We start from the raw sequence: 72,089 nt of genomic DNA on the forward strand, positions 1-72,089 counted from the left end.
ATATCCAGGTTTAAGTAACCCACCTGCTCCTCCGTTTGGCCTGAAACGGATGCCGTGGTGGTTGATGTTACGGCTGTCGCAGGGGCGGAAAGCTGTAGCATGGCTACGTTGCGAAGCGGGGAAAAGGCAGAGTGAGAGAACGACAGGAGGTTTGCGGTGGGGGGTAAACTCTGGATGAAGACATAAAAATGTGACCACAGGGCGTGTCCACTCAAGCCCTTCTCTCTGCTGGACATCCCATGACTACTGTCTAGTCGTCCATGACGGAACACATAATCTTATTAAAAAATGTAATGAACTCCTGAACAGATAGAAGGTCGACGTAGGGGGTATGTGCCTCTATGATGCAGGACCCGATGCTAAGAACAAAATCAAATTTTGTTCAACACCACAAAATATAAATTTTTCTGTTCTGTACACAGCGGGCAAATTAGTTGTATCATTTGAAAAACTCTTTACAAGGATCTCTGAAATATTTAATCTTTTAAATCATGTAGTATTTTTAATTATTCTAAATATTATTAGTATTATAATACTATTTTTAATGAGCTCAGACAATTTTTCATTCAGAAATTTTTATTTCAACATTATACTTTCATACATTGAAGTAGTGAAGAAAATGATAGATCGGCATTACGTGCATAAAGTAAAACAATAATGACATTTACAGATGGTCTAACCAGAATAGAAAATCTCTGCAGGCTATGATGTCTTGCTCTAGGGTATAGCTGACCAGACTTTCAACTATTTCACCAACGTCAGTTTTTGCATTTTTTGACACCAGTGACACGCAGAGATCCGTTACAAATGTCCATATACAGAGAATTTTGTCAATTTCGAATTCGTCAGAACATGCACGCAACACATCCAGAACTTTTCTGAGGATTATGCCATTCGGCTCTTTGCCGTTAAAAAACATGGGCGTTACATCAGGCCATGGCTTTATCAGGCCTCTTACGACATCCATTTCATTTTTGAGATTTGTCACACGTTTGGTATCCTGCGCACAATCGTTTTTCATATCACACGCAGCATCAATGATCCTGTGCATCAAGCCAACCATTTGGCCTCTAAAATGATCTTTAAACATACAGTCTAGCAGAGCTCTTAAACGACACTCTTTGCCCGTGGCGCACTCACAAGCCGGATGATACTTGTGCCCCGCATCGCCAGAACTCAACGGGGAGTCGCTCTCCATCAGGTTTTGCGTCGCAATTTTTTCAACTTTTCGAATAGTCCACTATTCGATGATGAAAGATGCTTTTCGTTCCTGGAATGTTCCTGGAATCTCCTGAGTGAGTCCTTGCGGCACAGTCGTCCAGGGTTTGTGTTTTTGGGTCAGAAGCCTAGTTTGCATCAGGCTCAGACAAACAGGAATGTTGAACCGAGCTTTGATCAATGAGATGTTGCAGTAGCACAGCAGGCCGCAGCTAGTAGAGCTAGAGTAGAGCTAGAGCGTGCAATGTCCTGAAATATTTATCAGGACAGCATTGGGGTCCGCCCCCTCGTCCCAGTGGAGGGGCTGTACGGGGGTTGTCATCAGGAAAGCCATAAATAACTATGTCCTGCATAAACAACGCCACCAGAGAGAAGTTTATTATCTTCACTCAATCCAGTTACAAAATCTGATTAAACATATGCATGGGTGAATTGTTCAACATAAGTTCTGTAACAAACATTTAGAAAGTAGTTAGGATGCGCATGCTTTAAGTTAATTTTACCGACTATGAAGATGTTAAAGTTCTTTAGCGCATTCAAATGTATTGAGTTAAAACGTGATATCCATATCGCATCATTACCGAATTCAGGGGTGTTTAATAACTTCAATAGTTATCAAGCACCAGTTGATTTAAGTTTTTCTTCAAACAAAAGTAATTTTCAGATAAATCGTCGTACATGTGTTTTGTTGTATGCATTTTGAGGGTCACTTATAAAAAGAGGCGTCCTTGTCTTTGTTTGGCGGTATTTTTAAAACATAGAACCAGAGAACAGAGAACCTTGTGCGGCATAAAGGGTTAAAATATAAAATATACAATTTAGCGCTATTTAAAAACTAGGACGGTATAATAATATAATGTAAATGTCTCACGTGAAGATGATGGTTTAAACTATATTTTTTTATCAAATCAAGCCAATTCATGTGAATACCGTCGTATATGAACAAAGAGAAGACCTAAAGTTCACTAACATTACAGCTAACTGTAGGAAACAGATATAAACAAGAATCCGACTCTAATGCGACTGTGCTTGTTTCACATATAACTGTTGATTGTTAGATATAATAGTTAGATGATTTATAAAAGAAGATCATAGAAGATCATAAAAAGAAGAGCAATTATTAAAACACATCTTGTGAATGAACAACGTCTGTTGAACAACGTCTGTTTTCTGGATCGGGCCTAAAAGACCGATGCCTAAAACTCAAAGTATTGGTGTGGACAGAATAAAAAATTAATCACCCCCCACCTTTCACGTAAAAGTACCACTTATCAACCGTAATTCATTAGCCTAACTGTTGTTTAGCGACATACACAAAATAACTGTGTAATAATAACAAAATAAGCGTAATAGTTAGACGAGTTTGAAGTGTAATAGCAATACTCATCTTTGACGTCGATGTTTCGTAGAAAGATGTTCTAAAAGATATATGATTTGTTTAGTCTTAAACACTCTCATACTAGAAGGACCGTCATTTAATTCTCTCTTTATGCAATATTTGTTCATGTTTTTCATACATGCCTATATGAACATGTTTGACCACGCTCTGAGACAATGTACTTTTTGCAAACTGTACAAAAACAAGATGTAAACGGCGTAATTGACCAGTATGTAAAATGTCAATTACAGACATTCAAAAGCTAAAACTGATCACTATAGTGGCTTTTCTGTATTTGTTTTAAATGGCTCATGATGATGCATTTACTTTTAACCCATATTTATCAGGTTGATATGTGTAGAAATAAGCAAAATACATTTATAAAACAAAAAGAACAAGTTAATGGCCTTGTGTCAGAACACAACAGGTATGAAGATATGTTTGTTTTTTAACTTTTTATTCTAACTAGATTATCCTTTGAAAAGTGTAATACAGTATTTGATTTTGACACATGCAGTGTTTTCGCCAACTGGCCTAAACCGTTGACCCCTGAAGTTATGACTTCTGAAGGCCTCTCATGTGTAGATTCACTTGGTTGAAAAAATTGTATTTTGTCATTTAAACATCTGAAAAAATAGACTGTGCTTAATATCTGCTAACTCTTTATTGTGATGCCCCCCAACAGATATTCTACTGACAATAAGTAACTCAACTATATCTCAACTTATTCTAACCCTACCAGTCCACTAATACTCTGCTAACACTAATGAGAGTTTACTTTAAACACTCAGGTGCAACACTACTATAGTCAACAGCACGTTCAAAAGGACCATCGAAATAGTGCTACCAAATTATGACTTAAAAACGTTTTAAGTATTACATTAAAAAGGCGTAATTGACAAAGATTGTAATTCTGAATTAAGTAATAATTATGACAAAAAGTCGAAATTATGACTTAAACAGTTGAAATTAAAATTATGACTATGCGTCAATTATGAGATGAAAATTTTAAATGACATACTAAATTGAAATTATGATTAAGTAAATATTCCATAGTGAAATTTTCTGAATTCAATATAATTGTATTTGTGAAAATGATTCAGTACTGAAACAGCATTTATGAGTTTTTACATATCTTCTGCTTGTTTCTGCAGTTCGTGTAGGCCCCTAAGACTACTAAAAACTAAAAATGATTATTGATGAACTTGAATAACTTGAATTTTGTTGGGAATATAAAAAAATTGTCTTCCCATACCGGGAGTCGAACCCGGGCCGCCTGGGTGAAAACCAGGAATCCTAACCGCTAGACCATATGGAAGGCATTGATACTGCCCCCGGCAAATTTGAAAAGGCTGCACTGCACGGGATAATATAATACTGGATCATACTTATGCCGAGCCACAGGAGAAGGAATCCTCGTGGCCAAAATGCAAAAATTTAATTTATCAGGATGTAAATAAATATCGGGATAGCTTTTCCCAGGTGGAAAGAGCTAATGAAGGAGAAAGACTTTGAAAGGGAAGTTGCCTGCTTTCTTCTCGACAGGTAAATCAAAGTTACGATCTAAATTACAAGCTTTTTTCATTGCTTGGTTGTTTAAATCATTATATAGTTAAACTCGATAATCTGCTATTGGAAGACATATTGTCATAGATTCTTGGCACATAATGGTTACCGTAGTTGCAATACGCATTTGAAAAAGCGAGGCGCTAGAGAGCACTATTCGTTTAAATGCAAAATAGAATTTCACCGCTAGATGGGAGAAATTCTTACACAGCGTACCTTTAAGGATAGGGTCTTTAACAAAAAAGCCTCCAAAATATAAAATACTCTGTCAAATCTAAAAATTAAAATAAAAAGTCACTTGTTTAACCTGTTAACCTTTGCCAGTGCGCCCGCGCACTGAAGCGTTTTTTTTTTTATTTAGTTCAAATTTACTATCAGATTTAATGTTATGCCTTGACAAACTATACATCATTAAAAAGATATAATACTCAAGTTTCAGTATTTGACCACTATTGTATTCTGAGAAACTTATAGCGACAGTTATTTCTAAATTTCTGTCAGGAGTTATGAAATGAAAAAATGAGTCGATACCTTTAATATGAATTATGCGCGTCAGCCGCTTTCATTCATAAAAAAACTCCCGTGCTGTCGTCATGACAGCGATACACAAAACAACGTCCCTCAGGGCTTTTAGCTCAAAAATGTGCAGATTTGGAGAAATATTGATAGATTCTCATAGGTTTACATCAGATTTCTATTGACAGGAATAATATTTATTGAATTTATACCCAAATGCGTCGATGTAATCTTTATGAGCGTTTGGCACTCTCATTTACTGGGTTTTCAATTCATACCAGAAGCCTGAGGGCGCTATAAGCACAATAATAACCCATATATGGGACATGAAGAAGAGCCATAATCATGTGACATTCCAGGACGTCACTGATACCAGAGATACACACAAAGCTAACAAGAGATAGCGCTGTATCATGCAGATACAGATATTTTGAAGACAATAAACATGATTGCAATGATATTCGAGTTACCTGTGTTTTTCAAGCCATGCCAGGTATTTTAATAATAATAGATTATATGTATAATGTAATGCTAATCTATAGACCATCATTGTGCAGAATATGATCAAATAGTATATTTTCTGTCAGATTTTTTTTTATCTGATGTCAAATTAGATCACAGAAGATTATTTAAAACACTTCACTTGCGTTTTAAAGTAAGTTTGAAGCACAAACATGGTTTTAATCTCATAAATTGTCATGTATTGATGGTGTGCTAAGCTAACATGCTAGCTAGCTCTTGGTGCTTCTATCTTGAAAAAAATGAACTAAATACAGAGTTTTAGACTTATCATCTTCAGATTTTAAACATAAAATGTTTAGACATGTGGCTTTAGCTGTAGTGCATTTCTAGATTGCTACAGGGTCAACTTCAATTTTATTTTCATGAAGATGTTTCATAAAAATAAATTTCTAATAACTTTACAAAACTTTAAAGCTATTTATAAAAAAAAAATTCATTATGACAATAATTAATTCTACATTTACAATAAACTGCCAGGTGTCAGCTTTCAAATGAGATCATACTTGTGCTTTTAGTGCAAAGGGTTCATGAACTGTATCTGTTTCAGTGTGGGTATGTCATTTCTGGGGATTTTTCAAAAGTGGGCTTGCAGCTTAACAGGTTAAAGCAAACAGAAATCGCTTGAGAAGTGTAAAACAATAAAACCATAACCTCTAATTTGATATTAAATGCAAGGAATAAAGTAACTATAATATCAGATAATATCTATAATCATCAGATGCTCAAGACGGAAGTTAATAATCCAGCCGTTGTCTAATCTGATTGGACATGGGAAAATTGGGCTAGTTTTCATTCCATTTGGGCGGGTTTTGAGTTGTCATTGGGCTGGAAATATTTCTGGGACCTGGCAACCCTGGCTTTATGGAAGTTTGAATCGTTCGAGTCACACACACAAGTGCAGCGATGGAGCGCGTGAACACGAGCAGTGTGAGAGGATTCCTGAGATCTTGCGACGATCTGACTGAGAAGATTCGCTGTTTAATACAGAAGAAACTTATCAAGAAGTACTTGAGCAGGTGATATTATGCGCTTACGATGCGATGTGTCAGTGTGTGGGTGATGAAGTGTGTGGGAGTGACGCAGTATCCAGAGGTTGAATTGTAAAATTTTATGTGTGGATTAAAGAATAGAATACAAAATAGGCATTTAATGAAGACATATTTTATATTTTTATATCGTTGTAGAATGTATTTCTGAGCACCAGATGCTCTCTCTCTCACTAGCATATGGACACACAATCCCTGCATGCCAAACTATCTAAAATGGTGCCTTCGAAGGGGACTTAAGTTTTTAATCATTATCAACATATATATATTTTTATAAAAATAACTATAAAAGAGTTCCAAATGACACTTATTTTGACCCCCACACTTTTATGCGCTCCAAAGTTCTAACTAGAGCAGGGGGCAGAGTTAAAAAGGAACTTTGTTGTTCTTGTCTAGCCTTAATTTAATGAAGGCTATGGATGTTAGGTATATATGTTTATTAACCCCCTGGGGTCGGCGGTATCGCTGGCGATACAAGCTCACTTTTGTTCTTATTGACTCAAATAACTCCGTCGATTTTTGTTATACAGGCAAGTGTTATACATAATTTAAAACTGTTAAATGTCTTCTTTTATTTGTGTACACTCATAATAAAAACAAAATGTTGTGTTTTTCGTAAAATAAAGAAAATAAACATGATGTGCGTTCTGCCGTCTCTCTCAATGTGAAACTCATTCTGAAACGCGACAGAAAATGACCTGTAACTCAGCGAATGTTTGTCACACAGACTTGAAACACATGTCTATACAACGCTTGGAGTCTCTATTTTTAAAATATGTCAATAATATAAAAAACAAATATTCTCTGTTTAAGTAATCCGTAAGAAAGCAGCGGCATGTACAGTTTCTCAAACGCGTCCTAATTAACTATAATGTGACCACACCCACGCGCGCACGAGCGATTGACATGCAAATGATCCACGCGGCAGAACGCAGACCTGTAAACGCCCTCATCACCTCAAAACAAAGAACCAGAGACTTCGGGAACTTACTCCTCTCTGCTTTTCATCAAGTTTGGAAGACTGTGTTTGTGCTGTGCTGTGCTGTTTTCCTCAGAAGAACGCGATTTGAAGATGAGAAGATTTTTAAGGTAAGACATGTTAAACTGGTCGTGCCAGATTAAAATGTATGTTATGAAATGAGTTTGGAGTAAAAACATGAACTAAGCCTAATATCGTACATGTATGCATCTATAAATAGACAGAAACATGTTGAAATGTGAACTAGACTGGTAGGCAACCTTTCAGTGCTAAATGTATATACTTCATATATATTTCACTCAGTTTTGATTAGCTTATGACACTGATTATAATGCTAAAATACTTCCTTATGCGTAATGTAGCTTGTTTGCGAATATCTGCTTAGGTTATATAATGTGATTTAGTGCAAATATATTTCAGCCTCCGGTAAAATATGTGATACTGTCTACATTATATTTTTATATAAATGTTCGGTTTTGGTTAGCCTATGACATGCTTCAATACTGCCTTATGCATAGATGTTTGTGAATACAGGTGTAAATGTTTGAAATGTAGTGATGTGTGTCGTTCGCGAACGATCCGTTCATTGCGTGTGTCACTAAATGCGTGCGGATACCCATCAACAGATACTCGCGGTGACGATTGTGTTTACATCGTCATAATATAAAAGTAGCCTACCTATTCTTGTGTGAAATGACAAAAACCACCCATTCTGCTTATACAGGAGACACTGCGCAGAGGAGGGTGAAAACACAAGATACATGGAGGACAAAGACATTTCCACGTAATACACAAAAAATAAAAGTGATTTGAATCTAGAGTACTCCTGCCCTGAGAGCAGCGCATAATACACTAAAATAACAGCGATTTGAATCTAGAGTACTCCTGCCCTGAGAGCAGCGCGTAATACACTAAAAATAACAGCGATTTGAATCTATTGAGTACTCCTGCCCTGAGAGCAGCGCGTAATACACTAAAATAACAGCGATTTGAATCTGTTGAGTACTCCTGCCCTGAGAGCAGCGCGTAATACACTAACATAACAGCGATTTGAATCTGTTGAGTACTCCTGCCCTGAGAGCAGCGCGTAAAACACTAAAAATAAAAGCGATTTGAATCTTTAACGCGCTTCGGCCCACTCATCCGCACAAAACAGTGCCTAGTGGCTCGAGAACGCAAACCCTGTTATAGATTTTAAGTTGCAAGCCAGTGCAGCGCTTTTGGGTTCTACATCAGAACGTAAGCTTATTATTGGCTGACTCTGGTCGTGTGTGATGACCCAGGAGCTAGCCAATAGTGAGCCTACGTTCTTATGTAGAACCCAGAAGCACTGCATTGTTTACACTATGTCAGTTATTGATCACAACATCCAACATTGCATTTTGGGGTTATTTTGCGCACAAAAAGTATTCTCGTCACTTCATAATATTAAGGTTGGACCACTGTAATTATATGTACTATTTACTGATGTTTTTACCACCTTTCTGTGCTTTGACAGTTGCAATGACATTGATGTCAATGGAGGGACAGAAACCTCACAGATTTCATCAAAAATATCTTCATTTGTGTTCCGAAGATGAACGAAAGTCTCACGAGTAATAATGACAGAATTTTCATTTTTGGGTGCAAACATGCATTTTAGTCTGGTAAATGTCATGATTAACATTATCATGTAGTCATGTATGCAATAAACATTGCAAGGCTTGCAATTAAAGTTAAATTATTTCTGTCACAAAGGTTTGGGCTGGATTCTGTGTGCTCTATATAAACTAGTATAGTCTATACTAAATAGTCTGTATGACTGCCTTTCCACTGATACTCTGATGGGACCTGATGAGGGGAAGATATTAAAAGTTGTAGAATAAAACTTTAAATCTGGCAACCCCACTTCCAAAAGTTTAGTTAGTTGACAGTGCGCATGTAAACTGACACATTGAGTTGATGTATTTTAACCAGGGCAGAAAAAATATCAGTTATTGATCACAACATCCAACATTGCATTTTTTTTTTCATGTTGTTCAGTTTTATCCAAACAAACTAGTCGTTAAAACCGTTATCTGGTTTCTATTTACACATCTTTTGTGCTGTCTCTCTCTGTCAAAATATATAAACTCAGTCCATAATATTTCATTGTTTTTTTTGTTTTCTTTCTTTTCTGCCTTTTAGACGCTTTCTTGACATCAATCCTGAACGTGGATCAAAAACAAAGAAAGGACAAGTAACTTCAAAGAAAACTGGCCAAGTTGTGCAAAAACAGAACACTGTAAGCCTACAGGTTTCCTCACTTCTGCGAAAACTTGCAGACTTTGAATGGGATTTCGTTTGCACTTGTATGGACTTCAAAAAAGAAACAGCAATTCACTGCCATTATAAAGCTTGGAAGAGCCAGGACATTTTTTAATAGAACTCCGATTGTATTCGTCTGAAAGAAGAATGTTATATAGACCTAGGATGACTTGAGGGTGAGTAAATCATGGACTAATTTAAATTTTTGGGTGAACTATCCCTTTAATTAAGCGCTAAGTGTTACCTGTTTGTTAAAAGTGTTAAAATTGCATTTTATGTTTAAAAAAATTCAGCCAACATGTTCACAGAAGGCAATTTTCTGATCTTTGCTTTTAACCAAAATAAATGTTTTAAAACCCAGAAAATGTTGTTTTCTTTTTCCTAGTGTGACTACTCTTATGAAACCTTAAAGTATAATATTTTAATTATGTAATAATAAAAGCAGTATTCCCTGTAAAAAAAAATATATATATATTGTTGTAAAAGTATGTGGTATATTACAGTGTTAAATGTTGTTTACTGTACTAGTGCTGTAAAAATACAGTATGTGGCTGGCAACCCAGCTGCCAGTATTTTACTGTAAATTTACAGTGAAAAGTTTTACAGTGATATATTCAAACACACATAACTATAGAACCAATTCTAAATGCGCATGTGAACGCCATCAGCGTTTCTCACAGGTTCGCGTTTAAAGTCTGTGTAGAGAGAATGGTGTCATCTTAGCGTCCCCTAATTTAATAACAAATGATCGTTGCGATGGAAGCAAATCAATCAAAACTAACTTTAGCTGGAAAATAACTTTATTAAAGAACCGCTATAAAGCCAAAACAATTTCTGTTACCTTAAATTATACGCTTATCTCTGTAAAGCTGCTTTGAAACAATCTACATTGTTAAAAGTGCTATATAAATGAAGATGACTTGACTTGACTTGACTAGACTAGTATTCTTACGTTCTGCTAAGAACCAATCACATGCCAGAGACATCATATCCTCTGTTCTTATTGGCTATAGCATTTGTCAGTAAAGTGTATGCAAATTAGCTCTAAAAGTTTAGTGTGTATTATGCTGCTGAAGAGTTAACACTCATGTTGCGAGTCTGAGTCAAATTAATAAATCCTCATGATAAAACTAGTTCTGCGTGCACCCAGAGTCTCTTTGAATACGGAATCATCATAACGGAAGCATAACATGGTGTCAGAGTGAACGGATCATATGAACAAGGATGGATACTGCTGGAGTTCCAATGCCCACGATGAACTGGGAAGCAACGAACCTGCCTGAAGCATGGCGCAAGTTTCAACAGCACGCAGAGCTGATGTTCAGCGGACCCCTGAAGAGAAAGGTGAGAAATGTAGTTATCTTCTCCTATGGGTCGGAGATAAGGGCCGTGATATTTTTAATACATGGTCACTCTCTGCAGACAAAGCAAATGTCTTAAAGTCATATTATGACCGCTTCACGGCATACACTGAACCCAAAGCGAATGTGATATTTGCACATTATAAATTCCATGAAAAAATGCAGGGAGACCGTGAGCCTTTTGAGCAGTTTGTGACAGACCTGCGTCTGCTTGTCAAGGACTGTAATTATGCCAACAGTGACGAGATGATCCGCGATCGCATTGTGTTCGGGATACATTCACCGAAAGTGAGAGAGAAACTTCTGAATGTGGGCAGCGACTTAACGCTCGAAAAAGCCATAGATGTCGTTAGATCTCATGAGTTGGCGCAAGCACAGCTAAAAACTATTTCAAGCAGAATGAGTGCTTCACGTGAACATGCAGTGCACGCAATCTTCCGCCATACATCATAAGGCACAGTTCCAAAGCAATGTAACGCTAAATACACAAAGAAATACAGCGAGAATTTGCAACCTAGAAATGCTACCCCAGTGCACCACAAAGGATGCGGCTACTGTGGAAACAAACCTCACGCTGATCGATCTCACTGTCCTGCAAAAGGAAAGGTGTGCAAAATATGTTAAAGGGGGGGTGAAATGCTCATTTTCACTCAATCTCCTGTTAATCTTGAGTACCTATAGAGTAGTATTGCATCCTTCATATCTCCAAAAAGTCTTTAGTTTTATTATATTTATAAGAGAAAATAGGCTGTACCGAGTCTTTCCGGAAAAAAACGAGCGTCTGGAGGCGGGCCGTGTGGGCGAAGCCAGAGCCATAGAGAGAATCCGTCGATCTGGGCTTTGTTTATAAAACATTCATCGTCGAAATGCAGGGAACAAACAGTCTACACAACTCGTTTCTGCATCCACTGTTCCTAACGCTGGGTTCTTTGGTAAGCTTTCCCTCACCAAAAACACTCTGGAGACACTATGCAGCGCTGCCGATGATTTCCTGTTGAAGCGCGTTGAGGTGCGCGGTCTCGCTCTCCTCTGGTCGACGTGTGCGTGGGCGCGCTTTTCCGGGAGAAATGCTCATATAAGGAGTTCCACTCTGGTCTACGTCATTAGATCTACGGTCAAAAAAAAAACAGCCGAAACTTGTACCAACCCGGAAGTACGATTTTCGCCACAGAAATTCTCCGTTATTCGTTATTTGTTTACAATATTTTTAAAAAACTTTGGCCATGTTAAGCATGAGAATCCATCTCTTTAACACTGTAAACAACTCTGAATACATGAAACACCATTGTACCCCCCCTTTAAACCATTTTGCAAAAGTCTGTCGCTCCAGCTGTGAGAAAACTGTCCATGCAATAAGTGAAGAAAACTCAGACCAAGTTGATGAGTATGAAGAGCTGTTTATTGACTTGGTGACACAGGGCAGACAGAGTTCAGACACAGAGCAAGCTTTTGTGTATATTAAAATAGGTTCAAAACAACTTGAAGTCAAGTTCAAGCTAGACACTGGATCATCTGCCAATGTCGTTCCCCTATATGAGTATGACAAGCTGAACACTCTGCAGTGCACTCTGCTGCTGACACCTCGCCCCTTGTTTGGCTATGGTGGTGAACGCCTGGCGGTAAAAGGCAAATGTGACCTGAAATGCAAGCACAAAGACATTGAGATGGCTTTGAAATTTTATGTAGTCGACACAAATGCACCCCCTGTCATAGGTCTAAAAGGATGCACTGACTTTGGCCTCATCAAATTAGTACTATCAGTTACAGAAACACAGATGGAAGTGCCAATCTTAAAGGAGTTTGCAGATGTTTTCAAGGGAATTGGACTATTTCCTGGTGAGGTCTACCATACACTTAGACCCGCATGCAACCCCAGTAGTCCACCCACCCAGACGTGTTCCTCTCGCACTACGCAGCCGTCTCAAAGAGGAGCTTGAGAGCATGAGCATGATGCATGATGACAAGATGTCATCGTTAAAGTCACAGAGCCTACCGAATGGGTTAACTCTATGGTTGTGGCTGAAAAACCACGCACAGGTCAGTTAAGGGTTTGTCTGGACCCAAGGGACCTTAACAAGGCCATTAAGCGACCTCATTACCCATTACCTACTCTCGAAGATATAACGTCCAAGCTAGCTGGTGCCCGTTATTTTAGTGTCCTAGATGCTAGATCAGGCTATTGGGCTATTAAGCTCACTGAGGAATCTTCAAGGCTGACCACTTTCAACACACCTTTTGGGCGTTACCGTTTCCGACGTCTTCCCTTCGGACTGATTTCAGCCCAGGACGAGTTCCAGTGAAAAATTGATGAAACGTGTGAAGGTTTGAACGGGGTCATGGTCATTGTTGATGATATTCTCATCTATGGTAAGACCAAAGCTGAACATGATGAACACCTCCATGGTATGCTGCAGCGTTCCAGAGAGAGAGGAGTCAGGCTCAATCCAGAAAAGAGTATCATCTGTGCTACAGAGGTGAACTATTTTGGACATCTCCTCACTGCTGAGGGAGTAAAGCCAGACCCTGCCAAAGTTGCTGCCGTGAGAGACATGGAGCCACCTAAAGACAAAGGAGAACTCGAGACAGTGCTTGGTTTGATCAATTACCTCTCCAAATTTGCACCTGGCCTTTCTGATGTCAACGCACCACTGCGTTCCCAGCATCACAAAGCCTTCGAGAAAAAAAGGGCTACTTACATGCATACCAGGAAAATAGTCCAACGCCGTGGTACAACGAGCACACGCGGGCCCTTAAAGGAGAACTCCGGTCAATTTTAACATTGAGCTAATTTTTTTGTAAATTTGGAGTGCTGTCAGTGCAGAGAACAACGACAAAAATCGGTGTTGCCTACACCGTGTTATCCTCTTTTTAAAATTTGCACCCTGTTGACTTCAATGGGGCAAGTTTTAAACCTGCCTTTAGCCTCTTAACATCCTTGATGTGTCATTACAAGTGCACAGCCAATGTGAGTGATTCCTTCGGAGTGAACACGGGTGAATCTGACTGCAGTAGATATGAAAGATATGAATAAAAATTATGTTTATTCAGCCAGCGCACATACCTGTATTTTCTTCCTGTTTTCGGTCGAAGTCCACAGTAGTCAATTGTCGAGTTCACGCGCGTGATCATAGGTACTAAACCTATGCGCAAAGGGTGCAAATTTTAAAAAGAGGATAACACGGTGTAGTCAACACTGATTTTTGTCGTTGTTCTCTGTACTGACAGCACTCCAAATTTACAAAAAAATGACCGGAGTTCTCCTTTAAGAGAGCAGCCAGAAAAATGGAGCGCAACTGGAAGAAAACAAAACTAGAGGTATTTCGGATTTCATGGAAAGAGAGCTCGATTAAGTACAGAGAGGCTTTAAAAGCTGCTAGATCTGCTTATTTTTCAACCCTATTAGAAGAAAATAAACAATCCTAGGTATTTATTTGAAACAGTGGCTAAACTAACGAAAAAGAAAGCTTCAAGCCCAGACGTTTCCAAGCAACAAAGCAGTAATGACTTTATGAACTTCTTCACTTATAAGATTGATAATATCAGGGAGAAAATTATAACTATGCAACCCTCTACTACAGTATCGCATCAGGCAGTGCATTTTAGTCTCCCTAAGGAAAAATTTGATTCATTTATGCTATAGGAGAGGAAGAATTTTGCAAACTCGTTAATTCATCTAAATCGACAACATGTATGTTAGACCCTGTTCCGACTAAGCTACTGAAAGAGATGCTTCCAGAGGTCATAGATCCTCTTCTTAATATCATTAATTTGTCTTTGTCTCTAGGATACATACCAAAAACCTTTAAGCTGGCTATGATTAAACCGCTTGTTAAAAAAACGCAACCGATCTCGAATCTACCTTTTCTGTCAAAGATACTAGAAAAGGCGGTATCCTCACATCTATGTTCCTTTTTAGAAAGAAATTATATCTGTGAGGATTTTCAGTCCGGATTTAGACCGTACCATAGTACTGAGAAAGCTCTCATTAGAGTCACAAATGATTTGCTCTTATCATCCGATCATGGTTGTATCTCGCTATTAGTGTTACTGGATCTTAGTGCTGCATTTGATACTATTGACCACAACATGCTTTTAAATAGACTAGAAAACCATGTTGGCATTAGTGGAATTGCACTAGCATGGTTTAAATCATACTTATCTGACCGTTATCAGTTTGTAGCAGTAAATGAAGAGATGTCTCATCGATCACAAGTTCAGTATGGCGTACCACAAGGCTCAGTACTAGGACCGTTGCTGTTCACTCTGTACATGCTACCATTAGGAGATATCATTAGGAAACATGGAATTAGCTTTCACTGTTATGCCGACGATACTCGGCTGTATATTTCTTCAAAACCAAACGAAACTTACCAATTCACAAAACTAACGGAATGCATTGCTGATATAAAAATATATATAATTAGTAGTATATTTCCTACTAATTATAATTAATTATATATTACTAATTATATATTACTACTAAATTCTGAAAAAACAGAGATTCTAATTATTGGACAAAAAACGTCCTCACATAATAACCTAGAATACTGCCTAACACTTGATGGCTGCTCTGTTAAGTCTTCGTCGTCGGTTAGGAACCTGGGTGTGCTCTTTGATACCAACCTTTCATTTGAAAGTCACGTGTCTAGTGTCTGTAAAACCGCATTTTTTCATCTTAAAAATATATCTAAATTACGCAATATGCTCACATTGACAAATGTGGAACAATTAGTTCATGCGTTCATGACCTCAAGGCTAGATTATTGTAATGCTCTACTGGGTGGTTGCCCTGCACGCTTAATAAACAAACTACAGCTGGTTCAAAACGCAGCAGCTCGAGTTCTTATCAGAACCAGGAAGTATGACCATATTAGCCCGGTTCTGTCCACGCTGCATTGGCTCCCTATTAAACATCGTATAAATTTTAAAATATTGCTGATTACTTACAAAGCACTAAATGGTTTAGCTCCGCAGTACTTGAGCGAGCTCTTAACACATTATAGTACTTCACGTCTATTGCGATCTCAAAATTCCGGCCAGTTGATAATACCTAGAATATCAAAATCGACTGCTGGCGGTAGATCCTTTTCCTATTTAGCACCAAAACTTTGGAACAGTCTTCCTACCATTGTCCGGGAAGCAGACACACTCTGTCAATTCAAAGCAAGATTAAAGACACATCTCTTTGACCTAGCATTCATATAATACATTATAGACTTCTATAATTCAATGTTAGGCTGCATAGATTAGGTCAGCTGGAACTGGGAACACTTCCCATAAATCCTGATGTACTCGTTACATCATAAGAAGAATGGCATCTACGCTAATTTTAGTGTCTTTGTTTATCCCGAGGTTTTCCCGCAGCCTGCCGGATCCAGGCCGTATCCAGATCTGACGAAGGACCTTCACCTGGACCCGATAACAACGCAGTGCTGAAGTGCCAACTAGTCTCTCCCTATGGAGGATCCCTTTACCACTCTACAGATAAAGCGTTGTAGGGAAACTCAATTCGCATATCTACCCCAAATTGATAAAATAAAATAAAATTCTGTATCAAAAATTATAAGGAAACACCAGTACAATTTTTTTTAGGCTTGGTTTGTAGGGAATTACAAACCTGCGTACATATATTCAAACGCACATAACTATAGAACCAATTCTTAATGCGCAAGTGAACGCCATCAGCGTTTCTCACAGGTTCGCATTTAAAGTCTATGTAGAGAGAATTGGGTCGTCTTAGCGGCCCCTAATTTAATAACAAATGATTGTTGCGACGGAAGCGAATCAATCATAACTAACCTTAGCTGGAAAATAACTTTACTAAAGAACCGCTATAAAGCCAAAACAATCTCTGTTACCATAAATTATACGTTTATCTCTGTAAAGCTGCTTTGAAACAATCTACATTGTTAAAAGCGCTATATAAATGAAGATGACTTGACTTGACTTGACTTAAAATGTGTGTTTTCGGTATGGGTGCGTGTAATAAAAAAAAAACAAAAAAAACAAAAAAAAAAAACATGTTGTACAACAAAACGTCAAGGTCCTCAAGTCATGTTTACCACGGGCTTATTTTACACATATTGAAAACCCCATAGGAAAATCTTAAGGGAACAAGGGGACGAGGTTTTGACATCATACATGCACCCCTCTATTCTACATTAATCAAAGAATCCAGGAATCACACACAAATACAAGCATATCTCATTTAACTTAATTGTCACTGGAATTGAAGCCTATTCCTGTGTTAAAGTCGTTAAGTACTCAGTTCTGTGCTGTTGTCTTTTTATCTGATTTTCAAATACCTTTTTTGCTTTGTCAATTTGTAATGCTCTCTCTTTTTAATGATCTCCTCCTGGCTCATTCATGGTATATAATTATTAAACAAAGAAATTGTCATCCAAATTGAAAACTGAATAGGAATAAAATGCTTCCAGAACCAAGGTTGATGAAAAAAATAAATGGGCACTGTTGCACTTTATATTGCGTTATTTTAGGTTATTTATAAATGCGTATTAAATTATAAAGTCTTGAAATGTTTTTCATTTCCAGCAAGAAGAAAGTGATGAGCCTGAAGTTGATAAACTGAGAAAGCATGCTTCTGCATTTGTACTGACTTCAAGAGTGAAATATTGCCTTTCCCAGGTAGGACACTGAAGTGAATTATGTGAAATTACAGCAGTAAACATGAATTCTTACATTCTGTTATCATCCTTAATTGTGCATGAATTTGTTTAATTCTAAATGATTGCTTTTTTTTCAGCGAGCTGTCAGTGACATTATTTCCGGGGTGCAGCTGTAAGGCCCGATATATTGGTCCAATGCCAGTTCGCCAATACATGGGGAAGGATATCACGTGTTACTGTCCTTTTCTCGAGGCAAATTATTTTTTAATTAAATACAATACATTTGAATATGTATTCTCTCGTTATTTCATCTGACTCCATGAATGAAAAGGTTTTAATGATATCTGTGGATCATTAATTGTGAGCGAATGTTTGACTATTCCTTTTAACTCTTTAATGCAAATAATGCCAAAGTCAGTTAGAATAATCAAATGTAACAATTTATTATGTCAGGTAAATGTATCATGCAAATTTCTTAATTAATTCAAAGATAATTGATACAAAACATAAAATACTCTGGAAAATGAGAAGAGATGCAAACCCAACAATAAGAAATACATGAGGCTGAGAGATCTCTCTCTCAGCCTCACGGGTGAATCTGAGTTACAGAAAAGGCCTCGAATTCCCTGCTGCATTTCATTAAGTAGCCAGGACCTCTTTCACTTGGAAATATCTTTTAACAATGGAAATTTGCATTCAGAGGTTACACTTTTGGGTGTAGGGAGACCATTTGTCTAGAGGCCAACCCCTCCTTGTGTGCTAGTTATCCATAAACTCTCAAAAACCTTATTACCTTTTGTTTTACTTATTTGGAAATGAGACATTTGTACCAGTCGCACTGTGACATTTTAAATGATACCAAACGTGAAAAATACTCTGTGATAATCATTCACATTAACCCTCTGGGGTCTGGGGTGTTTTTGGGGTCCTTGAGATGTTCTGACATGCCCTGACATTTGACACTTTTTTCAGTTGCTTATAAACATATTAATGGCAAAGGTGTAAATTCACTCTATATAGCACAAACAGGACTACCATAATATGTGAGCCACATGTATGTACATGTTTTCATTTTTGAGAGAATAATGTTTATGCATGGTTATTGAAAAAACAAAAAACTAAAGTTTCTGAAATAAGGCCACAAAACACATACTAAATATGTGGCAATAAGACTTTTGACTAATGGATGTCGTCGCCTAGGGTTTTTTCTTCAAAATGATGTGAAAATCATCCTGCCTAATTATTCACATAAAACGATACATTGATTTAAGTTTTGTGAAACACTTTTAGTTTGGAAAGCCAATATGCAGATGGGGCCTAAACGCTCCAACAGCATCATGCATATTTAGTAGTTCACACCTGATGAGACAATGTCCCTGCATACTTAATGAGCCATTCATTCAGGTGTCACCTATAGCTAACTTAAATATACAAGCTTCATAAAAATTATCATTCTAGAAGAAAATTTCAGATGGCATTTAGAGGCTTTTGCATCTGAACTCTTCATATATACACACACACACACACACACACACACACATATATATATATATATATACATTTACATATACACACACACACATATATATATGCATACACATGTCATACATACTTTATAATCTATTCAAAACTAGTCAACGTCTTTCAAAACTAAAGTATACATTTTATCATACGTATTTCAAAGTAAAGGATTCATTAGTTAGTTGATGACTTTATTTTTGACAAAACACATACAGTATATATTCCTCATCTCAGTATAGCAATAGAGTTTGCTAAAAGCTGTTCATTCAATACAGCAGTATTTGAAAATCGATCATATTTTGTAAAATTACATTTATATTTGCATTTATGTCAAAACCTAGACACTTTTAAACATCAAAAGGACATTTATTAATATGTATTCGTGTCAAAATGACATATAAACAGATTTTCCTTTTCAATTTTGCATGGAAACGCTTCCAAGACGCTTGCGTGTCGCGTGAAAAATAGGCGTCGGTTCTATTTCTAGCATTGCACGCGCGTCTCACACAGGCAGTGTGCAAACTCTAAACTGTTAACATGGGAGCCGAAATAAAAACGGACACGCCACGCAGCTGAGACGCTTACGCCACGCATCCAGTGTGTCACCGGCCTTATCCAGCTGATGTGGGCGTTTCACAGGTTTGTATGGATCGCCTCACATTTGCGTTTGAATAGCACGCGCTCTCCGTAGGCGGAGTCACATTAAAACTTAATTAGCTGAGATGAGAACGACTGACATCTCTCTCTTTACATACATATTATATAAACTGTGAATATTTGTTTTTTATAAAAATCACTTCATTTAAAAGAAGAGAATTCAAGCTTCATGCCTGTGTGTCTGTATGCCTGTTTGACTGAGTATTCGCTGAGTTACAGTTCATTTTCGGACGTGTTTCAGAGTGGACTTCACTGACGGAGAGTAGGCAGAACTCGCATCATGTTTATTTTTCTTTATTTGGCGAAAAGCACAACACTTTGTTTTTATTGTGAGTAATACACACTAAACAGGATCGATTGATGTATAACACAAGCATATAAGATAAAAATTAATTTTTTATTTATTAATTTTTTTTTTTTCACTCATAAGCGACCCCAGGGGGTTAAACTATACATTTTCTTGGATGATTTACATGTGGTCTCAGCACGTGAGAGGGGGAGTGAGGAAGAGGGGGAGAGATGTGTTCTGAGGTGTGACTTTGCCTCCCAAATGGTGAGTTCAAATGGTAATTTCCAGAGAGGTCCTTTGTCCTCTCAGGGTCTGGGTGCTCCCCAACCAGACTGTCCGGCATTTCCTAATTTATCAATTCTTACAGTGTTCCCTCCTTGACTCCGTGGGTCAAATTCAAATGGGTCCTTATGGAGTCACTGATAAACGTTTGTTGTAATCTTTGAGATGTAACCCAAAAATTGTCTTTGCAATGTTAACATCTTTAGAAGCTTGCAGAGGGCTGTGTTCACCTGCAGAACACCTGGTCTCATCAGGTGTATGTTGCTTGAGTCCAGCAGGTGGATGAATGCATTCAGGTTTTCTTCATGTAATCCTGTGATGTGAGCAAAGTTCGTAGAGTCAATCTAGACCTTTGTGACTTGTTCAGTTGACGTGTCATTCCTTCATGGAGAAACTCCTGTTTCTCTGGCACCTTCCCCATGATGATAATCTGACCCTTCTTGACCAATCCTGTCACCTCCAGCGGTGCGGTTGTCTGGGCAGACCTCAGTGGATGAAGGGGTTCTCCTTGGTTCACACTGCTTTGTGTGAGACACCTGAAAAGCATCTTAAATGTCCATTTCACGATTGAGCACTTATGAACTTAGTCGTAGGGAAATGCATAGGAACACATAATGCAACGAAACAAAATCATGTTATGTTCAATATAAAATATCATGTTCATGTCAGCAAGTGCGAATGGTACATCTGGTTTCAAGTGTTTCTCAAGGTCAGGTAGGGTGGTCTCATTTTAAATGTCAAATTCTTCACTACCACTGTGATGTTAAATGGTAATGGAATTTAAATATTCTTGGTCTGAATTATTCAAAGGAAATGCAGCAAGAGGTCGGTGTAGCCTAAATAATAAAATCAATGGTATGCATCAATAAATCTTGTAATAACAGCAATAATAATATTCAAATTAGGAAGAAATGCATGTATATATATAATAATCACTTTGTTCATGAATCTTCCAATGCAAGCCACCTATGCAGATCTAAGAAGTGACTTGGAACATGTTTAGGCATACAAGAATGGAGATTGTTCATTCATTTCAACAGTTTTTTGTGTGTGTGTGTGTGTGTGTGTGTGTGTGTGTGTGTGTGTGTGTGTGTGTGTGTGTGTGTGTGTGTGTGTGTGTGTGTGTGTGTGCGCGCTGGCTAAGTCACAGTCGATGACAGGGTTAAATTGTACATTTTGTAATTGATTGAAGCGCTCACACTTCAGATCTATCCATTTTTTTATGATGTTTCTGTTATTAGTGGTGTGTTGACAAATCAGGGGCCCTCTGATTTTCCAACCACTCTAATAACAATCAGAAAGTTTAAACATTTTGAAATGTAATAGCAGGTCTGTCTCTGCTTTGTAATTTGCATCATTGACTAGTGACTGTAGCCATTCATATGTGTATTACAGTGTTTTCCCATGAGTTGGCAGTGTTGTGAATAGCGTATGCTATTCTCTGTGTCACTGTTAGACCACGATCATGAGATCAGCTCCATCCTGTGTGTGTGAAGCTATCTGGAACTGTTAGTGTGAAGATGACACACCTTCGTATGATGTGTAGTGTTCAGCCTGGATAGACTCTATCTACTCCAGGTGATGATGTTGTGAGGGTATAGTGATGGAGGTGTGTGTTCAGTGTTCATATCTAGGAGATGGGTGGAATATAATCTATAACAATTGTGTTGCAAATTTAGTTCCAGTTCTATACTGGGAGGCCATATTTACGCAGTGATGTACTATTGTGAGATGTGAATGGCCTCTTGAAGTGTCTTTTCACCCATCTCCCGAGTCTCAGGTTATGTTCTAACAATTCCGCTGTCCTGGATTTGCTCCAGGTGGGCTCCTGCCCCTCCTGGCATTCGTCTTCCGAGGAATTTGCAGAAGTAAGCCTGAGACAGAAAACAGAGGAGAGCGAACCACAGATAATTCCAATATTGTTCCATTATCATGTCAGTTGCAATTTTAATTCCAGATGTCACATGAAACCAAGTTTCATTGACCAAGTCTGAATTGTTGCTGTTGTTTCAGTGTGTTGTGACACCTGAAGCTGCTTTTTTCAGTTCAGCCTTCAGTCCGCTGCATGTGCAATGCTCATTGCTTTCTCTCATTACAGCCAGATCTGTGGGTTGTCTGGTTAGCATTTGCTGTTTATGGTGTCATTCACACATTTTAGTTCGTGCAGATATTTTTCGACCTGCAAAAAACTGTGGTACTTCTGTCTGCTGTTTAGCATTTCACACCCTCCTCGTAAATTTACTTAATTTCACCCTCCTTGTAAATTTACTTCTCTGATTAGATTACATTTTAGTTGTTGCACAATTTGGTTTGCTATTACCTGTGCCACAATTCTAGCCGTGTTTTCTAACGGTGAAAAATAAAGGCATACCCCTCCCTTTTTGCACTGGGTAGCACACAAATGAAATTCTGTTTCAGAAATTAAATTTTAGGGGGATGACGTGATGCTCTTCATCTAAGTGGCACGGTTTCGCTGAGCTCCCGCGACCGTCGCGCTATTTTCATTTTATTCACATCGAACTGCGTGGCTGTTTCACTTAAACTCCGGGAATTTTATTCCTAACCATGTCGGGAACCGGTCCCGCCGCCTCCCAGCAAGAAACTAGACGGGGTCGCACGACAACGAAAGGCCAATCGGCCGCTAATCAAAGTAGTAAAGATGGCGGTTCCTCGGCCGAACAGTCCAGCCTAGCACAGGCTGTAACTGAAAATTTAAGTGCGTTTCTGGACGAGAAATTTGCTCGTTTTGAGTCGACGTTAGACTCAATTGCAACCCGTTTAGAGGACAACACGAAGCGCATCACGGAGGCGGAGAGTCGTGTTTCCCAGACTGAAGACAAAGTGGCGGAACTTCACAATAAGGTAGCGGCGCTGGAAAAAACTGTGCAGTCCCTTTCGGAGAGAGCAGAAGACGCCGAAAATCGCAGCCGGCGTGATAATATTCGCATCATAGGCTTGAAAGAAGGCGCGGAGGGTCGCAGACCTGTTGAATTTTTCCAGACTTGGCTGCCTAAGATGCTGGGAATTGAAACTAAAAATGCCGCTGTTAAAATTGACCGGGCGCATAGAACACTTGGCCCGCTCAAACCAAACCGCACACGTCCTGTGTTGATCAAGCTTCATAACTACTCGGACAAGACTAAAATACTGGCAGCTGCTAAGAAGAAGGATCATCTCGCATATGAAGGCAGTGACATTTATATTACACAGGATCTGTCAGTCAAGGTCAGGGAGGCGAGACGGGCATACAACGAAGTCTGCGGGCAGCTTATTCAAAGAGGAGTCCGTTTCGTGATGCGCTACCCTGCTAACCTCTGTTTCAACTTTAACGGATTAGACTACTCCTTCAGCTGTGCAGAGGATGCCCGGGCGTTTTTGAGCGGGTTGGACTAACATTATACTGCTTTCATCGAACAGATGGGAGGAGCGCAGTGTCCCTTTTTTACACATTAGGTAAATATGTGGACAGATAGGTACTTTAAAGACACGGTTCATTTAAAGACTTTATTGCTGATTCTTTACCTGTTCTGCGCTGAATTCGTTTTGAGTGACTTATGGTGCACTTAAAGACCTTTATTTTTATTTTTATTTTACTGGAATTCTTATTGTTCTATAACGAGCGATGTTATTATTTTTTTCCATTTGAGGTGTCTGGCCTAGGGCTCGTATTTTATTACCGCGTAGTTATTGTTATGCAAGATTTTGCGCGATGGAAGTGGGGGGGTTAGATAGAGTTATACTCCGTCTTTCGGTGTGATGTGGCTACTTTTTTTCACGTTCTCTACACATTTGCATTTAAGTTTGGCTGTGGGGGCGGGAGGTGTTTATCAAACTGCGTTTGTACTCGTTTCTGGTAAAGGAGTGGGGTGGTTATGGTTTGGTTTTGTGTGTTTTTTTGTTCTTTATTTTGACCATTCTCTGTGTTGTTCCAACAACCCAAGACCCTTTCACACTTGGATTTCTGTATTATTAAGACAACTTAAATATATTGGTATAATCTGATTATGAGTGATCTTAAATTTATTAGCCTTAATGTAAAAGGTATTAACCATGTTGTTAAAAGGCAAAAACTTCTTTCTTTTTTTCAGAAGGAGAAATGTCAGATTGCATTGTTGCAAGAAACCCACCTCTCTGATACAGAGCATATGAAGCTGCGTAGAAACTGGGTTGGCCAAGTTTTTTTTTCTTCGTATAAGTCCAATAGTAGGGGAGTTGCAATTCTTCTTCATAAAAATCTTTCCTTTACATTTGAAAAATCAGTTGCAGATAATGAAGGTCGCTATGTACTCCTTTCAGGTTTCTTATATGGGGAGCATGTTCTGATTGGCTGCATTTATGCTCCTACGGTATATGAGCCTAATTTTTTTTCTAAGTTATTAGCTGACATTTCTTCATTTTCATGCTCTCGCATACTCTTGGGAGGGGATTTTAACTGCGTTCTAGACCCATCCATAGATCAGTCCCCTTCAAGAGGTATCAGACAAAGGAAAAGTCTTAGGCTTTTGGAATTCTGCAAGGATCTGGAACTGTTTGATGTTTGGAGGGTATCTCATATGAGGGAGAAAGATTATACTTTCTACTCTCAGCCCCATCAAACATTTTCACGTATCGATCTATTTTTAGTATCCCAGGAGTTATTGGATAGAACAGTGGATAGCTCTATTGGGATTAGGACTTTGTCTGACCACTCTCCCATTACAATAATAGTCTGTCCTCCCTACAGAGACCCATGTAGTAGACAGTGGCGACTTAACCCTTCATTACTGAGCTGTCCTAAATTTATGCATTTTCTCAAACAACAATGGAAAATCTTTATTGAAATCAACAAAGCTCCTGAGATCACTCCGTCAGTCTTATGGGAGTCAGCAAAAGCCTATTTGCGAGGTGTAATTATAGGTTACACCTCAGCCAAAAAGAAAGCAGCAATGAAAAACATAGTAGAACTTGAAAAGAAAATTAAGTCTTTGGAGAGAGATTTTAAATTGTTACCATCCAGAGGTGTGTCCCAACAACTTAACGCAGCCCGTTTGGCTTTAGATCAACTACTAACCAAGAAGGTTGAATCTTCTCTTTTTTTTGCCAGACACAGACTTTATGAGTCAGGGAATAAACCTGGCCGTCTTCTTGCACGGCTGGCTAGGGGGAGGATAGAGACTAATGTAATCTCATCCTTAAAGGATACCTCTGGGGCTCATAGGTTTGAAAATAAATTCATTAATAAAATTATGAAAGAATATTATCAAAATCTTTACTCATCAGAATGCCATTCGACAGAGCAAAGGATGAACCTTTTTCTTGATAACATCAGATTACCCTCTCTTACAGTTGAAGAGCAAGCAGAACTCTGTAGGCCAATTACAGAGGAGGAGGTTCTTTTTTCCATAAACGCTCTAAGAGGAGGGAAGGCCCCTGGGCCAGATGGTTTTTGCCCAGAATTCTGTAAAAAAATGGGAAAAGAAATAGTAGGATCACTTACTGAAATGTTTACTGATTCATTGAAAAATGGTCACCTTCCACCCACTTTAAATTTGGCAAATATTTCTTTAATTCTTAAAAAGAATAAACCACCTGATTCATGTAGCTCCTATAGACCTATTAGCTTAATTGGGGTTGATGCTAAGATACTCTCTAAACTGCTGGCCAGAAGACTTGAGGTGGTTCTTCCTAACCTTATAAACCCAGATCAGACGGGCTTTATACAGAAACGTTTTTCTATCACAAATATAAGGAGACTCTTGAATGTTATACAGTATACCAACCAGCAGAATTGTGAGGCGATCTCTGTATCTTTAGATGCAGAGAAAGCTTTTGACAGGGTTGAGTGGGGCTACCTGTTTGAGGCTTTGCAGAGATTTGGTATAGAGGGTGAATTTCTAAAATGGATTCAAACTATTTACCATTCCCCTATGTCTTGTGTTATTACTAATGGTCTACGGTCAGATTCTTTTCCGCTTGCTAGGGGCACCAGACAGGGCTGTCCGTTGAGCCCTCTTTTGTTTGCGCTGGCTCTAGAACCTTTAGCAGAGGCTATTAGACAGAATAGGGATATAAAGGGTATATCGATGAGGGGTGCTGAGCACAAAATTGCACTATATGCAGATGATATCTTGTTGTTTCTATCCTCACCTGAATTGTCGATACCAGCAACATTATCATTATTTGATGAATTTAGCGCAATCTCAGGGTACAAAATTAACTTTAACAAATCGGAAGCATTACCGCTAGGTAATTTTGATACTAAATCATTAATTAATTTCCCCTTTAAATGGTCAACATCTGGATTTGTTTATCTTGGGATTAATGTGTCAACTGATTTAAATAAATTATGGAAACTTAATTATGCTCCAATTATTCATACTGTAAAAAGAGACTTAAACCGTTGGCAAGCTCTCCCTCTTTCACTGCTTGGTAGGATAAGTTTAATCAAGATGAATATCCTCCCTCGACTATTGTACCCTCTTCAGATGTTACCCTTATGGTTAAGCAGGAAAGTCTCTGCTCAGCTGGAAAGTGCTTTTTCTAGATTTATATGGAATGGTAAAAAGCCTAGACAAAAGTTTAAATCTCTGCAGATGCCAGTGGAGTTGGGTGGATTAGCTATGCCAAACATTCTATATTATAATTGGGCTTGCCATGCTAGACTTATTTGGGAGTGGTTTAGGTCTTACTATGATCTGTGTCCTACTGTGGATTCCTGGGCCTGCACTCCGCTCTCCGTCTGGAGCCTGTTTGCCTGTCCCCATAAGTATGATGAGACTGTGAGAAAGAATCCAATACTCTATAGTTCTATTAAAGTTTGGCGACAGATCTCTAGGTTCTTTGGGAGAGGCAGAACTATATTCATGCTGAATCCAATATATTCGAATCAGGATTTTGCTCCCGGAATAGGTTCACCTCTCTTTAAAACATGGCACATGAAGGGGATTCGTGTGCTAGGAGACCTGTTTCAGGATGGCTCGCTAATGTCTTATCAACAAGTACAACAAAAGTTTGATCTCCCAAATCAACATCACTTTGGATATCTGCAAATTCGGCACTATGCTATTTCAAAGCAAAAACAGGTGCCAGATCCATTAGCACCTAGCAGTTTGGAGAGTTTCCTTATCAACACAACTAATGCTGCTCATTTTATTTCTAGATTTTATTCTTTTTTATATTCTAATGTCTCTGGACTTTTAAACACTGTGGCTCGAAAGTGGGAGGAAGATCTATGTAATGTTTATATAGACGATGACTGGCAGGAGGCTCTGAAAAGTGTTAGATCCACTTTTACTTGTAACCGGCTTAGAGAGACTCAGTATAAGATCTTGCATAGGTTGCATATAACGCCAGTTTTAATGAATAAAATTGATCCCTCTATGCCATCTCTTTGTATTAAGTGCCATACAGAACTAGGAACATACTTTCATTGTTTTTGGAGGTGCAAGTTCATTTCAAGATTCTGGAACTTTATTGCATACGAAATTAGCACTATTCTTAAGATAAAATTGAAACTGGATCCTGGTCTCTTTCTTTTGGGGCTCCCTTCTAAAAGGCAGGCAATGTCGTTGTCACTTAATGCAAAAGGTTATAGATTGCTAGATAAACTGCTACTTGTGGCAAGGAAATGCATCCTTATTAAATGGATAGAAGGTACTCCCCCCTCTGTCACACAGTGGTATAAGGAGATTTTTGCAGTTTTACCACACGAGAGGCTGGCAGCTGTACTTAGGGGTAATATACAGAGCTTTCAGAATGTATGGTCTCCTTTTATAGATCACTTGCCTCCAGATGTGAGAAAAATGGTTTTGTGTGTTAATTAGGGCTTTTGGGTTGTCAGATCCCTCCTCCTGGAGGTGGGCTCAATAATAAATAAAGAATGGTCTTGGTTCCTTTGTTTTAACAATTTTTTTTTTTTCTTTTTTTTTTTTTCTTTGTTGTTGTTGTTGTTCTAAATGACATGTCTTCATTATAGGGTTATATTACTGAACATATCTAGGGTAATATATACAGGAAATATCTTTTGTTTGTGTGCTTTTACAGAAGTTGTGACTGTTTAATTTAGTGGCTAGTTAGTCAACAACATTTATACTTATAGATGGTATTATGTTTTTAATTTTTATTTTATCATCCTTTTACTCTCTAAATGTATATTTACTCATTTTGGATTTGCTTATTTATTTGATATTATTGTTTATTGTTTAAAAATTCATGTCACAATGGCCTAAAGAATTGTTGTTAACCTATTGTATTTCTGGAAAGCACATTGTACACTCATCCTGCTAATATTGAATAAACATGTCAAAAAAAAAAAAAAAAAAAAAAAGAAATTAAATTTTAATGACGAAAGTCACACTTCTCCAATTATTGTCCTGCTCCGCGAATGTAATATAATGTTTATTATAATTCAAGTTATAATATAATTATATTATTTAATAATACAAGTCAAATTATATTGTTTTCGATCTCTGAAGAGTCTCTGGAACAACTTTACGCATGGTCAAATCTCTACTTGTTCTCATGTCAATACATTTGAATATGTAAAGGCTTTTTGGCTCAGGGCTGATAAGATGTACTTTCGTTGTTTCTCTTTTTTCTTTGCTAGGTTTCAAATACCTTTTCTTCTCATTTCGTCTTTTTAAATGGCCATTTTAACGTTTGATTATTCTATTCACTCTTACTTTATATTTTTCCGTTTATAGATCAGGAAACTATATCGCTTTGCAGTCCTTCTCCTAAGGATGCACGACACAATCTCGCCAGTCTGATTTATCAAAACAGAGGTAATTGGCTAAATATCTGAGATTTGCCGTATTCACACGTACAAAATAACAAGACACTTGCATAGCCCCCTTGAATGCCACCTCAGGAACTTAATTAAATCGTTTCACTTAAGTAGAGGTCATGCCCACCATTAAAAGACGTTAGTCGATTAACTTACTTTTCTTAAAATGGCTTTAGTTTAGTCAAGCCCGTGGTATATCCACGTACACTTATCTAAATTAAGAACAGAGGTTATGGACGCACCCGAATCTAGGTTGATCAAACAGCATTTGGTGATTCTAGACGGAAATAACTCGCCCCCCTCATTCAAGTACACTTGAATCTGATACCAGGTATTAGTCGTCACTAATGTCTAGCGCAGGCTTGTGAAAATATACGGATCCTATAATCTATAAGGGAAAATAATTGCAGAGCAATCCAGAAAACAATATTTCGTTCTCTGAAGCCTTAAATATGAAAAGGTTTTTGTTTCAGGATTAATGAGATGCGTTCGCTGTTTCTGATTTTCAAATTCATTGTGAATCACATTATAGCCACTAAATTTAGCATAGACACACGTGTTTAATTCAGTTTACACATGATACATGGCCTAGAATACAACATCTACAACCTTTACCTAAGTGTTCTAAATACACCCACAGCAAAGCAATAAAATACAACATCTATATCACCTTTGCTTAAGCATTTCAAATACACGTACAGTAAAGCAATCCTGTGTTTAAAGAATAAACTTTAAATTAGCCTATGTGCATGTTGTAGCACAAACGACCAAATTGTGTTCTATGTGCACGATGTGTTAAGCACAATTTCAAATTTTAAAATTCACTGAAATATTGCATACTTTTTAATCCCATCGGTGTTAAAGTTTAAGTTTTTTAAAAGCTTTTCAAATAGAGTTTGTCAAGATTAGTTAGGTTTAGTATAGGATATTAATGTTTTCAATGTGGCTTTTGGGCCTACCAGTCAGCCAGTGACGCAAAAGGGTTAAGTGTTTTGGAAGCAGCATGGCTTTAGCATTTAGCATTAGCCTTGGACGCAGCATGGCTTTAGCATTTAGCATTAGCCTTGGGCGTTTTGAAAACAGCATGCCAATAGCATTTAGCATTATCCTTGATATTTGAGTTTTAGCCTGTAAATCATATCATCCTGTTTTCCCAAAATTTGCTTTTCATAAACAATGCATCGATCTGCCTTTTTATTTATAAAATCAATTTACAAACTTAAATTTTTCTTTCTCTGCTTCCTGTTAGTTTGCTCATTCTCTTCACGTGTTGCTGGTTTGTTTTAACAAGCCCATACAACAATGGTCGGAAAACATGCAGCTGATTTTAAAACTTTTAGGCTTTTACTTTTCAGCTCTTCGAGTTATTAATTATTTGGAAGATGTTATTCTCACTTTAGGTTTCATTCTTGTTGCTTAGGCAAAACAAGGAGATCTTTAAAATCTAATACACAAGGTTTTTTCTTTCTTCATCTGGCTGCCGCATCACGTTACTAAACAAAGGGCTTTAATTCCGACCCGTAAACAATGCAAACATTTCTTCAACACTTCTATAAAGGGCAGAAAAAGTTTACTTACCATAGTGGCGGAAGAAAGAGAAGATGTTCAAACCTCGTGCTGATTTTAGAATCCCAAATACTTGCTGGAAAGGACGTTGCTCGCCTGTGTTGCGAGATCACGTTGCCAAGGTCACCACTTGTAAGGCCCGATATATTGGTCCAATGCCGGTTCGCCAATACACGGGGAAGGTTATCACGTGTTACTGTCCTTTTCTCGAGGCAAAGTATTTTTTGATTAAATGCAATACATTTGAATATGTATTCTCTCGTTATTTCATCTGACTCCATGAATGAAAAGGTTTTAATGATATCTGTGGATCATTAATTGTGAGCGAATGTTTGACTATTCCTTTTAACTCTTTAATGCAAATAATGCCAAAGTCAGTTGACAGCTCCGCCCCTCTCTTCACCCGAGTGTCCAAGACATACGGCCAGATGCCAGATGAAACGACCACAAAGTCGATCATTGACCTCCGGCCTAGGGTGTCCTGGTGCCATGGGCACTGATGGACACCCTTATGCTTGAACATGGTGTTTGTTATGGACAAGCTGTAACTAGCACAGAAGTCCAATAACAGAACACCACTCGGGTTCAGATCAGGGGGGGCGTTCCTCCAAATCACGCCCCTCCAGGTGTCACTGTCACTGCCCACGAGGGCGTTGAAGTCCCCCAGTAGAACGACGGAGTCCCCAGTCGGAGCACTTTCCAGCACCCCTCCCAGAGACCCCAAGAAGGCCGGGTACTCTACACTGCCGTTTGGCCCAAAGGCGCACACGACAGTGAGAGACCTCCCAGCAAACACAGAACGTTGGCACAACGTAGCCAACCTTCTAACAACGTTTTAACAACATGGCCAAAAGGTTGCTATAACTACGTTGTGTGGTGAAGTTGTTACAGCGTTGTCACAATGTTGACATTAAACCATCGTTCAGGGCCATTGCTTAAGGTTGTGCCTAGGGTGTCTTGACAACCACTGGACTACATAATGTACTCGTCACACTGCCCTGAAGCGGGAAAATCAGCCTTTTAAATTCCAAACACCTGTTGTTGGGCTCATTGCGTTCTCATTCATCATCGAGCAAGGATACGTGACGTGAGTATTGCGTTTAGCCTACCTCAGCTATCAAACACAACCTACAGCTTTAATTTCTAATGTGATTAATGAAGCATCGCTCGCACTGTTTAGTTTTTCGTTTGATTTTTCTGCTATTTAGTCTCATTCGTTTCTTTGCTCCTCTGGATGTGTGGATGTTTCCCCGGTGACAGCTGCTTTCGGCTACAGTCCGCCATACAGACCCGGTTTTATTCATTAAATGTTCTGATCTGCCTTTGCTTTTCATGTTTTATTATACTTAAAATAAATGTGTATTCGTTTATTTCTTTTCTTTTTCTTTTTTTTTTCACAAATGTATGACTTTTGGAAGTGCAATTTGATTATATGCAATTTTAATAAAGTTGAATTAACGAAACCTTCTGTCATTTTTACTCTTTAAAGTGTAGGCTACACTTGCAGCGGTTGATAGCCCCATTAAATAATATAGATAAACAATAAACGATAAAAAGTATATATTTATCTAACAAAATACACATTATAAAAATATTGCCAGAACGTCGTCTCTCAGTTGCTGAATGTCGCGCAACAACGTTGCTACAGCCCTGTCGCGTCTTACAATTCTACGTTGTTACAATGTTGCAAGCACGTAGACAGCGACGTTGCCATAGCAGAAATGCAACGTGCCAGAGACGTTGCCACAACGTAAATGTGTTTGCTGGGCAATCCCCGACCCGAAGGCACAGGGAAGCAACCCTCTCGTTCACCGGGGTGAACTCCAACACATGGTGGCTGAACTGGGGGGCTATAAGCAAACCCACACCAGCCCGCCGCCTCTCACCATGGACAACTCCAGAGTGGTAAAGAGTCCATCCTCTCTCAAGGAGTGTGGTTCCAGAGCCCAAGCCGTGCGTGGAGGTGATCCCGACTATCTCTAGTCGGTACCTCTCAACCTCCCGCACAATCTCAGGCTCCTTCCCCGCCAGAGAGGTGACGTTCCACGTCCCTAGAGCTAGTTTCCATGTCCAGGGATCGGGTTGTCGAGGCCCCCGCCTTCGACTGCCACCCGATCCACTACGCACCGGCCCCTTACGGTCCCTCCTGTAGGTGGTGAGCCCGCAGGAGGACGGCCCCACATCGCTCCTTCGGGCTGAGCCTGGCTGGACCCCATGGGGGAGGCCAGGCTCCAGGGTGGGGCCCCGGCTGCGCCATGCCGAGCAATTGAATTTACCGTCATCATAAGGGGTTTCTGAACCGCTCTTAGTCTGACCCGTCACCTAGGACCTGTTTGCCTTGGGAGACCCTACCAGGGGCATATAGCCCCAGACAACATAGCTCCTAGGGTCCTTCGGGTACTCAAACCCCTCCACCACGGTAAGGTGGCAGTTCAAGGAGGGGCATATATATTAGGTCATATTTGCAAAATATGGAGTGGTGTATCTTACACTGCACCAAGATGATACCCCCTGACTAGCTGATTTGCTGTCTTGATAGTTTTATATTAATAATGTTGTATGTCTTAATGTTTTTCTGTTTGTTTACAACATTATTAATATAAAACTATCAAGACAGCAAATCAGCTAGTCAGGGGGTATCATCTTGGTGCAGTGTAAGATACACCACTCAGCAGAGTAGGCTGCACCACTCAGCTGTACAACTCCTGAATCAAGATTGGAACTATTTTGCATTGACACAAATCCTCATGGCATACTATTAGGCTATCATGTGACATTAAACTTGATTGATGTCCACAGGCTTCATGTCATCTTCTGGGAGCAGGTCAGCAGAGCTTTATGAGGATGAGGAGGAGATGGCTTGTGTGTGTGTGTGCACATTTGAAAGAGCTTGTGTATGTGTATAAGAAACAGATTTTGTGTGTATAAGAGATGAAAGGATTCCTGTGAAGGAGACAAAACAGATTAGGGATTATTCAGCATTATCTGTAATAAATATTTGTTAGTGTAAAGTAAAGTGTAAAGCAAGTAGCCAAATACAAATAATATTAATACTCATAAAACCTGCCCAGAAAGCCACATGGACAAAAAGGTGCAAACTTATTGTGTAAGATGTGTTGGTCCTATCTGCAACGATCATAGCTACAAAATCTACAAAGGTTAGTAGCAAATTTAAATTTCTCTCAAACACTATAACACACAAATTATCAAATTTTAAACACTAGAGTATCATCAAAATCTTAAATTATGTAATTATTAAGTTAAAGATAAACATAAAATTAGAAACTCGTTATAGGACGAAAACAATATAATTCAATAGGGTTTATTATTTTAATTGTATACTAATTGTTGAGTTAAGAACTAATTTCTCAGCACTCAGTAGTGTTTGGAATTAATAACTACCATCATTGTTAAAATGAGTAACTAGTTTACTAGTGCGAGCTAAATAATGCTACTACTGATTTCATTTCAGTTTACCGGTTCAGTTTGATTGCCGTCCTCTTCACTGGCTCAGGTACAGGTAGGGAGGGGGAGGTGTTGTTGGTCATCATCAGCAGGCGCTGGTTCCTCATCACTGACTGTGCTGCTGGGTCCAGCCTCACTATCATTGACCTTGGCTGTAATACTAGAGCCGTCAGAGCCTGCTGAACTGCAACTTCCCTTCGCGCCAAATGCATAATCTGTTCATTTGAAGCATTTCACGAGTTCACACTTACAAATAAGTCAGATAGAATAAATGCGTATTTGGCGTGCTGTCCGAGGAGAGGGCTCCGGGCTCGGTATTTGGCCCGAACCCAGAGTACTCCCCCCGTATTCCTGGCTGAGAAAGAACAAGCCAAGAGTGAGGAGTCGGGGTGGTGGAGGGATGCTGAAAACTGTCAAGGAAGTTAGGTGAGTTGACAGAGTGAATATATATATGCTTCCTCTCATGCTGATAGGGTAGACATGGTAATTGTTTGATGAGTTGATTGATTGATTGCTTGATTATTTAAACGTGCTCCTCCCGAACTTTGTTAATAAAACATCATTTAACAGCATCTACATCTAATGCTTTTTTTTTTTTTATGCGAACTTTTCAGCTCCACCTTTTCTTTTCTTCCACATTTTCATCCATGGACAATTATTTGTAATTATCTGCTCAGAGAAATTTGCTGTAATGGATCAATCTCTCTCTCTCTGTAAATGAGACGTGAAAGGGCCGGGGGGTATTTAAAGATACGCAATGGAGTAGACCAAACTAATTAACAGGGAGGGAGGGCAATACACTCACATGCACACAAAACACACTCCTTGTCAGTGGCGCACGCGCAATCGACTCACTCATCCATTTGCGTAGAGATGTAATATTATGATTTCCGTCATTTAAAAAAATATATATGTGTACCGGCCGGGTGGACCGGCCCACATTGGCCAGCGGCCCACCGGGAAAAGTCCCGGTGCTCCAGATGGCCAGTCCGCCCCTGGGTGCAGCCTTAGCTTAAAAAACAGGGACACAACTAATGTTAACAGCTTATGGTGGTGGCTGTCTATGCCATACTGCGTTTTGCCGATGTGCTCCCCGAGCACAAACGCATCCTCTGACCCTATCCTCTTCCGTACAATGTACACAACCTCTAGCAGTTTGATGGGCTGTGTTCGTCTGGTACTTGCTGATGCCTGACGAATGACCCACTCTGCTGCCCTGACGACCCTCACTGTGCCTTCTGATGGAATCACCAGACCTCCATTGTTTTTTTTAAATCAGCAGGTGGTAGCTCTGGTCCTTGATGGCAGATGCAGCATCTGTCACCAGGCTGGCACGGCAGACATCACAGGACAGCTTCTTCAGAGCCCGTCGCACAACAAATCCTGAAATCTGAGTTAGTGTAATAATATCATAACTTATAATAATAATCATTAATAAGCATGGGGAAATTAAGGGAACATTTCTCTTTTTGGACTATTGTGAGATTGTTTTCCCCCAGATTTTGACTATTGGCACTATCGATTATAGGCAAAATCGACTTTCAGTCAGCCTTTACCTGAAATGTACACGAGAGCGTTGTCCACAAGACCATCGAAGCGGACGGGAAGGTAGCTGTGGTCATGTACTAGGGTAGGAATGTCAGCAAACGGGGATGGAAGATCTTCTCCTCCTGCTGCAGAGGACATATCTACAGCTGACAGGCTTGTAGAGGTGTCGATGACAGCTGGTAGATGACTCTGTGTCATCCTGTGCTGTCACATTAATAATCAGTGTGAGGTTTAGGATCCTTAAAATTACTTTTAGGATACTAAACCTTCTTGAATCAATTCACAACATAATATGCAGACCATCCAATACATACCATTTTGACACCGGCATCTGGGGAGAAAAAAACTGAATACAAGAGAATTGGAACTGAAACAAATTTGCAACATCGGAGCAAGATAGTATCATATTAATAATACGTACCACTTTATGAACTTGACGCAGACAGAAAAGAGTACCTGCATGAGCATGTACCTGCATGCACCTGAACTCGGTGCAGAAAGGACCGAACAACTTACAGGACAGAGCATCTTATGAACTTGATGCAGACAGGAGGACAGAGCATCTGAACTCGATGCAGAAGATAGATAAACAAGAGAACAGAGCATCTCATGAACTTATATCATGGACTTGAGGGATGCACTGAAACCGGTAGAGTTTTACCTTAGATAATTTAATGATTTGTAAATTGACTACTTGTATACATCTAACGAAGAATAAAATAAACCCATATTTTCTAAATCAGCAGTCTCATTCTGATAATTTAATTATAATAAAGAATTTGTACTGAGTATTGGCGACTACAAATGGTGTCAGTGCATCACTAATACAACAGTCACTATTTTAAAAGACCTCTTTGTTCGGTAAAGGGGTTTGCCATCTTCCATCTTCAAAGTGAGCAAGTACCCCCTGGCTTCTGACAAGAACTCCCTGGTGCTTGTCCAGTTCCTAGAACCAAGGGGGGCTTTGAACCCTTTGGCTCTGGGATTGCGACTGTTCAAGATGTCAAACAGCCTGTCTGTTATCTATAAACAAATATCTAAATGAACTGTAAGCACTGAAATCATCACTATAACTGAGTGTCAACAGGTATCAGATAGTAAACACCCAAGTATGAGGCATAGTTTGATTTTTCTCTATTTGCTTTGTGGCTATGCTTTTTAAAATTAAATTGCTGCACTGCTTTAAACCTGTAAATCTGAGATGTGACAATAAGGGTGCTTCTGAGGTAAGTATGAGGTAGGAATAAACAGTTTTATCCAAGTTCTTGCATATTGTTGAATTTGAGGATGGTAATAATTATTTAATCGTTCCTGATGCCCAAATTGAAAAAAAGAAAAGAAAAAGATAAAGGGTTAATCCTGGTGGCATTCACATTTTAACAACCACCCTCGTTTTGGGGTTGCTGACCAACAGACCAACCACAAAGGGAGGGTGGGTGTTAAAGGGTTAAAGAGGTTAAAGCAATTAATCACTCAAGTGTTGGAAATGATTTTGTTCAATGATACAAATCCCTAGCTGCATTACCTTAATGAATTCTGAAGTAGCCTCACAATCTTTGAACTCTGCATAGCCCACCTCCTGCAACGTGCGGAGCGCCACTGCCACAGAGCTACTCAAAGTCTGAGCAGCCAGGGAGACCTTGATTGAGTTTATAAGGAGAAATAAAGTGCACATTAGTGCTACAAGATACAAACATCATCAAAAGGTATAAACACACAATACAGCCCTAGAGCCCATTACTATTGAGGCCCTCTATACATAAATCATAATACAAACATACCTTCATCTTCTGATTAGCAAAGTTCACATGCTTATCTGTGACACTGTTGGCAGCATGTAGTCCACTTTTCTTTTGGACATGTTCAGATGAACTATGTACTTCCAATTGATACTGCCAGTTATGCTTCTAATTGGGCTGTATGCCTGCAGAATCAGATTTTTTTTTTCACTGCACACGTCAAATGTAAAGCACCATATTCTGCACAATTATGTAAATACAATCAAAATGTATAAAAAGCAGAACAGAGTCAACCAGAGCAAATATGCGCAATAATGTGGGCAACAATGAGCATGTACCTGCAACATATTGCGTGTCAGCTTCAGCATGTGGCAAGCGTCCATCATAACAAAAACATCGTCATGGGTTACTGGATGTGGGAAATAGGTCTTCAAGGGCTCACAGGGGTCTGCTTTTAGATCGCACCCAAGTTGAGTGCACATACTGACATTGGATGCATGACCATCCATTGTCATGTGTTGCCCCCTTGGACAATAACAACGACAGCTTTTCTTTTCTGTAGATTTATTTGCCCCGGTTGTTTTTCTCTTTTGTTTTCTGTGACAGATTATGGGGCTGAAAGTTTTAACATGAACAACAACATGTGTTAACTGTGCTTCTTCTTTTCCTTTTTACCCACTACTCTTTTCTTCTCACAGCGCCCCCAACAGTATACATCATTTCTGAGACTTTCAATATTTATCCTCTACATTATATTAGTGCAAAATATCTACAATAAACAAAGACAAGAAACAAATTAAATAATTATTTGAGGTCCTTACACCCTCCCCCACTAAAAAAAATAAAATGTTACAAAACATTTTTAATTTACTATCTCTGGGTATATACTGAAAATGTAAGTTCCAATTACAGTGTAATGTACATGCTTTCTCACAGCTTAACAATATAGTTTACTTCCATACAACTGTGACATAATAACAATGATCTAAACTTTGAGATTTGTTGCATGTTGAGAGGTGTCTTGTCTTTAGGCTCGCTGGTGGGCCCCCCAGAACATCCTGCAATGACAAGTGGACACAACCACCTACACCTCCACAATGTATTAACACATTTCAAATGTCACTTAAGTAATGCATTAATCTCTTAGTGTTTCATCCGGCCTATCAAATATACCTTTAGCTGACCAAACTATAACTCTGCTTTAGAGCATTATTACGACTGTAAACTTACAAAACCCTTAACTGTTTATAACTCACTTAACAAAATTATTACTTTGAACATTACTTTTTCAACTCTCACTAATGTTACTTAGAATGAAGGATACAGATTCAGGTGATCGATGCTCAGCTGGGGTTGTACACAGCAGGTTCTCACGTCAGTATTTCCACCACAAACACTCCAGTTCACTGGTCGAAGCGTGGGCTCACCCAGGGTGTCATACGTGTACAGATTCCTAGGTTGCCTGGTTCTGGCAGAAGTTCTCCTGATAGGTTCCGATGCCAAATCACTATCTTCATGCTCGGCTTCTCCAACGAATCTTTCCTCCAGCTCCTGCTCCCCTTGAAGATCTCCCAGCACTTCTTCATCTGACTTATCTGAGTCAGGTATGTTTACAGATTTGTCAACGATTTCTTCAATGTCAGTTTCCTTTTCAGGTTTCCTGTTTCTCTCCTCTCTTCCAGGGTGAAATTCTGCTGCACATGGATCCAGATATGTTCCTGCTCTCTGCATTGGACCCCACAAGTCAACCTCCTCATCGCTGGAACTGTCGGTGCTTTCATGGTGAGTATTTCGTCGTGGTTGTGCTCCCTGTTTTGACCTGTTCCTCTGACATCCTTTTTTTTCCAGACGAACATCAGGTGTCCTCTGCTCATCAACCAGGTAAGGACAAGGCAATAGAAGGTTCCGGTGCAGCACTCTTTCCCTTCCAGTCACATCCAACGGTCCGACTACATACACCGGGCCATCTCCTCTCCTTTCTTTCACCACATACGTTTGCTTTTCCCAGAACGCTCGCAGTTTTCCTGGGCCACCTCTTTCTGACAGGTTCCTCACCAACACATGATCCCCTGGCTCCAGGACAGAACTCCATGCCTTCCGATTGTAATTTCTTTGCCCCCTTGCAGCAGCCTTCTTCATGTTCTTTTTCGCAATCTCGTATGCTTCTTGCATAGACCTTTTCCACTTTTCAGCGTAGTCGGTGTGAGACTGAGTGTTCTTTACTTGCTTTGTGGGGAGCACCAGATCAATTGGAAGAACTGGCTCTCGACCAAAAAGGAGAAAGAATGGAGAAAATCCGGTTGACTCGTGCACAGTAGAATTATAGGCGTGGACAACTTTGTTCAGGTGTTCTGCCCAATTCAACTTCTCTGTTTCCTCTAGGGTCCTCAACATCCCCAACAATGTCCTATTAAACCTCTCTGCCGGGTTAGCTTGGGGGTGGTAGGGAGTTGTACGTGAATGCCTAATCCCACAGTAACTCTGTAGCTTTTTGAACAGGCTGTTCTCGAACTCCCTCCCCTGGTCATGGTGGATCTTTCCAGGATAACCAAAGCGCATGATGAAATCTTCAAAGATTTTCCGGGCTGCTGTCTTTCCAGACTTGTTTCTGGTGGCGTAAGCCTGAGCAAACTTTGAAAAATGGTCAATGACCACGAGGATATACTCTGCGCCCCCTCTGCTTTTCTCCAGGTGCAGGTAATCAATCGAGATCATCTCAAATGGAGCTGTTGTCTCAATGCTCTGGATTGGAGTTCTGGTGATCCGGTTTGGTTTCTTTTGTCTTAGGCATCGACACACTCTCGTGACATAATGCTCCATCTCTTCTCTCATTTTCGGCCAGAAGAAACGTGCACAAGCTGCTGCCACCATGCGATCGGCACCTAGGTGGGCCATGTCTTCATGTAAGTACTTGTATATCATACTTTTCAAGTTTTCTGGGATAACTAACTGAGTTCTGGTCATTATTTTTCTTTGCAGGATACCTTCCTCATTAATCTGCAGGTGATGCCATTCTCGTAAGAGTCGTCGCACGGCTTCCGGTTCCCTCAATTTTTCTTTGTGTTTGAGATTGATTTGTTTCTGTTTCAGATCAAGTACTCGGCTGATGACTGGATCACTCAGCTGGGCACTCCTGATATCCTGCGGTGTTAGCCGTTGACAGGTCTCTGATCCACCCTTCAGCTCCTCTGGTAAGACATCTATGTTGCAAGTAATTGCAGATATCCAGTCCACCTCCTCACGTCGTTGTGCTTTTAGGACTTCCCCAATTGATCCCAGCACTTCTGGCTCACATTCCTGAGTACACTCTCTGACTGTGACTTCAATGGGCACTGATCTCCGTGATAAGAAGTCTGCATCTCGATTTGCCGTTCCTGGTCTATATTTCAAAGTGAAACGGTAGTCTGCCAGCTCAGAAACCCACCGTTGCCCTGCTGCATTGAGCTTTGCCGTTTTCATGACATATGTCAACGGGTTATTATCACTGTAGACAGTGAAATGTGGCGCATGAAACAGGAAATCCCGGAAACGCTCTGTGATCGCCCATTTGAGTCCGAGGAACTCCAACTTCCCAGAATGCAGCTTGTAGTTCCTTTCGGCAGGGGTCAGAGTCCGAGACCCATAACCAACTACTCGGAGTTTGCCTCCCTGTCGTTGGTACAGTACGGCTCCTAGCCCTTCTTCTGACGCATCAACATGAAGGACAAATGGCTTTTCAAAGTCTGGGTATGCCATTATGGGTGGGTTTGACAACTCCGCGATCAGCTTCTCCAGTGCTTCCTGATGTCGCCCTGTCCATTCTACTGGCTGTGATGGAGGTGCTTGCGAGGATGAGTTCCCTCTTTTTCCGGAGCCTTTCGTCTTGCACATGCTGGGCTTTGTCAACAGTTCATATAAAGGCTTGGCTATTCTGGCAAAGTCAGCAATGTATGATCTGTAGTAACCAAGGAAACCCATGAGCTTCCTCACCTCACGAACAGTGCTAGGTGTTTCCCACTTTAGTGCTTGCACAGCCTCTTTTTCTTTGGGGTTCATGCTGTACCCATGTTCAGAGATGATACGGCCCACATAGCAGACTTCCCGCTTAAAAAAGTCACATTTCCTTGGCCTTAGCTTGATACCACACTGCTCCTGTCGCTGTAGCACTTTCTTCAAGTCCTCCAGGTGCTGGTTGAAGTCCTTGCTGAAGACTAACACGTCATCAAGATAGGGAACACAGATATCATCCCTTAACTCTCCTAGACACTCTTCCATGTACCTCTGAAAGGCGGCGGGTGCATTCGTGAGGCCGAACGGTATCCGTACCCACTCATAGAGTCCCCAGGGTGTTATAAATGCTGTGTATGCCCTACTGTCTTTACTCATGAAGCCCTGATGATAGGCTTTACCCTGGTCCAGCACAGTGAACCAGGAGTTCCCCCCTAGATTTTCTAGGATCTCTTGAATTCGTGGGATGGGATGCCTGTCAGCGTATGTCTTCTCGTTAAGCAGCCGGTAGTCCACACATAGACGCAAGCTCCCATCCTTCTTTCTCACACACACAACCGGCGAGGAATAGGAGGATGTCGACTTTTGGATCCACCCCTGACTCAGCAAGTTCTGTATGTGGGTCTTTACCTCTTGATACAGGGGTCGTGGTATTGCATTGTACGTCTTTTGGACAGGGATGTTGTCTTTCAAACGAATGTCCATTGTAAGATCCTGAATACATCCAGTATCCCAGTCATCCTTAGCAAATACTCCACTATTCTCTCTCAACAGCTGTCTCACACGCTCCTGTTGTTCCCCAGGTAAGTGACTGAGGTCCACTGGAGGGTCCCATCCTTCACTCTCCTGAACCCTGAGCGGAGTCTCTGGAGTTGAGTCATTGTCACATTGTGATACCTGAAATTGGGATTCAGACGGAGGCGGTGGTTTCACTTCCAGCTGATGAATGGCATCCACTGTATGCAGCCACCCCAGGACAGTCCGTGCTGTAAGTGTCACCTCTTCTTCTGTGGTATTTTCCACCATCACTGTAATGTTGTCAGTATAATTTTGAGGCATCTGAATAAGCTGTTTGTTTACCTTTATACCTGCCGGCCAGGGTAATTCTGAATTGGGCTCCAGCATCACGTGTGTTCCAAGGGTAACCGTCTTATTCAGTTTGCCACAGCTGACGTTCACTCTCGCGCACCTTGGAAGAATTATGGATTTTCGTCCAAGTCTTGCAATATGACCGCTGCTGCTGTTTTTGCGTTTCTTCAGCAGTGACAGAACGGCTTTTGCTTTCCTAGGGCTAACTTCCAGAGATGAACTCAGTGTGTTCACAAGAAAACTCAAAGGAATCTGCTGGGCTGCGTTAGCTTGGACCAATTCCTCAATCACATTAAAGCCGATTATGGGTTTCTCCAATTCACTGGATGCAATGAGAATTGGTGCCAGCAGGTGTGTGCCCCCTCCTTCAGTCTCAGTGTTTCCAGACAGACAAAACTCCACTTCCATCCAGCCTTCATATGGTATGCTCGTCCCATTCGCCGCTGTCAGGTTGAGTTCTCCCTCCTCAAGTAGCTCTCTCACTGGTCTCACCTCTGTGTCAGGGAGATGTCTCTTCTTCCACTCCGAGCCCACAATTGAAACCTGTGACCCCGTGTCCCAGAGCACTGATGTATTAACACCTCCAAGAGAACATTGCACCAAGCATCTGCGTCCCACCAGACTGGCTGTTTTCTCCTGTTTATTCGACCATGGTGCTTCAGATAAGCAAGCTCTTGGTAAGCTTTCAATGATGTCTGATGTAATCTCAATCTTGCTTGACGTGACTTTGGTTACAGTTCGTTTCCGACAACCCGCTGCCCAGTGCTCACTGCTGCCACACTTGTAGCAGTGTTCACATCTTCCCTCTGGGTTGGACTGCTCACATTGGGTACAGCGCCTGGTGCTTGCTCGAACAGGTAGAAATTGATTTCGAGTGAATCTCTGGTTACTGTTTCTGATTGTCTGAGGCCGTGATGTTTGAGCAAGGCTCGCTACTTGAGACGTAAGGCTCTGGATTGCTTCACAAATCACTTTGTCTCGTGCATCAAGCTTTTCCATCAGGTTGTTAGGCTTTGGAGCTTTCTCTTTTTTTATAATGACACCTTTATCTTGTTCAGCAGGTGCCTGTTCCTCCTCCATAACTGTGGCCACCTTGGCTATTTTTGGTCGAGTGGTTGAGAACTTTGATTTTCGTTCAAGCTCCAGACTATATGACATGTTCATTTTCTCCAAAAGCACTTCATCTTCTACGCATGGGTTTTCCAGGTAGGGTTTTAGATCTGTGCGTATGCTGTCATCATGAAGGCCAGTCATAACTGTCTGCAAAAACTGATTCTGGATTAGTTCATAATTATATCTTAATCCTGTCTTTACATTTTCAGATGCTGACAAAACCCTCTGTCTGAGATCCATGGCTCGAACTAAGAACTGGATAGGCGTTTCTTTGGGTTCTTGAACTGCACGTGTGAGTGAGTGATACAATTCAGTTGGATCCTTTTCTATAAAATGTGCTCTGAGAATTTGTTTAAGGACAGGCAATGTTAAGTCTGTTTATACTCTCCAGATAACTTCTCAAATTGACACCTGGGATGATGGCTTGAATGACTGCCTCGACAATTTCTCCCTCATCATAACCCCTTTTGCATGCCCTGTGAATCTGTCTGTCCAGGCTGGTAAAGTTTAATTTGTCTCTCTGGCCAGGTTCACCAATTTGTCCAATTATTTTGAGTTCTTTTTTGTACACTGGATGCACTAGTGTGACGTTTTCTCCTGAAACTGATGAATTTGGCATTTTTCGGTCTGTTCTGGCACGTACTGATTCTGTTGCAGTGATTATCACAGGCTTTTCTGATGCAATTCCACTAACGCCCACAGAGTGGTGCTCCAGGTCAACTTTTCGCTGCCCCTCGTTGGTTTCTTCATCTTCTGCACTGGATGATCTCTCGCTTTTCTCTTCGTCAACATTTATCAAACTGTCAATTTTTCCCTTTGTATCTAATAACATAGATAGTCCTTCATCTTCAAGTGAAACAACATCATCTCCCTCTAAATACTGCAGAATACGTCTTCTCAGCGCGCGAGGCGTGTGTGTCTCATCCTCCCTCACATTTAGCATTAACATTTCACACAAATCTCTCAGTTGCGAAGCAGATAACTCGAGTAATTTACCCTCTATTTCATCCATCGTAGCTTCCCACACAGGCAACATTATGGCCACTCAATGAACAGATTAACTCACGTTTGCAGTTGTTTTTCCGCCGTTTCAAAGCCCACTCTCTCCGTGATTCGCGGCTCGTTCTCAGCTCGCACTGCACTCGCGGCTCGCGGCTCGTTTCATCACTCGCTGGCCGCTCCGCACTTGCTGCTCTCTTCCTCCCGAAATCCGTCACAAACCGAGCAGAAACACCAATTTTATGTTGCCCCCTTGGACAATAACAACGACAGCTTTTCTTTTCTGTAGATTTATTTGCCCCGGTTGTTTTTCTCTTTTGTTTTCTGTGACAGATTATGGGGCTGAAAGTTTTAACATGAACAACAACATGTGTTAACTGTGCTTCTTCTTTTCCTTTTTACCCACTACTCTTTTCTTCTCACAGCGCCCCCAACAGTATACATCATTTCTGAGACTTTCAATATTTATCCTCTACATTATATTAGTGCAAAATATCTACAATAAACAAAGACAAGAAACAAATTAAATAATTATTTGAGGTCCTTACACATGCACACCAGTCTTATCTGACGACGATGCAGCTCTTCTAATGCATGCTCTACTAAGACTGTCTGTGATTGTGGTGTGAGGGACTTGGTCAAATAATACGCAATTGGAGCTTTCCAATAACCTTGAAGCCCAACCACCATAAACACAAGAACATCGGAAGTCATGTCAGTCTCATTCAATCGATCCCCCATGTCCACATATCCAAACATTGTTTGTGTCTGAGGATCATACTGGACGTGATTTTTGATGGACATGGCATCCAGCATCAGAGTGACACATCCGTACTTGGCCTCATCTTCCTGACGCCGTCTTTCCAGCATGTCCAACATCATTTTATTGAGACCGGTTCTGGCATCAAGAGAGCTCAGCCACCTTAGTAAAATTAAAAAGTAGACATTTAACCACGTAGACATTTAACCACTAACCCAAGCATCCCTATTGTGGACACTGGACAAAAAATAGCTATAATATCAACATGTATCAGCATGAGACATGAGCTGTTAGATCAGTAATTTCAACCATTCATGATAATATCCTCCTGGGACCCAAGAATAGACTTTTGTCCACTGTAGTGGACATTATATTTTAGTGAATTTCTCTGACATCATACATGTCACATGACACAACCTGGGTGTCCTGTAAAGAGCACATTCAGGACTTTTCAGAGATACCAAATGTTTGGAGGTTTCACCATGAAAAAAACTCCTTGGTCTTTAAAAATGTCTGACATTAATTTAGTGATCAAATGTAGCATTCTTATGGAAATATGATAATATATTGTAATTATAATTTAAATTGGACTATGTTTCAAATTGTATTTCATAAAACAACATCTCAGGAAAATGTTAAGGGGTTTCAAATAAAAAAATTACTTTCTGTTACAGAACAGGGCATTGATTTCAAACGTGTCCACTGTGGAGGACATCAGGACTTAAATCATGTTTATCAGGCATTTTGGGAGACACAACAAGTGAATATGGAAATAAATTATACATCAATATTCCTATGAAATATTAGATATTATTATTAAAATGTTGCCAATTATTACTCTTCTTTTTTCATTAAAAGTTGCTCCAAGAACACATTAATGTGCAAATTAGATACAGTGTATAGATACATTGCATTGAATGGGAATATTAATTTATGGCCATTTTACCCACATATTGCATAAAGTAAAATGGTGTATCAATTCATTCCGTTATTTCTTTCATAACATAGTTGAGAATCATCTTTATACAAATTTTGGTTAAAAAAATCCTGAAACCCCAAAATTTATTGGTGATTGAAAAAATAAATCCCATTGTTTTTGCCTATACATATAATGTCATGTCATTTTATAAACAACTTAGTCCTGGCGTCCACTACAGAGGACATTGCATAACGTATGAATAAAATATTATTTTTCAAAATGTTTTTTTACCATTTGTTTATTGTGCTCTAAACAATGTGATGACATGGAAAAAAACTAAATTTAAAAAACTTTTTTTTGTCTGTAGTGCTTAATGTAATTCAGAATAAAATTAGACATCATGAAGAATACCTTTGCAATGAACTGGGATGTGGCAGGTGAATATGCAGGGTATCTCTCAGGTAGTCATATGCCTTTGGACCATGCAGATGGAGCGTAAGGGCGAAATCTCTCTGGGCCTTGGCGTACTCTACGCCCTGCCTCGACAGGAGATGACCCGGAAGATCTGAAATTCAATTAGAAAAAGTGATTCAGTAGGTATGCTTTTAATAGTAACTAGGAAGTCAACAAAGAACATAAAATACACAAAATATTCAATGTAATATTTTTATTTTACCTGAGTAGCATTCAAGGTTGTCTTTCAGCTCTTCGTTGATGAGATTTTTTCTCCTTCAGTTCCTCCAGAAGAGCCTGCATGTTCATCTTGGCCCTATTTTCTCTCCTCAAGGCATTACACTTCTCCCGCTGCAGTTTCCTCACTCTCGCTGAGGCTTCTTCAAGTTTGGCCTTTATAGCTTTAGGGCAAGCAGGCAATGCACACAAGTGGTCAGTGACCTGCCGCTTGTGGCTCAAACTCCTCTCTCCAGTGGCTCCCTGTTGTTTTGCCAAAATATACAGATATATAAATAATAGTAATATGGAAATTAATAAGTTACTTTTTTAACAATTCAGTCTTCACTTTTCAATTCTGTGAGCCTAAATACATGTTTAGGTTCTCCAATTCTCCAACAGAAAACATAACAGCATACATTTAAGAAATTGTATAGGCTTGTCCACTTATAAGGCAAAGATATGTTTTGTGGCTCAGGACAAACCTAAGAGCACTTTTCTTCCTCCCATGAACAATTCCTCGGTAGAAACGTTCTGCCGGCTGGTAGAACAGGATGTTTTCTCCTGTTTTAAGCCCGGTAACTATTCGATCAGACAAAATCTTATGACCTCTGAGAAAGAGGCATTGCATGCATTAATGACTGATGATGACATCGTGATTAAATCTGCAGACAAGGGGGGCTCTATTGTCATCCAGGACAGGACTGCGTATGTACAAGAAATTGAGAGACAGCTTGGTGATGTTAACTTTTATGCTCGTCTACACGGAGACCCTATTATGAGGTTTAGTGAAGAGATCAAATCTATAATGAAAAGAGCTCTATCTGATGTAATCATTGATGAAAAAGAATACAAATATTTGCTACAGTCCAACCCCTTAAGACCAGTGTTTTATACTTTACCAAAAATTCACAAAAGGTTGGATAATCCGCCTGGTCGCCCAATTGTTTCTGGAAATCAATCCGTGACTGAGCCGCTGTCTAAATTTGTTGATCACCATATTAAGAATTTAGTGCATAACCTGCCCTCGTTTCTAAAAGATACCACCGACTTTTTGGTGAAATTGTCAGGCATTGGAGAGTTGAATCCAACCGATGTGTTGTGTTCCATGGATGTGACCAGCTTGTACACTAATATCCCTCACGATGCAGGCTTAGCAGCCTTGGAATATTATCTACAGATAAATGAAGTACCACATACAGAGTTTATTTTATCATTAGCTAATGAAGTTTTAACGAAAAATTATTTCATGTTTCAAAATAATTTTTTCTTACAAACCCAGGGTTTTATGCAAACTTATTTATGGGCAAATTTGAACAGGATTTTATCCATAACAATAATACTTTTAAACAACAATTAAAAGTGTGGTACAGATACATAGATGATATTTTTTTTTGTGTGGTCGGGTTCAAAAGAGGAATTGTCTGCCTTTCACGGTTTTGCTAATACGAGATTGCCCTCTATCAAATTTACATTGACCCATGACGATACGCTCTTGCCCTTTTTGGATGTTTTAGTGAGGAAAGTAGAGAATGTGTTACACACTGAAATTTATCATAAAGAAACGGATCGTAACTCTTTTCTGCATTTCCAGAGTTTCCATCCACCTGCTCTCAAACGCAGTTTGCCCTACAGTCAACTATTAAGAGTACGCCGTATTTGTGATGATGATGAGGTGTTTGAGCGACAAGCGAATGAATTATGTCAAAGATTTATTGACAGGGGATACACACATAATTTAGTACGTGACTGTTTGGAGCGCGCACGCAGCATCCAACGTACTGATCTGTTGACCAAACGGACCGATCAGAATAATGCTAACACTGCAGTGACATGTGTATCCACTTATGGTCAGATTTCAAATAGCTTAAAGAATATTGTGCATCGCCATTGGCACATTCTAAGCAGTGACCCGAACTTGGGCGACACGTTCCAAGATCCGCCGCGCAGCTGCTATAAACGTGCACCCAACCTCAGAGATCAGCTAGTGCGCTCGCACCTTCCTGCGCCAACTCACTCGCCTTTTCCCTTTAGAATACCATACGGGAATTTCAAATGTTTGAATTGTGCTGCTTATAATTTTATGATCACAGAAAATACTTTCACACATCCAAAAACAGGCAGGGTGTATAAAATAAAGGGCAGAATCACATGTCTATCAACTTTTATTGTGTATCTACTAACGTGTCCTTGTGGTTTATTTTATGTGGGCAAAACAAAGCGACAATTGAAAACACGAATTTTCGAACACAAATGTGCCATCAGAAAGAATGACGATAAATCATCAGTTGCAAGACATTTTAATTCTGTGGGACATAATGCCAACATGCTCAAATTTATGGGCTTGGAGCTGGTCAATCGGCCTCCAAGAGGTGGAGACCGTGAGAACCTCCTCTTGCAGCGAGAGGCTTGGCATATTTTTAATTTGAACACTTGCATCCCGCACGGGATGAATGAAGATCTGACACTAAGCTGCTTCCTATAAATGCAGGTTAATACCACATGTGTATTGAATGTGTTAAAATTCTTTATGTATTATGAGTATTATATTGCAGTATATAGTGACACCATTGGTCCCGGTATCACTTTAATATTATTAATTGATGATGATGACGATGATGGGTGTGTCAATGACAATGGGTGTGGGTATTTAAGATTGGTCACAAGCTTTCCTGATTGCACACTGAAGAAGGCACACGCCGAAACGCGTTTGTGCAAAATAAACGTTTTATATGCATAGTGCGGCCTCTTTACTTTGTTTCAATTGTGGCTCTGGACAAAAATGGCTCTTTTGATTGTAAAGGTTGCCTACCCCTGGGTTTAGTTTCAATGTTCACACATGTTTATTCATTCAAGTGTATGAGTGACAGAGATAGTGAGATAGCCAGTAGTTTTCAAACTTTTTACACAGAGTACCACCTCAAATAATATTGGACTCTTAGACTACTAACACCATCATAGACCTTTCTGGGTACCACCAAGTGTCAGGATCCGGGCTTTCTCTGTTTTTTCCTCTCCACTCACACTCTGTCTTCCTCATTTACACATACATTTACACCCATCTGTTACATTCATTCATTCATCTCCACACACACACACACACACACACACACACACACACATTCTCTCATCTCCTGCAGCCTTTTCTCAATCAGCGTCCCCGCTAATTTGCGGTGACACCTGTCTCTAATTATATCTGATTACCCTGTCTATTTCTCGTGTTTGTTCTCTCTGGTCTTTGTCGGATTATTATGTGTGAAGTGTTCTCATGTTGACTGCTCACTTACCCAGTCTTGTCCTGTGCTACAGACCGCGTTCTATGCACCTCCAGTCTGCGAGCCTTCTGCTGTGGTGAGCCTTTAAGTGGACTCTGATCTGTTGTCAAGGATACCCTGCACTTTTGAGGGATTGTTTTTCGGTTGTCCTTTTATTTCTATGTGCCCGAATTGAGCCATCTCTCTGGAGAGAGTTTTTATGTTACCATTTTTGAGCTGTTTGTCAGCCTGCTTTTGTTTCTCATTAAAAGACTTTTTGCTGCATTCCCTCTGCTTTTGGATCTTATTACGACTCGTGACAGAATAATCCGACCACTGATATGGATCCAGCGAGGGAGGAATCGATCGTGTCGGCTGTGGAAGCCCAGGGAACATTGCTGGGTCGACATCAGGAAGAATTGTTAGCGGCCAGACGGGCCGTAGAGAATCTGACCGCTCAGGTTAACGACCTGTCTACACGTCTTCTCCATTCACAGACTGAATCCCCGCTTCCACGGAGTTCCTCGTCTCCTGCTGAACCGCGAATTAACAACCCTCCATGCTACGCGGGAGAGCCGGCGGAATGCAGAGCATTTTTGACCCAGTGTGAGGTGGCTTTTTCTTTACAACCGCTGACTTACGCTGAGGATCAAGCTCGCATTGCATATGTTATCTCTCTGCTGACGGGACGTGCTCGCGACTGGAGTACTTCCGTATGGGAGGCAGGAGGTCCTTGTTGTCGACGTTTTGGTCTCTTCAGAGAGGAAATGATTAAGGTCTTTGACCAATCAGTTTTTGGACGAGAGGCTTCACGTCTGCTGACCACATTTCGTCAGGGGAGGCGATCTGTGGTAGATTATGCAATTGAGTTTCGCACACTGTCTACTACCTGTGAGTGGAATGAGCCTGCTCTAGTGGCTCGTTTCCTGGAGGGGTTAAATGTGGAACTTAAAGAAGAGATTTATGCACGAGGTTGTCCGGACCAGCTCGATCCTCTCATTGAGTTGGCTATCCGTTTGGACAGATGCTTCGAACAGCGAAGGCGTGCTCGTAGTACTCTCGTTCCGCTTCGCGAGCCCCTTTCTCGCAATGCATCTTCCGTTCCTGAGTCCGAACCCATGCAGCTGGGTGATATCCGTCTCCAGCCGGAGGAGAGACAGCGCCGCATTTCGAACAAGCTCTGCCTCTATTGCGGTGCGGCTGGTCATTTTGCCACTACGTGTCCGGTAAAAGGAAGAGTGACATCCTCTCCTTCCAGGTCCCGAACCACTCTGCCTGCGATTCTCCGGTGGTCCGGCCGATCCACTTCATGCCCTGCGCTGGTCGACTCGGGGGCCGAGGGGAACTTTATCGATTAGGGATGGGCTCGGGAGCATGACACCCCCCTGGTGGACTTGACAGAGGGTTCTACTGTTTTTGCTTTAGATGGCAAGATGTTATCTAGGATCCGACGTGTCACCAGCCCGGTGAGTCTGACTGTGTCGGGTAACCACCAAGAGACTATTTCTTTTCTCATTTTTCATTCGCCTTTTGCTCCGGTGGTGTTGAGACACCCCTGGCTTACTCAACATAACCCTCATATTAATTGGCGCGTTTGTCGACCTCAGAGGGTTAATGTCTTTGTATTCGTATATCTGGACGACATCCTTATTTTTTCACCTTCTCTCGAGGTACACGTTTTACACGTTCGCCGAGTATTGCAACGTTTACTTGAGAACCGTCTCTTTGTTAAGTCTGAGAAGTGCGCGTTTCATGCTCGATCGGTAACGTTCCTTGGCTCGGTGGTCTCTGCTGAGGGTATCAGCATGGATCCCGAGAAGGTGTGGGCGGTCCTCGATTGGCCTGTTCCCGAGTCTCAGGTTGCACTACAGCGGTTTTTGGGATTCGCTAATTTTTACCTGACGATTCGTTCGTACTTTTAGTCAGGTTGTCGCTCCGTTATCTGCCCTCACTTCGACCAAGTCTCAATTTCTTTGGTCGGAAGGAGCGCAGAGCGCGTTCGTTCGACTAAAGCGATTGTTCACCTCAGCGCCCATTTTGGTTTCTCCTGATCCTGAGAAACAGTTTATAGTTGAGGTTGACGCTTCCAACGTGGGAATAGGGGCTATTTTGTCTCAACGTTCTTCCACTGATAACAAGGTTCATCCATGCGCCTTTTTCTCGCATCGCCTGTCTCCAGCGGAGCAAAATTATGATGTTGGTAATCGGGAACTCCTGGCGATTCGTTTAGCGCTGGGAGAGTGGCGTCACTGGCTTGAGGGTGCCAAATAGCCGTTTGTTGTCTGAACTGACCATCGCAACCTTGAATACAGCCGCTCCGCCAAAAGACTTAACGCTCGGCAGGCTCGTTGGGCTTTGTTTTTTGGGCGTTTTGACTTTTCGATCTCGTACCGCCCCGGCTCTAAGAATCTTAAACCCGACGCCCTTTCACGACAGTTCTGCTCCACAGAGGACATTCCGTCCGAGGAGGTCATCATTCCTCAAACATATGTGGTCGGAGCTGCCGTCTGGGGAGTCGAGCAGACCGTCAGGAGGGCTCTTTCACGCGCGATTAGACCTCCCTCCGCTCCTGAGGGGAGATTATTCGTACCAGAGATCGCTCGTTCGGTTGTTCTTCACTGGGGTCACTCCTCTAAGTTAGTCGCACATCCCGGCATCAGGGGTACCTTGGCTGCTATTCGCCAGAGGTTTTGGTGGCCTACTAGGGAGCGAGATGTACGTCAGTTTGTGGCATCATGTCCTGTCTGCGCTCAGACCAAGTCCAGTAATGCTCCGCCAGCAGGTCTCCTTAGACCTCTCCCCATTCCTTCTCGTCCGTGGTCGCATATTGCCGTAGATTTCGTTACGGGTCTTCCATCGTCAGCTGGTAATACTGTTATTCTCACGGTCGTAGATCGTTTTTCTAAGGCTGCTCGTTTTATTCCGCTACCTAAGTTGCCTTCAGCCCGTGAGACCACCCAGATAGTAGTTGATCACATTTTTAAGATTCACGGTCTTCCTTCGGACATTGTGTCTGACAGAGGGCCCCAATTTGCCTCTCTGTTCTGGAGGGAGTTCTGCCGATTGATTGGGCCGTCCTCCAGTCTGTCGTCCGGATTCCATCCCCAGACCAATGGTCAAGCCGAACGGACCAATCAGATCCTCGGGCGTCTGCTGCGCAGCTTGACCTTGAAAAATCCTGCGTCTTGGGCTGACCAACTCTCCTGGGCCGAATATGCCCATAATTCTTTACCCTCGTCCGCTACCAGTCTCTCTCCTTTTGAGAGCTGTCTGGGGTACCAACCCCCACTATTTGCGTCGCAGGAGTCTCAGTCTTCCGTTCCCTCTGTTCAGGCTTTTATTCAGAGATGTAAGCGTACGTGGAAGAGAGTGAAATCGGCGCTGTGTCAGACCAGAGTTCGTACCTGTAGAGCCGCTAACCGCCGTCGAGTTAGGGCCCCTAGATACGTGTGTGGGCAGAGGGTGTGGCTCTCTACTCGCAATCTGTCCATACACGAGGGCTCACGTAAGCTTATGCCCCGTTTTGTTGGTCCCTTTCCTATCGTTAAGGTCGTAAGTCCAGCCGCTGTCAAATTAAGGCTGTTCAGTTACGCCGCATTCACCCAGTATTCCATGTGTCATGTGTCAAGCCTGTTGTCCGTGCTCCCGCCCGCCCCACCCTTCCCCCTCCACCTCTCGATGAGGTGGGCTCTATTTATAGGGTTCGCAAGCTGCTTGACGTTCGTCCTCGGGGCTGTGGCCACCAATTCCTGGTGGACTGGGAGGGCTACGGTCCTGAGGAGAGGCGGTGGATACCGGCCCGGGACATTCTGGACCGCTCCCTCATCGAGGATTTCTACCGGTCCCGCCAGATCCCTTCCTCTGGAGCGCCTGGTGACGCTCCTTGAGAGAGGGGTACTGTCAGGATCCGGGCTTTCTCTGTTTTTTCCTCTCCACTCACACTCTGTCTTCCTCATTTCAAGATTCAAGATTTTTATTATTTGTCACATACACAGTTATATACAGAATATACAACCAATAGTGAAATGTAAATGGGGTCCACTCCAAGATAGTGCAATATTATAAAACACTAAAAAATAATTAACAATATAGGCAATATAAAGATACCATTTCTAATAATAAAAAAACTGTATGCTAAACTGAGAATATTTACAAAAATTTACAGACAATAGTAACGAGGGTTACATGGCAGCAATGTAAAGTGCAAAAAGATGCAGTTTTGTAGCTGCGTTACAATAAAGAGCAGTTAGTGCAGAGTGCAGATATTAATGTGCTGAGTGCAGGTATTAACGTTCAGAGTACAGATGATGTTAAGAGACCGAGTTTAGGAGCCTGATGGCCTGGGGGAAGAAGCTTCTCCTAAGTCTCTCTGTTTTAGACCTCACACTGCGGTAGCGCTTACCAGATGGCAGCAAATTGAAGAGACAGTTATGTGGGTGGTTGAAGTCTTTAATGATTTTGTTGGCTCTACTCTTGCAGCGTTTGTGGTAGATGTCTTGCAGGGGTGGAAGAGAGGACCCAGAGATGCGCTCAGCTAAGCGCACAACTCTCTGAAGTGCTTCGCAGTCGTGACTAGAGCTATTCCCATACCACACTGTGATACACTGAGCTAAAACGCTTTCTATGGCCTCTGAATAGAAAGTTTTTAGGATCGTTGGTGATACCTTAAATTTTCTCAGCTGTCTCAGATAGTATAGTCTTTGCCTTGCTTTCTTCACCTGTGTATGGATGTGAGAGGTCCAAGTAAGATCCTCAGAGATGTTCACACCGAGGTACTTGTAGCTGCTCACCTTCTCCACAGGTGTCCCACTGATCATAAGAGGAGTAAAGGCCTGCTGTCTATTTCTGAAGTCCACAATCAGCTCTTTGGTTTTGGTCACATTCAGAGAGAGACAGTTGTCCTGGCACCAAGATGTCAATTTCTCAACCTCTTCCATGTATGCAGTCTCGTTGTTGTTGGAGATAAGGCCCAGAACCACTGTATCGTCAGCGAATTTGACAATAGAAGTGGAGCTGTGAGAAGCCAGACAATCATGTGTGTAGAGAGAGTAAAGTAGGGGACTCAGAACGCAGCCCTGTGGTGCTCCTATGCTCAGGGTGATGGAGTCGGAGGTGAACCGGCCTACTTTCACTACCTGGGGTCTGTATGAAAGAAAGTCCTGAATCCACTTGCAGAGTGAAGAATTCAGACCCAGATTTAGGAGTTTGGAAGTTAATTTGCTGGGAATTATAGTGTTAAAGGCTGAGCTGTAGTCGATGAAAAGCAGCCTTGCATAGTTCCCATTTTTGCTGTCGATGTGAGTGAGGGAGGAGTGTAGGACGTGAGAGATGGCATCCTCAGTAGATCTGTTTGGCCGATAGGCAAACTGAAGAGGGTCCAGTGTATCAGGTATGAAGGAGCAGATGTTGTTTTTTACCAGTCTCTCAAATACCTTCATGACTGTAGATGTGAGGGCGATTGGACGATAGTCATTCAGGCATAAAGGTTTATTGTTCTTCGGCACAGGAATGATGACAGATTTTTTAAAAGATGAGGGGACCACGGAGGTAGCAAGGGACTCGTTGAAGATAGATGTAAACAATCCAGCGAACTGGTCAGCACAGCACCTCAGAACGCGACCAGAGATGCCATCAGGTCCGGCTGCTTTCCTGACATTCACTCGCTTTAGCGCCCGCCTAACCTCGTCCTCAGACATGGTGATTGCAGGGTTGTCGCCACTCTGGCTTTCATGCGCGCCGAGAGGCAGAGTTGCGCTGCCGCGATTGCAATCAAAGCGAGCAAAGAAAGAGTTTAACTCATCAGCCAGCGACGGATCTGCTCTCACCTCTGTGGAGGAATTGGTTCCGAAGGTGCAGATGGTCCTCAGTCCCTGCCACATGCGTCGGGAGTCATTTAGTTGGAAGTGAGACTCCACAAGATCCCTGTAGCGGAGTTTGGCGTCTTTTACTGCGTGGCGAAGAGCATAGCACGATGATTTGTAATCGCTCATATTCCCTGACAGAAGACCAGCGTTGTAAGTCTCCGTGCATTTGTTCACTGCAGCGCAAATATTTTTGTCCACCCATGGTTTCTGGTTTGAGAATATCTTAATACAGTTTCTGTAGCTTGTTCTGTTAGTGTGTTTACAAAACTTAATGCTACGTCCGTAAACTCGCTGATGTCAGATGAGCTCGCGCGGAACATGTCCCAGTCTACGTCTTCAAGAGCCGCCTGTAGCCAAGTTTCTGAAGTGGAAGACCAGCGCGTCACTACTTTCTGCACCGGGGGTTCCTGGACGAGCCTTTGTTTATATTCCGGTGTGAGGAAAATTGCGGCATGGTCCGATTTGCCAAAAGCGGGTTGTGATCTGGCTTTGTAGGCATTTTTAAACTGAGAGTAGCAATAATCCAGCGTATTGTTCCCTCTAGTAGGACAGGTGACATGTTGGTAAAAGTTCGGCATGACTTTCCTGAGATTGGCTTTGTTAAAGTCCCCTTTGTGATAAAAGTGATAAAAGCAGCATCAGGGTGCTTGTTTATATAGCCACTTAGCACTTCATGGAGTTTAGACAAAGCCTCACCGGTGTCGGCCTGTGGTGGAATGTAAACAGCAGTAGCGATGATCGATGAGAACTCCCGGGGTAGATAGAATGGACGGCAAGAGATGGATAAATGTTCCAGATGGGGCGAGCAAGAGTGCGACAGAGTGGTGGTGTTCCTTGGGTCACACCATTTCTTGTTGATCATGAAACACACTCCACCACCCTTTGTTTTTCCGGCCTCAGCTGTTCTGTCCTTCCGTAACACAAAAAAGTTATCAGACGGCGTCACATTAGAGTCCGGGGTTGAGGTCGCGAGCCATGTTTCAGAAAAACAAAAGATGTTACAGTCCCTAATATCTCGTTGGAAACTTGTCCTGGCTCTCAGATCGTCCATCTTATTCTCCAAGGATTGGACATTGGCGAGTAAAATGCTAGGCAGAGGAGGACTGTGAGCTCTTTGCCTCAATCTGTTGCGAATACCGGCACGTTTCCCGCGATGTTTTTTGTAGCGTCGTCTCGACAGGTGTCCATTGTTTGTTTCTTCATTGCGAAGAATCTCCGGTGGAAATGAAAAGTTTGAGTATAAAGTGTCCCAAAACAAGTCAGTACAGCGATATCCAATATCCAAAAGTGTCAATTTCTCGTAAGTTATCAGTGCAGACGTAATACGGGTATAAAGAGAAAGAAAAAGTAAGTATAAAATTAAGTAAAAGCACAATCTATGAGGAGCGACCCTGACGGCAACCGAACGCAGCAGCACCATCTTGCGCCATCATTTACACATACATTTACACCCATCTGTTACATTCATTCATCTCCACACACACACACACACACACACACACACACACACACACATATACACACGTTCTCTCATCTCCTGCAGCCTTTTCTCAATCAGCGTCCCCGCTACTTTGCGGTGACACCTGTCTCTAATTATATCTGATTACCCTGTCTATTTCTCGTGTTTGTTCTCTCTGGTCTTTGTCGGATTATTATGTGTGAAGTGTTCTTATGTTGACTGCTCACTTACCCAGTCTTGTCCTGTGCTACAGACCGCGTTCTATGCACCTCCAGTCTGCGAGCCTTCTGCTGTGGTGAGCCTTTAAGTGGACTCTGATCTGTTGTCAAAGATACCCTACACTTTTGAGGGATTGTTTTTCGGTTCTCCTTTTATTTCTATGTGCCCGAATTGAGCCATCTCTCTGGAGAGAGTTTTTATGTTACCATTTTTGAGCTGTTTGTCAGCCTGCTTTTGTTTCTCATTAAAAGACTTTTTGCTGCATTCCCTCTGCTTTTGGATCTTATTACGACCCGTGACACTAAGATAGAGGATTTAATATAACAAGCCACATGATGCTCTCATTTGTTTGTAACAAGTCATATGATGCTCTCATTTGTTTGTAACAAGCCATATGATGCTCTCATTTGTTTGACATTCCACATGCAAACACTCACAACATCAGGTTGAGCTCACTGCAGAGCAGTGTCCTGTCCGAGGCAACAAAATCGTCCCTTCTTAGGGCAAGTTCCCACTCATCTTTCCGGTTTTGGGAAACCTTAAAAACGTGAGAAATGTACCCAGATATATAAATTATTGTCAACATTTCCAACCCTTTTTTCCTTCTTTCAACATTAAGGGTAAGGACAAAAATACACACCTAAATTATCATATGTTTGGGGTAATTGTATGTATGTATGTATGTGTGTGCATGTATGCATCATGTATGCATGTATGTACTTTAGAATAAGACAACCACACTAAACTAGTAATAAAAAGATGTCCAAAAGAAACATTCAGCGATTGTGTAAACAAACTTCTAAAAAGCTTTGGGTCAACAATCTTGTAATACTATTATGTCATAGCCCCGCTTTTCCTGTGTAACAGGACCTGTATTGTACATACATCCACTAAGTAACTAACGATTATCCCAAATATAATCATAATATTGTCATATCTTACAGGTAAAAGGTGATCCCATGGGCTCTCGTTTTGAGACTACGGCGATTGGAGCATCCGTATGCTGCATAAAAGTCTGGCATCTTCTCTTATAAAGCCAGCAATTTCCTGTATCATAATGTAAGATGTTTTTAACAAACCAAACCGATTGGAAATCATGTGCAACTTAAGTTATATTGAAAAGAAAGAGCAATTCTGCCTCTCCCACTTATGTAATTGCTGGGTAGCAGCTAAACTGTAACGTTAGCTGCTACTAGGTCTCACTCAAAGCTTCTTGTTATTAGCCAGCTAGGCTAATAACTACAACCACACTCACAGCTTCTTGTTATTAGCCAGCTAATAACTACAACCACATCCACAAAGATTGTAATTTAGACAAAAGATTAGTTGTCATAAAATCGTTATTGGTGTCAGTAAAACCTATATAATTGAACAGCTCGATTGTGGTTTCAGCCTTGATAACTTGCACAAGTAGCCATGAAATTATGCTACACGATTAAGTCGTTTTTCGAAAAGAAAAGCTGCAATTTCAAAATATTCAAGCATCCAGAATTATAGCCACGTTAATAATGTTTGTAAGAAACCAAACCGTTTGTAAATCCGTCAAGATTTCAGCAAGATAAGAGTATTTGTGTTCGTGCAGATCACTCACCTTACATCAGGTACCACAGAGCCCGCCAGAAAGCTTGCCTGTGACAAGATGGCCGCCAGTGATGACGTTAGAGACTCCGCCGTAAGACATCTAGCCTTTATTATGTACATCTATGGTTACAACTACACGGTTTTCTGACAAAAAATGTTTGAACTTTTCATGTAAAATTGTTGAAGTATGTCCATGGGTTTCAAAAGGAATTCCCATTGATGTCAATTGAGAAACATTACTTCTGCGAACTTGTGTGTGTAAAGAAATGTTTAGTTGATGTGCTTTAACTAATTAATGATCAGAAAATTGTATATATGTTATAGTGAATGAAAAAAAACAAAAACAGAGTTGAACAGAGATTTATTTGTGCGTATTTAGTATGCTCACCTGTACTGATGTTAATTAGCTAAGCTAACACGTGTAGGAACATGTGAGTGATGCTTTTGCGATTTAATTTACTCGTGAGGAGTTTATTGAATGACAAGCATATGTGAATCTTGAGAGATGTTGACTGTGAATTGTGTTTTGTGTAGATTGTTTTTTGTTGTTGTTGTTGTTGTTGTTGTTGTTGTTGTTGCCTGATTCCATCCTGTGACATGATGAACTGTGAGCTAATGTGAGCTATGGAGGGCCAGACTGTGATTTGGTGAAGGGCCTACTGCGTGTTCTACTGACGTTCAACCCAGACCTGTTTGGATCGTGGGATTCTTTTCAATTACAGCTAAGCTGTTACTTTTTACAGACACTACCCGGGTAGTAGAAAAAAAGGCCTTACATATACATTAATTTTACACTACACACACATCAACTTTCGAAGGAACCAGGAGGACTTGTGGTTCTCCATTCTAATGGAGAACACTTTCTTTCATTTCATTTCTTTTCTATTTATTTTTTTATTCTTGGACCTGTCATGCACAACCTTGACTAAATATTGCTTTTCTCCATTTCCGATTGTGTTGGAACGAGACATCAATAATTAACTTGCTCTTGTAGTATTTGGTTACTAAATGATCCGTGTACAATAAATGTGCTGGCTGTTAGCTGATTCACACTATTTGGCCCAAAGTAAATTTTTATCCTCCTAAGAGTCGAACCTAGCCCTATACTTATACATATTCAGAGTGATACAACACTTATGGTGTTATATTGACAACTGTTACAGTGTTACATTCACAAGAATGTAAATTGAAAATTGTATCATGTAACCTACAATTCTTGCTTCAAAACTATGTGGAAATCATCATGTTCACTTATTCACATAAACCAATATATTGATTTAAAATTTGTAAGACATGTTTTGTGTATGAAAGCTGTATGCAAGGAGGGCGTGAATCATCATGGATATTGATGTGTTTAACACCTGGGAAGACAAAAACCCTCTGTCTAAGAATGGCCATATCAGGTGGGACTGTGAGGGAACTGGAACAAAGAATCTGGAGATATTAGAATGACTTTTGAGTGTTTGGATTTATTTACAACACAACATAATCCAAAGAAACATACCAATGGACAAAAAGGCACATTATTGAGCACAATGATCTAAACAGAGAGACTCAAACAGTCAGACACCTTTGTGTCATTCCTGAAACAGTTCCTGTTCAACATACCTGTCATTTACAAGGTGTTTGCCTTTTTATTTTACCATGTTCATGTACAGAGACTCATGTGAATGTTTAAGTCAGCAGGACTCATCAGTTCCACACAGTCGTGAGATCAGTCTGGTAGTAGAGACGTCTTCCACTGGTGATACAGGTAGTGTGCAGTGGGAAGGGCGACAGAGTTGCGATCCAATAGTCGCTGCCACACTGGGCTGGAGGATGCTGAACTTCGGTTGCGCCAAGGAGGTCCTTAAAGAGTGGACTGGGCAGCTGGGTAGGATAATTCTTCACAGGTTTTTTTGCAGACTGGCTGCATCACTAAGGAGCCATGTGGGACAGGCAGAGTCTGCCAAAGCAGTGGTCCTTTGTGGACTGGGCTGCGCTGCTGGAGGAGCCATAAGGGTCCGATGAGGTCCCTCAATGCTGGGGGCCTTTTGCAGCTAGAGTACAGCCGAAAGCAATAGGTTTTGCTCGCAAAAGCTTAACCTCAACTATCGTAGTCTCAGCTCTTTCAAATTTGTTTGAAGTTTTTAGAGCTTCAATCTTAGCTGGGTCAGTCTCTACCCTGTATACAACACTTTGTATTTCGGAAATTGAATTCCCAGATGATCAAAAACGCATACGCTCTGCCCAATCTAGAGGAAGTCTTTTCCGTACTCACAGGCTCGGGGTGGTTCTCAGTGCTTGATCTAAAATCTGGGTTCTACCAGACTGAAATGGAAGAGGCTGATATGTGCAAGACTACTTTTGTATGCCCTCTTGGATTCTAATCTAGATATTTTCCGGGGAATCACAAATGCGCAAAGTACGTTCAAGAGATTAATGGGGTGGTGCATGTGTGATCTTTACAGGAAACAAGTACTAGTCTTTATTGTTGACCTGATAGTCTTCTCAAAGACCTTAGAAGAGCACGAGTTGCGGCTGGTACAGGTCCTCAACCGACTTAAAGGGTATTGGTTGAAGTTGTCGCCTGAAAAATGCTGTTTCTTCCAGACATCGGTCAAATATTTGGGGCATGTTGTCGCCATGGCCGACAAATTTGAAAGAATTTAGAGGTTTCTTGGGCTTTGTGTGGGGTACTAAAGAAGGTTTAGTCAAACCTCTCACGGGACTTACTGAAGGGTACCCTCCACTTCGTAGGGGCAGCAGTGGGAAACGGCAGGGGGGTGAGTACTTCGATACCAAAGAGCAGCTCGGTGATCGGTGGACTGTTGCATGTCAGAATGCCTTTGATGCCATCATTTCTAAGCTAACATCTGCTCCTTTCCTGGGGTTTGCTGACCCCAAGCTCCCGTATATACTTGACACCGATGCCAGTACTATGGGGCTTGGTGCGACATTGTACCAGGATGGACAGATGCGGGTAATAGTGTTCGCCAGCAGGGCTGACAAGGAGTGAGGCAAAATACAATGCACATATGCTTTAATTTTTGGCATTAACCCTCTGACGCCGGTGTGATCACCTCGCTTTTTTTCTTATCTGTGCGAAAGAGACTCAAATAACTCAGTCGATTTTTGTCATGCAGGCAAGTGTTATACATCATTCAAAACTGTTAAATGTCTAATTTTATTTGTGTACACTCAAAATAAAAACAAAATGTTGAGCTTTTCATAAAATAAACATGCACATTCTGCCTTCTCTCTCAATGTGAAGTTCATTCTGAAACGCAATATGTCTTTACAAAGCTTGAAGAGTTTATTTTTAGATCTCTTTTTATTTTTAAATTATGTAAATAATCTCAAAAACAAATATTCTCTGTTTAAGTAATCCATATGAAAGCAACGAGAGGTACAGTTTCTCAAGCGCCTGCTCATTACCTCTAATGTGACCACACCCAGGTGCGCACGAGCAGTTCACATGCAAATAGTCCACGTGAAGGAACGCGAACCTCTAAACCCCCTCATCACCTCAAAACAAAACATACAACTTCATAATTTCTCTGCTTTTCAGCGAGTTTGGAAGACACGCTGAGAGTTTACCTTGGATTTACCTCAGAAGAAGAACACAATTTGACTTCGTAGACACGGCTTAGAAAGTCAAGTCAAGTCCCCTTCATTTATATAACCCTTTTAACAATATGGATTGTTTCAAAGCAGCTTTACAGTGATAATAGGAAATTACCGTAACAGATTGTTTAGGCTTTACAACAGCTCTAGGATAAAGTTATTGTCCAGCTAAAGTTAGTTTTGATTAATTGATTCACTTCCATTGCGAAGATCATTAGTTATTAACTTAGGGGCCGCTAACACAACACCGAGACGAGCACATGTATTTTTCTATGAATATTATTATTATATTTTTTTAAAAACCCTTTCCAAATGCTGAGTAATTTGGCTCTTTAATATGTTGTTTCTGAGGGCTCCACAAACAAGCATTCGAGGCCCCTAGGTTCTAACCCTAAATTTAAGGTTAGCATCCCATTAGCAATCTATTTAGTGGCCGCCAAATAGTGCTTCCATGTACACTGAATTTTTTAATGCAAATTAAGCCAAAAATTACTTAAGTTAGTGGAATGTGTTCAATTGAGTGTGCTTAAAACAGTGAAGGTGGTTTCATTAACCCTCTCGGGTCGACAAACGCGCCGGCGCGTTTTGCTGGATTTTTTTCATATAGCAGCAAAAAAAACTAAAAATACTCCATCTGGTCATACAGACTTAAGAAATTTGAAAAAAAAAAAAACTGTTAAATGTCTACTTTTTATGTGTCCACTTACAATCGAAACAAAACATTGTGCTTTTGTAAAATAAAGAAAATAAACAGGGTGTGCTTTCTGCCTCTCCGTCTCCGTGAACTTTTTTTCTGGAGCACGTCTCTAAACTTAAAACTAGTCACACAGGCAAGAGCAAAACGAAAACAAAATATTCTCTGTTTATGCCATCTGTATGAAAAGAGAGCGATGTCAGTCGTTCTCATGGCAACTCATTATCTGCTAATGTGAACACGCCTACTGAGAGCGCGCGCTATTCAAACGCAAATGATCTGAAGTGATCCATGCAAACCTGTCAACAGCCACATCAGGTCGATAAAACACATCAAGTTTAATCAGATTCAGGTACTTTACGTTGTCTTGCGACCCTGTGAGGAATAATAATAGCGTAATAGTAATATAATCCTGAAAAAATTAACCTCAGAAGTGCTGGTTTCGGTTACATTTCGAGGAGTTACAGATTCAGCTGAGGATTGTGAATAGTAGCCTAAGTTCTTTATTCTTAAGTGCGTTGTTCTAATCGCAATATAGTGTAGGCTATGTAAACCACAAAAAAGACTGTTTAAATATGAATCGCGTGTCTATGTGTGAATGAACGGCACAGATGCACGCTGTTGTTTACTACAGGCACTAACAACATTCTATTTTTACATGAACATGAACACGTCTACTAGTTTAGCTTTTCTCAAACTATATTGCTGTACTGAGATGAGTAAAAATCGACTGAAATATGTTGAATAAAATGTCTTTGTATAAGCAATGTATTAAACTGCAAATTAAAATGAATATGCCCTATATTAATCTATCATAAAAACAATGTTACATACGAAATATGAATGTTTAGACAAGATTTCGTTGACTAGTTTTGTTTTTACAATAAAATAGACTACTGCCACATCAAATAGGCTAAGTTTTTGTTCGCCAATTTTTGCTCATATGTTAAATATATAGTATGGGATGTTTTGTCAAAAATAAAGTAGGTATATTGAATTATCAACTAAGATGTTATTATAGTGTTTGTTCCAATTCAAACTAATGAATCCTTAATTTTGAAATACGTATGATAAAATGTATGCCTTTTATAAAGAAAGATTACACTTGAAATATTGTTAAAATTGTAATTGTTGTTGATTTACATGTGAAGACTATTTAATAAAATAGCAAAAAATATATTTACAAGGTAGATGTAAACAAAATCTTAATAGGTCAATATAAGCCTTTTCATTAAATTATATATTATTGTGTTTTATTAGTGACAAATTTGGGGGGAGAGGATAAATATTCCAAAACTTTCTGAACAAACAGTATGAGAATTAAATGCACAATTACTAGAAATGTTTACCTTGGATATTTTACAATTTGCATGCATACAAAATTTGTGGAAAAATATATATTTTTTCAATATGTTTCCAACTCTAACTTTGAACCAATTATCCAGAATGGTCCATATAGCCTATTTGAACAGGATTTGTTTCCAGGTATGACTGTAGCTACTCTAGATGTACTTTTGTCTTTAATTTATATTATAGTATTAAATTATATAATATAAATAATATAAATTATATTATTAACTACATTCTAAATAACTTAAAAGCAATATATATATATAAATATATATATATATATATATATATGTGTGTGTGTGTGTGTGTGTGTACAATGTGTTCTTTTGTCCTCGCATTCTTTCTTGTGGTTCCCTCTCAGTGACATATCTGACTGAAAGGCTCATTATGCAGCTCATTATGTGGCTCATTGTCTTCTTGGGTGTGAATTATCTCGCAGCATTATTCGTGATCTTTCACGCCCCCACACATATTGCCTTTCTAAACAAAAAGTGTCTTACAAAATTTAAAGCAATGTATTGTTTTATGTGAATGAGAAGGCAGGATGATTTTCACATCATTTTTGAAGCAAAAACTCTAGGTGAAAACATCCATTAGTCAAAAGTCTTGTGGACACATATTTAGTATTTCAGAAACTTTCTTTTTATTTTTTCAATAACCATGCATAAACATTATTATCTCAAAAATACAAACATGTACATACATGTTGCTCACATATTATGGTAGCCCTGTTTGTGCTGAATAGTGCAATGACACCTTTGCCATTAATATGTTTACAAGCAACTGAAAAAAGCACAAATGTCAGGGCATGTCAAAATATCTCAAGGACCCCAAAAACACCTTAGACCCTTAAAGGTTAATAAAAATTGATAATACATATGAAATATCATCTATAAATACAGTGTCCACATACCCACTATTTGGCGGCCACTAGATAAATTGGAACTGGGACTTTTTCTCTAAGTTGTACAGGAAGGTCCCACTTGCAACAAATTCAATGGGAACTGAATAGTAGCTTTGTGGACCCACATTTTTTATGCAAATTAAGCCTCAAAATAACTTGCTACTTGTAATAATACATGTAACTTTAAGTTACATGATTGCGTTCAGTGGAGTGTGCAGAGTACAGTAGAAGTGCTTAATGAATAAAAATTGATATTAAATATGATGAATCCTCTTAAAATACAGTGTCCACAAAGCTGTTATTCAGTCACCATTGAATAGGTTGCAACTGGGATATTTTAGTGTTTTCTGCACTAAGAGGTACAGGAAGGTCCCACTGTCACGGTTGGTAGATCCGCTGTCTCATTCTAGTCTGTGTGTTTACGTGTGTGTGAGCATGTGGGTGTGTCTCAGTTCATTCATTGTTTCATGTGGGCGTTGTCACTGATCTCCCTATCATCCTGATCTGCGACAGCTGATTGTAATTATCTCAGCCTATTTAATGCCCTGTCTTTCGTTCCATGTTTGTCAGATCGTTGTTAATGAATCCCCGTCTGCGTGCCTGCTTCTGTTTGTTTTCCTCGTGTTTCGCCTGCACTGTGCCGGATTGGATTTCTCACGGCTGATCTCACCACGGATTCTTCATTGTCGATCTCACCACGGATTCTTCATTGTCGATGTCACCACGGATTCTTCACGGTCGATCTCACTACGGATTCTTCACTCACCCACTCACTGAGGATCGCCTGTCTCAGCCCCTGTGTCACGCTCTCCTGTTTGCTGTGTTCCTGGCGATCTCCTGTTGCCTGTGCACTGACGATCTCATCAAGAAGAATACTGTATCTGTCATTTACCCTGAGTGTTTATTACAAAATAAACTTATTGTGCACTCGCACTTGTTTCCTATCAGTTTGTCGTTACACCCACTTGCAACCTATTCAGTGGGAACTGAATAGTAGCTTTGTGGATACTCATTTTCTATGCAAATTATGCCTCAAAATGACTTATAAGTTACATGATTGTCTGCTGAATACAGAAGAGGTGTTTAATCAATAAAATTGATATTAAACATGATTAATCCTCTTAGCATACAGTGTCCACAAAGCTTTTAGTTTTCTGCTCTAAGCGCAGTTTTATGCAAATTAAGCCGTAAAATTACTTGGAAGTTACATGATTGTGTACAATGGAGTGTGATGAATACAGTAGAGGTGTTTAATGAATAAAACAATTATATTAAACATGATTAATCCTCTTAACATACATTGTCCACAAAGCTACTATTCAGTAACCATTGAATAGGTTACAAAAGGGATGTTTTTTAGTTTAATGCACTAATCAGTCAGTCAGCAGTGGTCAATGGGTCAATAGGAGAATTATCACCCAGTCACCAGGATCAACTGCGCATGTCGGTTGCAAAAGACGACCGGAAAAATGTTGTGTTGTGCAGTGGGATGCCAGAATCGGAAATCTGTAACAGTAGTCTTAAGTTTTACCGAATACCACCAACTCACACTCCTTTAATGCCAACTGCAGACGTCTTTGGTTACAAGCCCTCAGAAGAGCCGATTGGAATGAAGACCAAATAAAAAATGCCCGACTCAGCAGTTCACACTTCAATGTCATGTAAGTTGTATGTCAGGTAAGTTAACATTAAGCTAAATCAGACACATCACTTGGTTTGGCTTACAACAACAAAATAACGGTAAATAATGATTTGTATGCTTATCTAACAATAGAACACATAATAATGTACAAGTTTGAGTCGAACAAGCTTACTAGCTAACTCACCTTCAATTTTGTCTACGTTGTCTTGCTAGTAGTTAACCTGGCGGCTAGCTAGTCTCGTAAGCTTGGCTAGTCAAGTCAAGTCAACTTCATTTATATAGTGCTTTTAACAATATAGATTGTTTCAAAGCAGCTTTACAGTGATAATAGGAAATTAAAGTAACACAGATTGTTTTGGCTTTACAGCAGCTCTAGAATAAAGTTATTGTCCAGCTAAAGTTAGTTTTGATTGATTCACTTCCATTGCAAAGATCATTAGTTATTAACTTACACAACACTAGCGGCGTTTCCATTAACCTTCAAATTGCGCAAATTGAAATTGTGAATTGAAAATACGGTTAATGGAAACATGTAATTTTCGCAAAAACGTACTCTGTTACTAACTTAACCTCGGTTCTCTCTAGAAGAGGGAACGAGTACTGCGTAATATCTTACGCTATGGGGAAATCTCTTTTCCGCGAGATATTGAAGCCAAAAATGATCCTTAATTTTGAAATAATGTAAAACGCGTTGCGGCAGCATGCAGGCATAGGCAAGACGGCTCGCGTGCCTATTGGCTGCACTGCGGCAACTGCAGCAGCCTATCGAGAGAGGCCCCCGTGACGTCAGATCCAATGGGGGCGCTTCGCGCCCACTGCGTCACGTCCCGCCGAAACTCACGTGGCCTGGGCCTATAAATATAGCTCGATAGGCTGATTTCACTGTTTTTTTATCGCCGAAGCGAACCAGAGCGTGTTGCAGGCATGGCAAAGATACGCAGTACTCGTTCCCTCTTCTAGAGAGAACCGAGGTTACGTTAGTAACCGAGTACGTTCTCTTACGAGAGGTTCTCTCGTACTGCGTAATATCTTACGCAATGGGGAACACAATGTAAAACGCTGTGCATGCTGAGATCCAATACCAAAGACCCAAGGACAAGTGCCCGGGGCTCATATAGTACATGGTCATCAGGGACTCGCAGAGAGTCCAGGAAGAGGGGCTAGAATAGCATCATTCCTGTAATAAATAGCATCCTATAAAGAGCAATTATATTGATAGCATTCCACACAGCCAGGGCGAAAAAACTCGGCCTGGACTGATGAATATTATGGGTCTTACACACTGCCCATAGAGTTGCATGATCGATCAGCGAGCGTCGCTCAAGCAGTTTCAGTATTCTGGGCCGATAGCATCGGGGCAGACAATACTGATCTATTAGACCGAAAGCAGCTTAGCCTGCAAGGCGGGAATCTCTAGATTATAAAACCTTATAAATGTAGACGGGGAGGCCCAGCCTGCCACCATACAGATATCTTGCAAGGCAATCCCACTAGACCAAGCCCACGACGAGGCCATGCCTCTTGTGGAGTGCGCTCTGACACCTAACGGGCACTGCAGGCCTTTAGAAGCGTAAGCCAGCGCTATAGCGTCAACTATCCATCTGGATAGGCTCTGTTTCGACACGGCTAGTCCCTTAGAACGTCCGTTGAACGAGACAAAGAGCTGCTCTGTCTGTCTGAAGACAGTCGAGCGAGACACATAAGCCCTTAATGCCCTGACCGGACAAAGGAAGCTCGCGTCCTTCTCCTCATTAAAGACCGGCAGGGCCGACAGGGAAATCACCTGAGCCCTAAACGGTGTGTTTGAGGGATTTAGGAACGTACCCGTGCCTCGGTTTGAGTATGACTTTCGAGTCATTTGGCCCAAACTCCATACATGTCGCGCTCACTGAGAGCGCTTGTAAGTCCCCTATACGCTTTACTGAAGCGAGAGCCAGAAGAAACACTGTCTTGAAAGACAAGTGTTTGACATCTATTGATTGGATTGGCTCGAATGGGGCACCTTTCATGGATTCCGAGACTGTAGAAAGGTCCCACATGGGAACTGAGGGAGGTCTGGGAGGATTTAACCTCTTAGCTCCTCTAAGGAAGCGAATGATCAGATCGTTCCTTCCAAGTGACTGGCCAAGCGTCGGTTTAGTAAACGCTGCTATGGCCTCCATGTAAACCTTGAGCGTGGATGGGGTTCTGCCCTTATCCAGTAGCTCTTGCAGGAAGGAGAGAACCTCCGTCACCCCACAATTTGGGCCGTCTCGTAGAGGGGGCCCTAGCCTGCATGATCGTGTTTAACACTCCCACCGGGAGGTTAGCGGGTACCCGTTGATGGCCCACGCATGTAGGGACCAAAGCTCCGGGGGGGGATGCCAGATCGAGCCCTTGGCCTGAGAGAGGAGGTCCCTCCTCACTGGTATCGGCCATGGGGCAGTGCTTGTCAGCTGCATCAGAACCGAGAACCAAGCCTGGTTCTTCCAGAACAGAGCCACTAGTAGCACTGAGCATCCGTTTTCCCTGATTCGCTCTAATACCTGAGGTAGGAGCGTGACGGGGGGGAAAGCATAAAGCGGGCAGCGGGGCCAGACATGGGCCAGCGCATCCCTGCTCTTGGAGAAAAACTCCGGACAGTGAGCGTTTTCCTGAGACGCAAACAGGTCTACTTCTGCTCTGCCGAATGTCTCCCACAACAGCTGGACTGTCTGCGGGTGTAGAGACCATTCTCCTGCTGGAACATTGTTCCTGGACAGTCTGTCTGGTCCCACATTCAGGTGGCCAGGCACGTGCGCTGCTCTCAACGAGCACAGATTGTGCTGAGCCCAGACCAAGAGGCGCTCCGTCAGCCTGTAAAGGTTTCGGGACCTGATACCTCCTTGGCGATTTATATAGGCCACCACTGACATGTTGTCCGAACGGACCAAGACGTGGTGTCCTTTTATCTGGGGACAAAAGCGCCTCAGTGCATTGTCCACTGCCATCATTTCCAAGCAATTTATGTGTAGAAGCTTTTCCCGTTCTGACCACTGGCCGAAGAACGGTCTGCCCTCAAGCAGCGCTCCCCATCCCGAGGTGGAGGCGTCCGTAGACACCACCTTCACACTCGAGGAAGTCCCCAGGCTTACACCTGACTGGTACCAGTCGATCACTCTCCAAGGTTTCAGAGCTGAGACGCATTTCTGATCGACCTTGAGGCAAGAAAGACCGGAGGTCCACGCTCGGCATGGTACTCACGCTTTTAGCCAGAACTGCACTGGGCGCATGCGAAGCAGACCCAACTGGAATACTGATGATGCTGAGGCCATGAGACCCAGCATCCTTTGAAACTTTCTGAGCCGGACTATAGTGCCGCAGCGGAAGTTTTCCGTCATGTGCTGAATATCCAGTCTGCGCTGCGGCGATAGCTGTGCTGTCATAGACAGCGAGTCCAGGTTCTGTGCCCAGAAAAGATATTCTCTGACTGGGAGACAGTGAACTTTTCGCCCAATTGACTTTGAGACCCAGATTCTCGAGATGTTCGAGTCATATGGTCCTGTGTTCTATGAGCTCTGAGTGTAACTGAGCTAGAACCAGCCAATCGTCCAAGTAGTTCAAAACTCGCATTCCCCGAAGTTTCAGGGGTGCGAGCGCCGCGTCCATGCACATCGTGAATGTATGGGGTGCTAGGGACAGGCCAAACGGTAGGACTGTGTATTGATATGCCTGGCCCTCGAAGGCGAATCTCAAAAATCGCCTGTGACGTGACGCTATTTGTATTTGGAAATACGCGTCCTTCAGATCTATTGACATAAACCAGTCCCCTTGGCGAATTTGTGCGAGGATTTTCCTGGTTGTGAGCATTCTGAACCATTCGAAAGCGCTTTGTTCAGCTGTCTTAGATTTAGAATGGGTCTGAGACCCCCGTCTTTTTTCGGTACCAAAAAATATCTGCTGTACAGACCCCCTTCGCTCTGAGCTTGAGATAAAGGCTCTATGGCCCCTTTGCTCAACAGTTTCGCAATTTCGGTTCGAAGTAGATGTGCTACTTCCTTTTCTACCGTAGTTTCGATTCGCGCCGCGCAAAAATACTGTAGCGAATAGCCTCTTTTTATAATGTTCAGCACCCATTCTGATACCCCAGGAAGTTTTGCCCACGCATTTGCATAAATAGCTAGGGGTTGAATGAGATCTGGGCTCTGGCCGTGACATAGTGGCGGCCGGAGAGCTTCGGTATGCTGTAACATAGACGCCGTGCTTGCAGCATTCGAGGCGGGGGGCGCGCTGATCACAGCGGGCAGCCTGCCTGCGCTCGACTCTCCTACGGCGGCTTGCTGAGAGAGAGCCCCGTGGGGCTTGTCATATCTGTGAGTGAATGTGGGCGCGGGACAGATTCACTACGTTTAATGCACAATCGACATGAGTCGATTTTATGTGTGTGAGCCCTGTGTGGCGGGCTGTGCTTGTGTGTAGGAATGAGCACTGGGCTGTGGGCATTTTTACTACACTCATAACACCATCGGCCGTGGCCGGAATACCAGAAAATACACTTTATGAGATATATCTGGGCCACCGTAAAAACGGCGTTTGTGTGCAGGCAAACGGGCTGTGGTACCGGCTTGTTTTCTGCAAAATACACTGGAACAGTCGCATTTTCTGGAACTGAATGAGCGAGAAGTTTTGGTGG

Source organism: Scardinius erythrophthalmus (assembly GCF_964197995.2).
Source record: "Scardinius erythrophthalmus genome assembly, chromosome: 22".
NCBI classification, from domain to species: Eukaryota; Metazoa; Chordata; class Actinopteri; order Cypriniformes; family Leuciscidae; genus Scardinius; species Scardinius erythrophthalmus.